This window comes from Pistacia vera, unplaced genomic scaffold, assembly GCF_008641045.1.
Source record: "Pistacia vera cultivar Batoury unplaced genomic scaffold, PisVer_v2 Contig639, whole genome shotgun sequence".
NCBI lineage: Eukaryota > Viridiplantae > Streptophyta > Magnoliopsida > Sapindales > Anacardiaceae > Pistacia > Pistacia vera.
Genome location: NW_022196489.1, coordinates 38,362 through 99,309, shown reverse-complemented (window position 1 = coordinate 99,309; position 60,948 = coordinate 38,362). Strand labels below are relative to the sequence as shown.

Sequence of the window (60,948 nt, the reverse complement as noted above, 5' to 3'; positions counted from 1 at the left end):
TGGCTCTCGTTTTCAAATTTCAAGATTTTTTCCTTATGTATGAATTTATCCGTGCTCTCAAGGCATGCACCAGATGGATCATCCTCCTACGATATACCTCGTGCGATCCGGTTTGTATGATAACTAAGATACAATCTTTAAAAGAAAACATTATAAGCCTCATCCACTTCTTCTGCATCAGAAGTTTTCAACCACCATCTTTTCTTTTTGTGATCTACTTCCTATGACGAATAATTAATAATGTCATTTATTATATATTAATTAATACGGATGATTGCATTTTTTTTTTCACTAATTTAACTCCCTAGACTCTAAAATCTCGTGCTGAATCTTCTCGCGAGTACGTCACTTTTAACGAAAAACTGAAATTTGGTCCAGGCCCCACCAACACTCATCCCATCCGCATGAGATTTTTCATTTTTCATTTTTTCAATTTTCGAAAATAAACATACTAATATTCACTCACTTGTCAAATTAAAAAAACATTTTATTAACGGTTACTTTTTCCAAATGTTGTGACCCTTTAACGGAAGCTCCGTCGCATTGCCACGCCACGTCCACCTCCTCTTCCACCTTTCTTCTTCTTTTTCTCAGTGTCTCTCTCTCTAAAACCACAACCGGAAAGCCAAGCTCTCTTCCTCTCTCTAAAACCAGGGTTTCAACTTCAACTTCAGCATGGGAACTGCGAAGCGGCAGTTGAATGCCATGCTTCGCAAGAATTGGCTTCTCAAAGTTCGTCATCCTTTTACCACTTCTGCTGAGGTCTGTCTCTCCAATCTTTATTACCGCACACTTTTTATTTTTTATTCTCTTAATTCAATTTTTTTTATTCGTTTTTGTTTCTTTAAGTGTTTGAATTTGCGTTTTGACTTCTGATCATTCATAATCAAGAACTTCTATGTTTGTTTTGCGAGTTTATGAAAGACTGAGGAAAGAGGATGAATGGTAAATAATATTTAATTTGAAATTTTTTTTTGCAGATTTTGCTACCAACCATTGTTATGTTGTTGTTGATCGCGGTAAGGACACGAGTTGATACGCAAATTCACCCAGCCCAACCGTAAGTAATCGGAGAGTTTAACCATGATTTTCTTTTTTACTTCTAATTTTTGTTTTCAATCTATTTGGTTTCTTAAAACTGAAGTTAAGCTGGGAAATGATTTTTTTTTTTTTTTTTTCAAATATATATATTTTTTTCTTAGATTGTTATGATTTTTGTATCATGCATGAGCAATATTTGAGTGATGTATTTTATTCATTTTGAGATTTAAATGCTTGAAAATAATAACTGTAATTGTCTGAAATTGGAGATCGGCGTCTTTAATTCATTGTTAGTAATGAAATTGATAAATATCTAGGTTTCGTGATTTGTGAGAAAATGATGGCATTAGGTTTTGTTGAAATGGTCTAGGTACATACGGAAAGATTTGTTTGTTGAGATAGGTAAAGGCATATCCCCCAATTTCCAACAAGTTTTGGAGTTATTGTTGGCCAAGGGAGAGTATTTGGCTTTTGCACCTGATACAGAGGAAACAAGGACTATGATCAACTTAATGTCGATAAAATTTCCCAAATTGAAGGTACTTGGTAATCATTATATTTATTTTCTCTATTTTTTTCTGATTTTATGTTTGAAAATTTTATATGTTTGGTGTGTCAGTTCTTGAGTGAAAAACCAATTATCATTTGCCTATTTTGGCCTTTGTTTACGTGTGAGTGCCTGATTGTTAAACTTGTGCCTTTCCGTTTATGTGACCCATGTTTGGTTCTGAATCAGTTTTCAACTTTTTATTTATTATTGTGGATTACTTTTGAGGGATTGAACTCTTTGGTACTCTTGAGCTAAAGGAATTTGTGTAAGTTGAATGAAATGGAATGTTTGAAGTCATTAAGTTTTTGCTTTTTATGGAAGTACTGAAGCCTCTGTGTACTATTTTCGGGCTATGTACCAGACTGTCTAACTCATTATTGTGCTTAAATTTATTTGCATTTCCCATGTCTATTTCTCACTTATAGCAGCACTTAGATGCAAACTGGGAACTATTTCGGCATGTATAATGGTAGATTGAACATCTTGTTGTGTTATTTTTCATGTTCCTTTTTGGTTTTGGTTCTTTCGCTTTGGGTGAAATATCATGGTATTCTCTGCAAACTCTTTTTCCAAATGACACAAAGCTTTGGTGTCCTTGTTCGCCATCCCTTGTTTAATACTGTGCTTATTATACTTGAAGAATTCTACGCTTGGTTCTCTGTTATCTTATAACTTTTTAAATGTGAGCAATCACTCAGTCACATATGTTTTTTCTGGTATGAAAATGAATTTCCTGATTTAAGCTAAATAGTTTTGTTGTTACTTTTACAGCTAGTTAGTAGAATTTACAAAGATGAACTCCAGCTGGAAAACTACATACGTTCAGATCTCTATGGTGCTTGCGGCGAAGTCAAGTGAGTTATATGCATTTGAAAGAAATAATTGAACTTATTCATCCTACTGGCTTCTTGGTGGAGGTTTAGTTCTCCAAATTAACTTATCAGGAGTGTTAAGAGTTTAATTGTTACTTAAACTGTAAATTATATTGTAGTTCAAATTGAAATTCTTTGCGGTTTTGACTGCATAGCTCCACAAGATTTCAATCTAGCTGAACTTGGGCAAATTTGGTTTTGGTCTTAATACATGTGATTAAACTTTCAGTACATGATTTTACTTATATATGGCTTAAATGACATATTAATGCTCCATTTATTATATGTCCACTTTTATTGTCATTTCTTTTCCTGATATTCATTCGTGTGCCTGCACTTGATGCATTCTTTGATCAAATGTATTTTTCTTTTGAGTTAAAAAACAATAGAGAATTTCAAAACGGTGATTTTATGAGTGTTATTACAGTCTGCTCTCATTAAAAATTTGCATTATAGCCTGTTCAAGTTCATCATTAGTTATATTACTGTTGCTAGGCTATGAAACTGATAAACTTACTGGAATTGCTTTTTCATCCTTGCTTAGGAGTTGTTTGAATCCCAAAATTAAGGGGGCGGTGGTTTTTCATGATCAAGGTCCTCAGTCATTTGATTATAGCATACGCCTCAACCACACATGGGCTTTCTCTGGATTTCCTGATGTTAAATCCATCATGGACACTAATGGCCCTTATCTCAATGACTTGGAATTGGGTGTTGATCCTGTACCGACAATGCAATACAGCTTCAGTGGATTTTTGACTGTATGCCAGCATAATTCTTTCTTCACACTATTCATCTTTTCATTTTTTCTTCCTTCCAGTCCTTTAGTTAGTAAAATTAGATCTTCTCTAGCATGTGTTTATAAATTAAAAGCTACTAATTTATATCACTATTAGGTTTTTTACAGTCTTTAAATTGTGTTTATAACTATTATTATGTTTTTTTCCATGTTTCTGGCCTTTTGATATAAGTATAACCAGTTTTGCTGAGGTAGAAGCATGATTCTCACTTATTCTTATCTTTCACAATTTAGTTTGGTGGTTCATTGATATTGGTCTTGCATAATATCTTTATGAAAATCCAAATGATTAGTAATACCTCTTGGTTTGCATGCTCTGCTCTTTTCTTTCAAAGTCATGGGAGAGGGGAAAAGAATTCTTGAGTAATCCAATAGAACTGCTTTCTTTTTACTAAAGTTACTTTGTCTTTTGTAAACCATTAGTTACTCTACATTCTGTAAACCATTAGTTTCTTTTACATTTTGTATACCAGTGGTTTCTTTTCAACTCTATCATCACCAAATAAGTTTTAGTTTGCCTAGATAAGTATTTTAGTTGCAAGCATCTGATAACTGTTATCCTTTTATACATATGTTAGGATTTATATATATGTAGATATAAGTTGGTGAATGAAGCATGTAGCTTATGCTATTATTACCGAGGAAATGGTTAATGACAACTTCATGTGGATTCGAACTAAATTTGATACTGAATTGCAATCAATGACCAGAACAAGCACCTAATAAAATATTATTTTAATATGTTATGAAAGCACCCAAAGGGTTGGGGCTGAGTGTTAAAAGTAACTTTAGTTAAGAACTCTGATGAATATGTAGGGAAGGTCAAAGGATTTCTTGGGTAACAAAGGAATTTATGAATGTTGACAGCTCTATTAAAACTTCTAAATGCCAAAATTTTTCATGTAACAAATTTCTCAAATGCACAAATGGTCAATGCAAAAAAGTGTTCTACAATCAAAATTTGAATAGTTCTGCACAAAATTGGCTCGAAGGTCGGATTATAGGAATCTAACAGAAGATTCAGTTCCTACTACTAATTTTAGTCACATTTTTTAAGGACATTCTTTGGTTATGTGAAGTTTGTGAGCCTAGCATTCTGGTTAGAGGGTATGAATCTTTTAAACCTAGGGAGTCTTTTTCTTATGGAGGCGTGACAGTAGCCATTTGACTGGAAAGAATTTGACGTCTATTGGGTGTTTTGTTTCAGTGCAAGCAAGTCGGAGCCAGTGGATAGTTTATCTTATGCATTTTGTGGCATATAATATTTTTGATTGTGGGGATTATTAGGTAATGCCTTAGTGGTCATGAGTGTCTGTTTTTGGTTATGGGTTAACACTTGACATATTAAAGAAGTTCATTAAGGATTTTATGCATCTTAAAAACTAGTGTGGAGGTGTTCTACTTAACGTTCAAGTGATACCTGTTTCTGTATGAACTCTATGATTTATTTTTTTACCTGGCCTTTTTTTTTTTTTCCTGAAATGATGAAAGTCAATGGATTTGTTGTCCATTATTATCTGCACTGGTTCACAATGCTCTGAGCAGGTAAGGGGTTGATGTTTGTGAATCTTCATTACTTGGTCACATGATATAGCTTAGTTTATAACTTGGTATTGAATATTGGTGCCTCTCCTAAATTTTTCTGAAGTCGTCTTAGTTTTAATGGGCCCTCTCTTCATCATGTAAGTTAGTGAGCTAAATTAAAAACAAAAAAACTGGTCTTTTGAGAATTTTCACACACACACATATATATATATATATTTAGTCTCTCTCTCCCGCCCATCTCACATCTACACGGGTTTAGTTAGACATAGATGCACACATACAGAGTTGTATAGCTCTCTGTCCTTTAAGGACTTTCTGTTATTGTGGACATCTAATTCACAAACTGTAGTTCTTTTTCTTCATTAATTCAACTCTTTACGTGTTTCCTGGAAGAAAAAATAGATCTATTTCATGCGAATTTTTTGATTTTGCTTCACAGGTGGATTTTTCTTTCTTCTAAAATTTGAAATATTGCCTGTATAGTAAATTTTGTGAAAATTTGTCATTGTGGTTATTGATTTATTCATTTTTTTCCGCAGCTTCAGCAGGTGTTAGATTCATTCATAATTTTTGCTGCCCAGCAATCTGAATCTAACATTCGTGCTAATGGCATGGACCCTGCATCATCATACTCATTAGACACAACTGTGTCTCTCAAGTTGCCTTGGACCCAATTCAACCCTTCAAAGATACGAGTAGTTCCATTTCCAACTCGGAGTTACACTGATGATGAGTTCGAGTCCATTATTAAGAATGTCATGGGAGTATTGTATGTTTTTATTTAGATTCCTTTTTATTTTGCCATCCCTTGACCCTTCTCATTCTATAATTGATCAGAAAGTAACTTTCTTAACTTTTAAATTTTTTATTTTTTTTTTATTTTTTTTGTCAACCTGGATCTGTATGAGCAGGTATCTGTTAGGATTTCTGTATCCAATTTCTCGCCTGATCAGCTATTCAGTGTTTGAGAAGGTTTGGTGACATAATGTTTCTGCTTACTTTTCTTTTGACAATTGACTCTCCAATTTCTTGACATAAAATTTATTTTTTGTTTTTGTATGTTTCAGGAACAGAAGATTAGAGAAGGTCTCTACATGATGGGCTTGAAAGATGGTGTATTCCATCTCTCTTGGTTTATTACATATGCTTTGCAGGCAGGTTTTTCATTTTGTGTTTTGATTGAATTATAATTGTTGCATGCGCCCTTACTTTCTTGAAGATTTTGGGAAGTGAATGCTTATTTCTATTTCAAACTTTCTGGCAACTCAAGCTCCTAAATTGAAATCCATGTATACTATTCTTATTGCTCTGCTGCAATCATATTTGGAAATCATCACCTTCAATCTAGAGCAAGTGTCTACATCTCTGCCCAATCTGGGACACAAAAAGAGATGTTGAGACGAAGTTCTACTTTAGTTTAAAGCTCCTCTGATCCCATAGCGTGCGTGTGTGTAATGTATTTATTTCTGTATTTTTATTAGTTTTAAGCCAAGGGACAAATATCTACTTTTTTTAACTTTAGTAATTGGCATCTTTGAGTTGCTTATTTAGATCAAGTCAATCATCTGTCTAGATCAAATTAGTCAGACAATTTAATTGATATGTAATTTTTAAGTTTTAGATCTGTTACAATTGTTATTGGGACTCTTTTTACTGATCTGTTACAACTGTTGTTAGGACTCTTCTTAGTAGCCCAAGTTTTTAGAATTAATGGTGTTCCAATAAATTCTATTCAATCAAAAGTTTGAATATATTTTGTCTTAAAGGTTGCTCCAGTCCTCTGTGTGTATGTGCTATTATTGTTATTATTATTATTATTATTATTAAATAATCGTGAGGTTCTTATTTACTTCAAGTTAATTTCTTTTGCAGTTTGCAGTTTCATCTGGGATCATAACAGCTTGTACTATGGGCAGCCTTTTCAAGTACAGTGATAAGACAGTGGTGTTTGCATATTTCTTTTGCTTTGGACTCAGCGCAATTACACTGTCATTTTTAATCTCTACATTTTTCACACGATCAAAGACAGCCGTGGCAGTTGGAACCCTCTCTTTTCTTGGGGCCTTCTTTCCTTATTACACTGTCAATGATGAGGCTGTACCCATGTGAGTACTCATGCTATGAACTATCGTACATGGTGTCTCAACTGAATAGAGTTTTATGGTTAATTCCTTTGTTTAAAACAATCGTATTATACAATGTAGATCTAATTCAATTTACATTTTTCTACTTATAGGGTATTGAAGATCATTGCATCTTTTCTGTCACCTACGGCCTTTGCTCTAGGATCAGTTAACTTTGCAGATTATGAGCGTGCTCATGTTGGACTTCGTTGGAGCAACATATGGCGGGTATATTTCGTGTATGGAGATTTTCCTACCTGCAATCATTTGGAACCCTTTATTTTTCTGAACTTTCTAAATTTTGATTCCTGTAGTCATCATCCGGAGTGAATTTTTTGGTCTGTCTCCTGATGATGTTGCTTGACACTTTGCTATACGTCATGATTGGTCTTTATCTGGACAAGGTATATCTTCACTACTCTTTCTTATCTTTCAAAGTCGTAGGATTTTTTCTGATTGGTATCTATTCTACTATTTAAGAAAGTGTCTGTTCCCTTAAAACTCAATGCAAAGAAAAAAAGAACAGTTTTTTTAGTAAGGATTTTTCGAGTATGTCTATCTAGAGATCAATAGAACTTAAAGTCAGTCGTTTAGCTTGGTGTACTTTGTTTAAATGGAATCATTTGTGGTTGCCTTATGTTGATCAATTTTAAGTAATTGAATATAACCAGAGCCACAACCACTATAAAAAACACTAGCACAACTGTTTTATCTTAATTAATACAAGGATAATTCAAAAACAAGATCACCTGGTCAATCTAGCTCTTCTGTGGGTGATTTGGCCATAAAGAATTATTGCACTATCGATGAGAAAAGAGAAGAAAACAGAGCAGTTTATAGTATAATGTTATCCAAGAGCTTTTTCAAGTCGTATCTGGTGAAGAGTTTAAGTTTCCAGGCAATATTAGGTTTGCCTCCCCAATGTACTCCTTTCCATCCTCTACTTTTCAACAAAAATGAAGAGAAAAAGAGAGATAATCTAAAGTACATACTTTAATCTGTCATATTTATAAGATTTTTCAGTTGTTAAACAACATTTTGTACAAAGGATCTTTTAAAAGAATGTCTACTTTTTATCAATTTTTGGAGATGCTGCTTATTTGGATAACAAGACATATAAGAATTGTTGAAGAAGCTCATTAATGATGGGGTCATAAAACAATTTTAGACTCTTCTTTTTTCATAGAGATTGCTTCAAGATTTTTTTTTTTTTTTTTTTGGCTTTTGGGAATCTTTATATTTGTGATTATTTGAATATGTGGAGGTGGATCTCTAATTCACTATCATTTATTACTAGCTTTATTGCAAATAATATATATTTTTTTTTCAATGTCCCATATATGTATATAATATTTTTATAAATTTATTAAAATGTTCACATATAAAGTGTGAAAAGAACAAAGTTTTTTTTGTTTTAGTACATCACAAAGTTCATTTTTTCATCTATTTGTGCATAAACCGCATTGAGGTAATATTGTTTGTTTGTACTTTTAACCTGAGCCCTTAGGGCATCCATTGAAACCCTTATATTTTACGAGTCAGGTTTGATAAACTGCCTGGTACTATAAGGATTGTTAATTCGTTGCAGGTGTCTTACATCTTTGGATAATATTCCTGGATTTTGTAAATTCTGTTATTATGTTTGACTTCCATTTTGTACAATATTGTATGGATGATGAAGCTTGTGCAAATATGTTCATTTGGTCAGGTCCTTCCGAGGGAAAATGGAGTGCGATATCAATGGAATTTCATATTCCAAAAGTGTTTCTGGAGAAAGAAAAGTATTATTAAGCATCATGTATCTAGTGCAGAAGTTAAAATTAATGATAAGCTTTCCAAGGAAGAGGTGAACTTTGTAAGAAAAGATATGTGTGAACCTGTTGTGGAAGCTATAAGCTTGGACATGAAGCAACAAGAGCTTGACAGAAGGTATATGTTGTGTAACTAGATGTAACTGCTCATACCAGAAGCTCTGGTTTTTCACTCACATTTTATGTTTGCCATGCAGATGCATTCAAATTAGGAACTTGCATAAGGTTTATGCTAGTAAAAAGGGGAATGGTTGCGCTGTTAACTCACTAAAGCTCACCTTATATGAAAACCAAATACTTGCACTTCTAGGTGAGTGTTTGCCATCCTCACCCCTTTTTTCTTTTTTTCTTTATCACATATGTTTTACTTCTATGCTTTTGGTCTTTTATTTCATTTATTTCTTCCGGTTTGATTCTTGAATTTCATATAATTAATGTATGTCTACGGATTTGGTTTATTACTTTCTGTGTCGAAGTGTGTTTACTACTATCAGATGCTATAAAGGTGTTACATTTAGCTTCATAACCAGGCAGTGAAGTTGAAGAAGGGAATAAAATGAATCCAAGGCTTAGGAATTAGCAATTTGGTGAGAAGAAATTTTGCTCTTAGAAAATGGCCATGGAGATTTTCGTTGGAAACTGATTAATATGGGCATGATGCCATCAAAGCAAATATTGTCTTCAAGTTAATGGCTCGAATTTTAATGACATAATGGAGAGTTCTAGTTGAAGTCCCTGGAAGTTATGATTTTTCAAGGATTCCTTAATGTTTTCCTTCTTTGAAGTTTGGTGTTGAGAAGATTAGAATTTCTTTGAAGGATATATGGTTTTGTGGAGCTTCAGTTCATCTACCTGTTTCTTTGACTATAGGAATTATCGTCTTTGGACATTCTTTTTACAAACATTTTGTAGAGTGGTTGACAGAGATTGATATGGTTTTGCTCAAGTTGGGGGCACATAAATTCATGAAGAAACTATAGTTTGTGAAAAATAAGCTAAAATATTGGAGCATTGAAGTTTTGGGGGTGTGAAAAGGGGAAGAAAAGTAGACAGAAAGGGAGAGTCCTGGGTCTTGAGAAATTAGAAGGGGAAGATTTGGAGGTGTATTAATTCATGAAGCTGTTGTTTGTGAAAAGTAAGCCAAAATTTCGGTACCGCTAAGTTTTTGGGTGGTGTGAAATTTGGAAGAAAAAGGAGATAGAAGGTTGAGTCTAGGATATTGACAATTAGAAGGGGAAGGTTTGCTAGATGATGCCCTGAAGAGATTTTAGTTTTAAACCATATTTTAAGAGTTAATGGGAGGAAATTCTTTGGAGACAAAAGGCTAATGGTCCTGGGACTAGGCATGATGACAAATAACACCAGGTTGTTCAATAAATTGGTTAATGGCAGGAAAAAAAGGAATCTGATTAACAGAATCAAGTCTTATGATGGTTCCTTTGTAGAGGCTGACTGGGGCATTGAAACATTGATTATCAAGTACTTCAAGGACTTTATTCTGATGGGGGAGTTAAAAGGCCTGCTATTCAAGGCTAGAATGGGTTCCTATTTGCTTTCTAAGGCTGCTTGGCTGGAAAGACCTTATGAGGTAGGGAGGTGAAAAAGGCAATTTAGGAGTGTGGTTCAGATAAATCTCTTGGTGTGGCTTTACTTTGGCTGTTTCTCATCACTATTAGATACTATTGAAAGAGGATTCATGAAAGTGTGGAGAATTCTTTGGGATTGGTGAAAAAAGCAATTTAGGAGTGCAATCCAGAGAATCTATAATACAGATTAGAAAGTAGAAACTCATGCTTTAGGCTGCAGGTCAGGAGGATCCTCAATTTTTTTTTGGGTGGCAGTATGGGGACGTCAACCTGATTAGAAACATTAGATCCCTTTGGGCCTTAATCATTGAAAAACAATCATTTCTTTTTGGTGGATGTTTTTGCCCTGAGTTATTGATTTTATATTTTAATCTTGAAGGACACAATGGAGCCGGTAAAAGCACAACAATATCAATGCTTGTTGGGCTGCTTCCTCCTACATCTGGGGATGCTTTGGTGTTTGGAAAAAATATCGTAACAGATATGGTAAGTGATGTTTTTCAAAATGCCTTTCTTCACCAATTGTTTGAATTGTATATATGTGGTAAGTTGTGTTTGTTAAAGTCCCCTTTTTTTCCCCACTTGGAAATTTGATGGATAATGTTAGATGATTGGAAAAGTTTTGGAAAAGTTTAGGGCAGAGCTATTTAAGAAAAAAGGTTTATCTTGATTATTATCTTTTTATTTTTAAAAATAAGAAATTATAAACTCTGTATTAAAAAGTAGAATATGAGGAGAAACCTATGTAGACTGTGTCCACAAAGAATTAAAAAACCAATGAGAAACAATTCTTTATCAAAAAGCCAAGGAGAAACATTTCAATCTTGATTATATTTATTTTAAAGCTTAATATAGCTGTAATCATAACTGCTAAGTTATCAAAACCAAAAACTTCAACTATCAATACAGTAATTGAGACCTTTAGCTCTAGTACAATGTTAAGATATCATTGCACCCAAAATCTTAAACTTATAAGTAAAAATCTCAATATTAGTATTTAAGCTCCAACACACACTAACACTACCGTAACCATGATTACTAATTATTGTTCAATAGGGATATTTGAGGAGAAGATAATTTAGTCAATTTGGCTTTGATACTATGTTCTCACTTGATCTAAAAAGCTTAAATCATTGAGTGGACCGAGCATTAATAAATAAGTCTGACAATTATAAAAGGAAATCCCAAAATTAACATAGAGAAGGGAAACCTTATTTCTAATATATTCTATCTTAAATTTTTACAATCATGTGACGCTATTTATGTATGAATAATTATGTTAATTAATATCTTTTGAGTCAGGATAAATGGAACTAATTTTATCTAAAATGATGTGAATTAAGATGTTTTTGCTAGATATGGGTTGGGTTGGGATGGTCAACTATGGTATTTGGGAGTTTTTAATTTAGCATTTTTTTGCTACTTATTGTCCTAAGAATGTTGCAAAATTTTTATGTCAATAATTAATTGCTTTGAGAAGATCTACTTTTGTTGACCTAACTAGTTAATGATTTGTCATTTTTACTATATTCTCCTTCCTTTTGTGTGGAGTTGGAGTTCTAATAGATGATCAACATGGTTATGTTTTGTAGGATGAGATACGGAAAGAACTAGGGGTGTGTCCTCAACATGATATTCTATTCCCAGAGTTGACAGTAAGCAAGAAGAATCAAGTTTTTTTTTTATAATTCACGTTTAATTGGTTTTATTTATATTTATTATATTGTAACATATATAAATTAAAAGAGATTGTAAACGGGTGAATTGTGAAATGCCAAAGTTAATTCTTCATAAATCATTATGATACAAATGACGCCCCTATATATGGTAAGTGGGCCACCTAATTTGACCTATTGAAATTGGACACAACATTTGCCACACGTCTCATGGTGGCATAATGTTTAGAAGATGTGAAAATTTGGTGGAGATCCAGCTGTCCACAATACTCTCCCTTGAATATCCATCAATACAAATAATTGTATTTAGTTTTACTGAGGAAAAAACCCTGTAAGATAAAAACCTAACTTGTTTGGTTTCTCTATCCAGGTTAGGGAGCATTTGGAGATGTTTGCTATATTGAAGGGTGTGAAGGAAGATATTTTGGAGAATGTTGTAACTGATATGGTCGATGAAGTGAGTTAATGTCTTTTTAATTGAGAGTAGTCCATGTATTTGTTCACCAAGTTTTCTAAATTATAAGGTCATGTGATTAACTTTGGATTAAGATATAAAATGTTCGGTTGATCTCTTTTTGTTTAGTTTTTGAAACCCTTTCAGGGTTTCCAGGACAGCTTGTCTTTTCTACTGTTCATCTTGTCCTTTATTTAGTATCTTTATTTTATTTGGTACAATTTTTCTTTGTTTCCTAGAAAATTAAGAATAAAAAAAGATATCGAACTTTCAGCCATCACTTGCTATGGATGGGTTCCTTGCTTCAGCTATCTTCACTAGTTTTCTTTGTTTTTGTTTTTTTCCTTAGCGTAGGATTGTAAAACATTTTATATTTTAAGGATGTACCATGGTTGAAATAATATTAATATTAAATCAAATGAATTACTGTTGAATTGGTGAATTTTGCAACTTTCAGCAGCCTAATGATTTTTTCCTTACATGAAATGTCTTGTGCCTTGAATTTGCTCAAGAGATTTTTTTTTTTTTTTTCTTTTGGGTGGGTTAGGGGGTGGTTATGGATTGATATGTTAAAGGTTTGTTTTAACATATAGGGGATTGATTGTGTAGTATGGTTTTAGCATGCATTTAAAAGGAATTATTATGCAACATGATCTACGAGCATCCCCAGTGACTTCCTATATTATGTCTAGAAATATTATACATCCCAAGTAGTATCCCAAAATTCTCATCATAAGTGATTTATTTTATTGTTTAGCATTGATGTGGTGATACCGAAGTGTCATCATATGTGGCATTACCAAGTCAATTATCATGTAAGCATTACATGTCAATGTTACACAAGAAAACAGAACAATTAAGATGAGAATTTTGATACACTACGTGAGATGTTCTCTACTTCAAGTTAGATTATGTTCTTGTTATGTGCATACCAAGTTGTTTATTTTTGTGATATTAAAAAATCCAACTCATATGGGAGATTCCAAATTATTATCTTATAGACATCAAAGTATTCATTCTTTTATATGATAAAAAGAGAATGAAAGGGGTTGGGGGAACCTAATGGCTATGCTGAAGTCAGGGTTAATGCAGAATTAGAATATTATAGCTTATTTTCATCTAGATTTCTTTGAGTTTCTGTCTTTTCTTGTTCTCATTACAAATATCAATTGCTAATGTGTTGTCGTGGACTCATACACACTTGAGCTGGGGGATCAACTTCTTTTCCCCTTAGAGATGGGATTTGAATTATGGTTTTTGATTGAAAGGTGTGACAAGAAAGAGAGAAATAAAGAAAAAAAAAAAAAAAAAAATTCTAATACATGTCACTTTATCTACTTTTGAATTTCTAACCTGATATGCTTTCTACAAGTTGACATGGCACATTTATTGTATTTTTACTTCTTGATATGTGATCAAGTTAGAAGGTTGCATTATTTAACTGCTAGCTAAAATTATTTTGGTCAGGTGGGTTTGGCTGATAAAGTCAACACAGTTGTGAGGGCTCTTTCTGGTGGTATGAAGAGGAAATTATCTCTCGGAATTGCTTTGATAGGAGATAGCAAGGTGGCAGAAATTTCAGGGCAAATAGTTGTTATTGTCTATTTGTGGGAATTTATTGAATTGTTTCTTGTATTTTCTGTCACAGGTTGTAATTCTTGATGAACCCACTAGTGGAATGGATCCATATTCAATGCGCTTGACCTGGCAGTTAATTAAAAAAATAAAGAAAGGAAGGATTATATTATTAACAACTCACTCAATGGATGAAGCTGATGAACTAGGAGATAGGATAGCTATCATGGCCAATGGTTCTTTGAAATGCTGTGGAAGGTTAATTTTGTTCTCCCCCCTTCTGTTTTATTTTGATGACCATTCTTATGTAAATTCTGAAATGCCCAAATTTCAACAGTTCCCTTTTCTTGAAGCATCAATATGGTGTTGGATATACTCTTACCTTAGTGAAGGTTTGCTACTAATACGTTCATTCATCTGTACATTATCTTGAATTGTCTTTTCTTAATTGTTTAGGCATGATATGCTATTGAATGGCCTTATTTTATGCTGTTCAGTCTGTGCCCACTGCCTCTACAGCTGCTGATATTGTTTATCGTCATATTCCATCAGCAATGTGTGTGAGTGAGGTATTATCTTTTTTTTTTTCTTTTTCTTTTTCTTTTTTTCCCTATAAGTAACTCACTGATATATTCCACCCTTATACTGAATTTTGTTTTGCTTAAACAATTAAATTCCTGCTGATGTAGTATTTATTCCTTGTAATCTCCAAGTTTTTAGCATCTTTGATATAACTGCAACTTTTATTGAGCTTCTAAAACATTATACTAGAATGGGCTCACTGTCATTTGTAATGTTTTATAATAAGAATGTATTACGTGGAAATTTTTTGAAGGGGGTTAAGGTTTACAATGTATTACGCTATTAGCTTCATTTTTTATATTATTTATAGATAGCCTTAATGTGTGCTCTAAGGGTATATGATAGGGCTACAAGAAGATAAACTCTTTTACTATATGAATGCCATTTATTTACAAAAAGACATGAAAACACAATTTCCATGCACTGATATAATAGAATTTTTTATTTCAGTGGACTTAACTTAGGGCACATGTTATGGCCGGCCTTCTTTTTTATTTATTTTTGGAATTAGAACATCCCATGCCATTTATGTCAGAATGTTGGTGTTCTTCTTGATGAGTTTCAATAATTACGTTGCATTGAACTTCATGTCCTGTAAGCTATCCATTAATCATCAAATTACTTTTTATATCCAAAGAAGGCCAAGAAATGAAAAAAGCAAGAATATTTCTGGTTTGCCAGAATTGGTTTAATGTAAATGTACTTGATGAACGTTTTCAGATCAACGTTTGTTTTGGTAATAATGATTAACAATTTGCTGTACCTCTGTCATATATAATTTTTATTAGCCCTGTGAAACCTTGTTTCCCAGAATAATCCTCATCTATACCATATTCATGATATTATTGACTGCCTTTCCAGGTTGGAACTGAGATCACCTTCAAGCTTCCCCTGGCATCTTCATCGTCCTTTGAAAATATGTTTAGGGAAATAGAAAGTTGTATGAGAAGATCAAATTCTAATGTCAAAACACTTGGTGGTGAAGATAAAAAAATTTTTGGCATTGAAAGTTATGGTATATCTGTCACAACGCTGGAGGAAGTATTTTTAAGAGTTGCGGGTTGTAATTTTGATGAATCTGACTGTACAAACGAGGCAAATAATTTTGTTACACCAGATCTTGTGGCTTCTCATGCTTCTCACGAACAATCTTCCAAACAGATTTCCCTTGCTAAATTATCTGGGAATTATAAATGGCTAGTTGGATTCATTTTTACTGTAGTGCAGAGAGCTTGTGGTTTGATTTTTGCCACTATTGTCAGTTTCTTGAACTTCTTAAGTATGAAGTGCTGTTCGTGTTGTATCATTCCAAGGTCAATGTTTTGGCAACATTGTAGAGCATTATTTATAAAGAGGGCTGTATCTGCTCGTAGGGACCGAAAAACAGTTGTGTTCCAGCTTTTGATTCCTGTTATCTTCTTGTTTTTTGGTCTTCTTTTTCTGAAGCTTAAGCCACATCCTGATCAGCTGTCAGTGACCTTCACAACTTCAGAGTTTAATCCTCTGTTAAGTGGTGGTGGTGGTGGTGGTCCTATTCCTTTTGATCTATCCTGGCCTATTGCAAACGAGGTCTGTTGTAATTAGCGATTTTTTGAGGTGTTTTATTCTCGTCTTATTTTTATTTGTATTGTATTGTGTATAGTTTTCAAACTTCTTAAAGTTTCCTGGCTATTGGAGCTCATTTGGATGACATGCAAATAAAATTTTCTATCCCCTTAAAAAAGTTCTTCATGCCGCAGGTTTCAAAATACATTGAAGGGGGTTGGATTCAAAGTTTTAAAAACAGTACATATAAATTTCCCAATTCAGAAAAGGCACTAGCTGATGCAGTTGAGGCAGCAGGGCCAATTCTGGGACCAGTTTTACTCTCAATGAGTGAATTTCTTATGTCAAGCTTTAATCAATCCTACCAGTCAAGGTGCGTGACCTGAATTTTCAAATTACTTCTTTCTGTTTGAATTTCAAATATTTGTTTGCCTTTTCTTTTAATCTTCAATGATGTCTGTGGATAGCCAATTGGACAACAAAGTGAAACCATTTTCATAGCGTTCTCAAGGAGAATTTTGTTATTGACATCTGTATATAGTATAAAGAAACTGAATCATGTCAACAAGAAGGTTAAAGTATAATTAGAAGTGCTGCATATTTCACTTAGGTCTCAAATACAGTCCTTAAAGTTTCATTTTGTTTAGTTTGATCCTTGGAAGATTTTTAGTTGCATCACTCTTGTGAAACAGAGGATTAACATTCTAGGATTTTTTTCCTTCTCAAAAAAGAAGACATTTCATGGTTTTTTTAGCCAAGCGTCGCTGACAAATTTTCGAAGTTCTAAATAGCAGACTATTATTGATCCTATGACCTTAGTAGTTGAGACACGTGTGAGATATAATATCCTAAGTAGGTGTCTCTCAGGGAAGTTGAAGCCATGACCGATTTGTTGAAGCCAAAGGCCTTAACTGCTGAACCCAGCCCTTGGGGTTGAATTAAAATGCCAGGTTGCTGAGGAGGTGTTAATGTTTTTAAAAAAAGATGAAGTGGATATAAAGAAAGAGGTAGAGTGGAGAATAGGAAGGCCCAGAAGACATGGATAAGACAGTAGAATAGGAAAATATTGCATGGGAGGACATATTAGAGATAATTGCTATGCATAAAACAGAATGACACAGAAGGATACTACCTGATCATAGTAGATATAATTGCTATGCATAAAACAGAATGGTGCAGAAGGATACTACCTGATCAAGTAGTATTCTTGGTTTTTTATTCTCTCCATATTGTGTTTTCTTCTGTTATATTCTGCAATTATTATTTTTATATAATAGCNAGGTGTTAATGTTTTTAAAAAAAGATGAAGTGGATATAAAGAAAGAGGTAGAGTGGAGAATAGGAAGGCCCAGAAGACATGGATAAGACAGTAGAATAGGAAAATATTGCATGGGAGGACATATTAGAGATAATTGCTATGCATAAAACAGAATGACACAGAAGGATACTACCTGATCATAGTAGATATAATTGCTATGCATAAAACAGAATGGTGCAGAAGGATACTACCTGATCAAGTAGTATTCTTGGTTTTTTATTCTCTCCATATTGTGTTTTCTTCTGTTATATTCTGCAATTATTATTTTTATATAATAGCTGATGCACATAAGTAATTAAAAAAGATAATTCATTTAATTCATGTGCTCATTTTCTTGCCATGTTCATTTATTGTCACTTATTGTATCATATATAAAATTTACTCTTTGAGGTAGTTTTCTAGATTTGTTTTCTGAAGTCCCAAGTGTGGTTTTCTTTTAACATTTTGCTTGTGAGCATTCTGAATATAAAGAAAATCCTGTTGTTAGTATCTACAACATTTTGATTTAATTATCTTTTTGCACTGTGATGTTTATTCATATCCAGATATGGGGCAGTTGTGATGGATGATCAGAATGGCGATGGAAGTTTAGGATTCACTGTACTACATAACAGTTCTTGTCAGCATGCAGCTCCAACTTATATCAACGTTATGAATGCTGCAATCCTTAGGCTTGCTACTCGTAATAAAAATATGACAATTCGAACACGCAACCATCCTCTGCCCATGACAAAAAGCCAGCGGTTACAACATCATGTATGGCATCCCATTCATTTTCATGTATTTTCAAGTATATATTCTTGAAACTGCAGGGTTAAGTCTTTTGCTTTAAGATATATATGAGAATATTAATTCCATTGACACCCACTTGATATACACAGATTTACACTTGAGGAAATCAGGAAGGGTTTAAAAGTTGAATAATTCATTCAACACTTACAGATCACATTGCAACACTCCATATACTAGCAACAGTCTTATAAGAAATGCATTTGAAGTATTTTCACCTTGATGTTATTTGGTTTTTTATTTTTTTCACTGGTTGCTGAAAGGAACAGATTGCAAACACACCATATTTTATTTTCTCTTTTGAAGTTATTTGGTTATTTATTTCTATAACAAAGGGGATATGTTGTGTAGTTAGGAAATCCAATATCAGTCTTGATGCTTAAAATAGTCTGCAAGTTCATTTTAAAATTGTCTGATGTTAGTTATAGAAGAATGATCTGTTGACACTTTAAAGAACACAAATGCAACACTATTTTTATGATGGGGTGGAAAATGGATAGGATTTCTCTAGTTACATATCATATGGACGATTTTCATGTGTTTTTTTTTTGTTCTTAAATGTTTTTTGGGTTTCTTCTGTTTTTTTTTAAGATTACATGATTAAATTATGAATGAAATATCACAAACTATTAACATATCTTTGTAACAGAGGCTGCATAGTTTCTTGTGGCTATATTATTTCTTTTTCTTCACTTTGTGGCTTTTTTGTATGGCAACTTAGTGTTCCATGTGGTAAGGACTCCATCTACTTGTGTCAAAAAGAGGTCTTGAGAGACCTACATGAAATTTTTTCTTGTGTTAACATTTGGTATAAAGTGAGTGAATTTTATATTTTTACCATGTTGCTCCTATCTGCTTTAGAGAATCTAAGTTTTTACCAGTTTCTTGACATCATAATATCCTTCAATTTTCAAATTTGTAGGATCTGGATGCCTTCTCTGCGGCAATTATTGTTAGTATTGCCTTCTCATTTGTTCCTGCCTCCTTTGCTGTTTCCATTGTAAAGGTAAACTTTTAGGAACTTCTCTAATATTTGAATATTGCTTCATGATTAATATATTTTGTGTGTGTGTGTGTGTATATATATATATATATAAATAAAGAAATTAAAAAGGCTCAGCCATAGTCTGGACCCCCATCATTCATCAATAAATAGTTGCATTATAGCATGGAGTTCTCTGGTCTTCCTAGCATTGTGAATTCAGCAACTGGTATTGTTCCATTAGTTTCTTCCTTCTTGTTTTTGGTTTCTGTGTCTGCTGAAATAGTGAAATACACATAGCATACTCTTGAATTCNCTCCTATCTGCTTTAGAGAATCTAAGTTTTTACCAGTTTCTTGACATCATAATATCCTTCAATTTTCAAATTTGTAGGATCTGGATGCCTTCTCTGCGGCAATTATTGTTAGCATTGCCTTCTCATTTGTTCCTGCCTCCTTTGCTGTTTCCATTGTAAAGGTAAACTTTTAGGAACTTCTCTAATATTTGAATATTGCTTCATGATTAATATATTTTGTGTGTGTGTGTGTGTATATATATATATATATAAATAAAGAAATTAAAAAGGCTCAGCCATAGTCTGGACCCCCATCATTCATCAATAAATAGTTGCATTATAGCATGGAGTTCTCTGGTCTTCCTAGCATTGTGAATTCAGCAACTGGTATTGTTCCATTAGTTTATTCCTTCTTGTTTTTGGTCTTCTATGTCTGCTGAAATAGTGAAATACACATAGCATACTCTTGAATTCACCTATTAAAATGTTAATTATCATGTATGATGTTAAAATTTAATATTGGTTTCAAGAGATCACCTGTAGCCAATAAATGTTATATGTTCTCATTAGCATATTGTCAAGTGTTTATTTCGGCAACCCTGTGCATATCCATGTGCTGATCAGATCCATTCTCGTCAGAACTATATATAGACTTCATATGCCCTCTTCAGATATTAAGTGAATGCTATGATAAATTTACCAAGCTTTTTACTTTGTATGGATAAACAAAGACATGATAGAAAAAGTAGCATGCCCCTCCCCTCCTTAAACTTGTGTACGGGTATTATGAAGTAAGTTCTGTAACCGGGAAGGCTCCTCAAACCTAAACCTTGCTTTGTTATTGCTCATTTATCCCGTCTTATGAATTTTTTATGAAACAGGTTTAACCTCAAGACTGCTTTTTCTCAATTTGTTTAAATTTGTCTGATATCGCTGTTGATGGTTTCTTTACATATCAATGAAGTATATGCTAGTTTTGGCTCATATACGAACAAACTGCTAATTGTTGATTGTGTGTTATGTTGACTATTTTGAACCTGTATTAAAATAGCGTTGGTTATCTTGGCACTGATTGAGCCACATACCTAACTAGATACTTTTTAGTGAAGAATATTGCTCATTTCTACAGTATGCTGTTATATCTTTTATCGTGGTCAATTATATCCAAGGATGAAGGCTTATAGGATCTTTATATTATTGATTTTATTATTTTGTCATGGAACTTTTTCTACAATCTTATTTGATGCAGGAACGTGAAATAAAAGCTAAACATCAACAATTAATTAGTGGGGTATGGGCTTTCTTTAAAAAATTCAGCTTCTTTAAATTGTTAAATCAATACTCTTGTAATAATTATTGCAAAATGCTATTCAGGTTTCTGTATTCTCATATTGGACTTCTACATACATATGGGACTTCATCAGCTTTTTATTTCCTTCAAGTTTTGCCATAATTCTCTTCTACATATTTGGTATGTTGCGAGACTTTCCTTACTAATTGCATAATTGTTGTCAATTCAGGCTAAATTCTTTTTTCTTATATTTGTCAATATAAATATAATTTGATTTCCCACTATATCCTCAATTTGCAGTGTCAAAATGCTTTTTTTTTTTTATAATTATCCAATTAAAAAAAGGGCAAATGCTTTGGTTGTTTTTAGCTATCTGAAGTGATGTTTCAAGCATCAAAAGTTTATTGCTACGCTAAAATATCTTATATTTATTCCTTACTAAGTAATTGATTATCATTGTCAATAATGTTACATTTCTAAAAAGTTACATTGTCTTGTAAGCAGATGATTGAAATTTTAAATATATGCATGAATTTCAGGAACTCAATGTGCATGTTGATTTGGACATTTTGGTTATAATAACAGTTAAGGAAGACTTTGCTATTGTATAAATTAAATTATAATTAGTTGTGTTTGTGGTTATCAGAAAAAGTTGTATCTGTGGTTGTGGGTTGTGATTGTCTTTTTGAATGACCCAATGCAATTGTACGTGAGGGGGCATGTTTTTGCTTATCCTTTTAGATCAATCGGGTGCTTAACAAATTCATCATATCTTCTTTTCCTTTTGATAATTAATTTTTCTTTGAGGTGCACTGTTTGTCATACGGCATTATCCATTTCTTATTCTCTCTCTTTCTTTTTGTTTTTTGGTTTAAAATTCTTTTTATAATCTTGGTCACAAAGATTATTTGGGTTTGTAGGTCTTGATCAGTATATTGGAAGGGACTGCCTGTTGCAAACAGTCCTCATATTTTTGGAGTATGGATTGGCAATTGCATCATCAACATATTGCCTGACTTTCTTCTTCTCTGATCACACAATGGCTCAGGTGTCATACTATTACTTCCTTTTTTTCTATTACTGACTTCCAGGTCATCAAGATTACTCTCATATATAGTCAATTTCTATTGTACATGCAGAATGTAGTTCTCTTGGTCCACTTCTTCACTGGACTAATTCTCATGGTTATCTCGTTTATTATGGGGCTCATACCAACAACAGCAAATGCAAATTCTTTTCTCAAGGTTGGATTCCATTCTTTTTTAAATATTTGTAGAATTCAAGAACGGAGTTTTTCTAAGTTTTGAGTCATTTCGTATTCCCCCAACCTTCATAATTGAGGTGCAACTGCTTTATGTGTGTGTGTGTGTATATATATATATATATAGACTCCACCCCTTAGCAATCAAAGCCGAAAGGGAAGCAAAATGGCAAATTCTATCCCACAGCTCACTTTGATTTTTTCTCCTCTCTGAAAACCTAATTAATTCTTTCTAGCGAAATCACCCGAAGATTAACTGAAATTCCAAGGGAATTTTTGAACCTCTTTCCTCTTCCAATTAAAGGTAGCAACTTCTACCATAGGAAGTGGATCACAAGGATTCATGATGGCCTCTGACATCTTAGATTCTATATAAGCTCTTGCCCATAAATTTAAGGCTACAACACAATGAATCAAAAGATGATTGGATGACCCTTTACCTCTCTAACATGTTATAACGAAGAATGAGAAACTCCTCTTAGGATACTTTTTTTTACTCTTTTCAGCTTCAATTGAATTTTAGTTTGAGTTTGCTCAGGCACTGCCTTTATAGTTGTTGTTGCATTGTGGAGGTTGAAAGACAATCAGTGAGGGAGGGATTGTATTTGGTTTTAACTGTTTCGTTATCTTAAGATGTATAATTACATACATGTTACATGCTAGGGTTTTTAATAAAGTTCTCACACGGTTCAAGCAGTGGAGTTATATTTTTTTAGGAAGCATTGAAGGACCGTACTATATTATTGAAAGAAAGAGATAAATACACTAATAATCAGTTATCCTCTTAAGAGGTCAAATTATTCCCTTAGAAAGGGTAAAACTGTACGAAGAAGTCTTCAGATATTTGAGGAATTAAAGAAATCCAATACACCCTCTTTAATTCCTGCAATTCAAATGGTGCTTCCACGTATGCCATCTTTGTTTCATTAATAGGACACCAACCCAAACCTTGATATTCCAGGTCTACTTTTTTATCGTTGCACTTAATCTACTTCGCTGACAGTTTTGAGAGCTATTAATCACTTAATGAGCTGATTATATTTTCTAGGTAGCTTCTTACTAAATGTTGATGAAATTCGTCTGACTTTTGTAATATACCTTTTCAGAATTTCTTCAGATTGTCACCAGGGTTTTGCTTTGCTGATGGGCTTGCTTCATTGGCTCTTTTACGGCAAGGGATGAAAGTAAAATCTAGCAATGGAGTTTTTGATTGGAATGTTACTGGTGCCTCCATTTTTTACCTTGGTTGTGAGGTGAATTTTTACAATTCAGGCATTTGTAAATGAAACTATTCTTCTTTATGTTTGTTGATGATATGATTATCTTGACATAATAGGTTTTAGAGGTAACAGAGATGTCCATAGTAGGAGTAGCATGCTGTTTAACTTGATAAGGAGAGCATGCAGTCCGAATTTTAGTCCCCATCTGTTTCATGATGCTGTAGGGCATCATACGGATCAACTCATTTATGTTAGTAGTAGACTAAAGACTCAGCATTTATTTTCCTATTTCTTTTTTCTAAAAATCTTTATTGTCCTATTTTAGGATGTATTTCTTTCAGAATATGTTTTCCTAAATATGTAAATGTATTTGAACAAGGAAAGAAAGACTAACATGAAGTCAGTCAATGCTCTAATTCATAACTTTCAACTATGACAGAGTGTTTGTTACTTCCTTTTAACACTTGGACTTGAAGTTTTGCCTTCTCACAAATGGACTCTTGGGAGAATTAAAGAGTGGTGGAAGCGTACAAGAAATCTCCAGTGTGATAATCCTTCTAGTCATTTAGAGCCGCTACTAAAATCTCCTGCAGAAACTGTTGCTGTTGACTTTGATGAAGATATAGATGTGAAGACAGAAAGAAACAGAGTACTTTCTGGTTCTGTTGATAATGCCATAATCTACTTGCGTAATCTTCGAAAGGTATTTTCGTAATGTTCTGTCCTCAAGTTAGTCTTTGGAATCGTCTTACTGCATCAATTTATCATTATCTAATAGTGATTTTCACGCATTTCAGATTTATCCTGGAGGAAATAATTATGATCCAAAAGTAGCTGTTCATTCATTGACTTTCTCAGTTCAAGCAGGAGAGTGTTTTGGTTTCTTAGGAACAAATGGAGCTGGGAAGACTACAACTCTGTCAATGCTATCTGGTATATAACAAGTCTTTGCCAAAATACAGTATTGTTTATTTGTGAAGCTCTTAATATAAAGAATATTATTTACTCCAAATATCGTTTATAAGTTGATTGTTCAATTTGTTGGACCATTTTGCTTCATAAGGAATAATTATGTAGTATGATAGATCATAATGAAAAATTAACAGTATTATAGATATTAGATAATTATGTCACTAATCCAATAGTAACATTTCTTATATTAGCATTGAAATCTCTGCCTTTCTGTGCTTCTGCATGTTGTAATAATGTGTTCATGCATTTTGAAAAGATACGTTATTCTTCTATGCAGGAGAAGAATACCCAACAGATGGAACTGCTTTTATTTTTGGCAAAGACATATGTTCAAATCCCAAGGCTGCCCGTCGGCTTGTATGTTCTGATTCAATTATTTTATCACTTTGTAATTTGATATATACAACTGTTGAAAAATAAGTTTGATCTAACTTTTTTTTTTTTATATAATCATTGACAGATTGGTTATTGCCCCCAATTTGATGCTCTATTGGAATATCTGACTGTCAAAGAACATCTTGAACTTTATGCGAGGATAAAAGGAGTGCCAGATTACAGGATAGATGTACATACATATAGTTAAATCTTTATGGTAATAAGAATAAGGGACGTAACCACCAAACAAGTATTGAAGACATCAAATTGTCAACGTAGTAAAATTAACTATAAGTTCCCAAACCAACCCATAGTTGTCGGGATAAATTGGGAAAAAAAAAAAAAAAAGGAAAAGTAAATCCTCAACTTAAATGTTCAGTCTACCTCAACTGAGTATCAGGGTGTTAAACTATTTACAACTGACTAAAACATTTTTGTGGAACTTACAAAGGGCCGACGTTATAAGATGATAAATTTTCAACGGGTCGTCGTTAAAAGATGACGTAAAATTTACAACGTCCCGTCGTTAAAAAAAAGAAAAGAAAAGTAAATCCAGTTGAATTACAAGTTAGAGTTGACTCATAGTCCCACAACTACATAAATTTTTACTGATTTTGTGAAAATACCTTGAGTGTTGTACTGCTGCAATCTTCTGCTATATTTACAGAAGTTTCTTATAAAGCTTAAGGGGGTGGAACAAATGATGTGATCCTTTTTCTTCAACCAAGAATTCATTGGTTCAATTCTCTAATAACTAAAGATTATAAGTACCTATAGTATTGCTAAATTTTGGTGCACACATCGTGAAAATTATGGGTTATTAAAAACTTAAAGTGGAAATGTTTACATTGTGAGAATCGCATTATGGACCAGTAACACATCTGATGTTGTTGGCAGGTTGTCATGGAAAAGTTGGTGGAGTTTGACTTGTTGAAGCATGCTCACAAACCATCATTTACACTAAGTGGGGGCAACAAGCGCAAATTATCTGTTGCAATTGCAATGATTGGAGATCCTCCAATAGTCTTTCTTGATGAGCCATCGACAGGTATACACGTACTTCTCATTTTCACTCCTTACTGAAGGATCAATGTGTAATTGCTACTCTTAATATTTGTGGTCAAACTGTTTAGATTGTTTAGTAATAGACAGGCACAGTTTCTCCTTCCACATTTAGAATTTGATCGAATGGCTTGAAAATAAAGTATGGGAACTGTGCAATATGTTGTTAGTATTTTATCTTGATGATTGCTTATTATTTTTGCACTGTGACTTTTGCTAGTAATTTATTTCCCAAAAGGGGAAAATGTTTAATTGGAAAAAGATGATATTAGTTTATCCTTCATCATCACAAAATAAAAGGTTGTGTTAGTTTTGGAAAGTACCACTTTGCCTGTATGATCTGTAAATGCAGTCCCACCACCACCTCTGCAGTCTGCACTACTTTAATTATGGTTGTTGCTCTCTTATGACTGTTTTGCTGTGTTATCCACTAGCATCTTGTGAAGTAAATCGGCATTACTAATGTACAACCTTGGTTCAAAAGCTTTGTCTGATTTATATTGCACTCTGTATGTATAGTGCAAAATGTTAACATTCTTACAGTTGCGAAGCTTGAAATGTTGAAACTAATGAATATATTTTGAAATTAAATATTTTATGTTGTTATGCATTTCTTTTATAGAGGCAACATCTCAACTCATTACTGAAAGTTGTACTTTATAGATTTACTCTTTCTTTTTTCAACAGTTTGTTTCTATATTTTATTGGCTTGTTGCTGATTAATATAACTATTTCAGGCATGGATCCTATTGCTAAACGATTTATGTGGGAAGTAATATCTCGTTTATCGACAAGACAAGGGAAGACAGCTGTGATTCTTACTACCCACAGTATGAATGAAGCTCAAGCTTTGTGCACTCGAATTGGGATAATGGTATGAATTACATTTTACACTACAAGCTTTTGAGATTTGAGAAACTTCTTAGTGACCTTTGACAGGACTATTTAACTATCCTATTAGGTTGGAGGCCACTTAAGATGCATTGGAAGTCCGCAACATTTGAAAACGAGATTTGGAAATTATCTGGAGCTAGAGGTATTCATTATATGGAAGCTTTGTTTTTGATAAGTTTATAACTGATAACTAATTACTAAAATCTACTTTTGCCGATTCATAATACAAGATTTAAGTTCAATCAAATATATGATTCTGTTTTCCCTCTCAGGTTAAACCTACTGAGGTCAGTTCCATGGATTTAGAAAACTTTTGCCGAGTTATTCGACAAAGGCTCTTTGATATTCCTTCTCATCCAAGGAGCTTACTGGATGACCTTGAAGTTTGTATTGTTGGTCCTGACTCCATTACATCAGAAAATGCTTCAGTGGCAGAGATTAGCTTGTCAAAAGAAATGATAGTTACAATTGGCCGTTGGCTTGGTAATGAAGAAAGAACGAAGACTCTTATATTTTCAACATCTGTCTCTGGTGGGTCTTTTGGTGAACAGTTAACAGAGCAGTTGATTCGGCATGGTATGAATGATCCTTTTACATTTTGATATATGGCTTCAACTACTTTGGATATTTTGAGATGTGACTAGATACATCTTCTAGGATTTTATTTTTTCAAATTTCTTTTAACAAACTCTCTCACATGGTTGCTCCTGCAACTTGATATTAAGGATTCACTGAACAAAAAACATATTTCTTTGTATGGTTGCCCTTGTTGATCACGTGGCAATCACCTTGATGACTGCAGTTTCTATATTTCTCATTGGCATTTGCATAAACAGGCTGATACCATCAGAGTTCATCATGGCTTTTCAACTTCCACTAGCTATTTTCCTGAATTATTTTGTTAGTTGTATAGCATAATTGTTTTCTCAAATTTTTTTTTTTTTTTTTAATGTATGCAAGGCTAACTTTGTGCGTCTTGCGCATCTTTTTGGTTAGTCACAGTACGGAAGATCATTTTATTGTTTATTTATCTTCCTCACAATGTATAGGTGGTATACCTTTGCCGATATTTTCTGAGTGGTGGTTAGCCAAAGAAAAGTTTTCGGTGATTGATTCTTTTATCCTGTCTTCATTTCCTGGCTCTACATTCCACGGATGCAATGGGTTGAGTGTCAAATATCAGGTAAATTTGGTGGTTTCTTGGTTTTCCAATGTCTTTCACTATGGTATATCACATGTAACTAAAAGAATGCTTTTACTGCCTAATAGAATTCCATATTGCTCTAGAAGATAGAAAGTTTTAAATCGAATGAAAGCTAAGCAAATGTCTGTTCTAACATGGAAGTATCTGATTTCATTATCATATAGAAATATTATATTATCATCGTAGTGTTGAAAAGACTATTGGAATTTTTTAAGAGAGGAAGGGTAGTACATAAACGTGGTTGAGTGGGCTCACTGAATACTTTGCAAGGCCTGTTTCTATGTCTGTGTCCATTTGTTTCAACATTGAAGATTCAGAGACTTACATACTGTAGATCCTCCTTACAACAATTACCATCACCAGAATGGGTTTCCTGTTAAGACTCTGATGCCAGTGGATATGGATGTGGATCTCAACATGCAATGTGAAAGGATGTGGATCTCAACATGCAATGTGAAAGGATGTAGCCTTAGGTTGAATCTGAAAAGTATAGATAGAAATAATATCAAATCCGCTTGGGTCTCCTGTTTCCATTGAGATGATTATGAAATTTGTGAGATTTTAGTAATCAGAAGAACTATATGCAACTTTGCCCTTTCGTGTTATTTAGGCTACTTATAATGGTTAGAAACCTTTCTAAAATTGACCCTGCCTAATGTTAGAATAACTGAGGTTAACTATTGACTTTAAGAATAGCAAGTCATGCATAAATAATTGACTATAGCCCTGATAATGTTTGCAAATTTTTAGATCTGGCCTTTAGTGCCAGCAGAAGGTGTGTTTGTGTGATGTGGTGTATAGCGGCTTCTTTGTCTCATATTTAGGGTTGTCTTGTACAATTCAAATGGTAATTGATCCAGGATTTTACTGCAGTTGCCATATGGAAAAGGCCTCTCGCTTGCTGACGTTTTCGGACACCTAGAACAGAACAGGTGACGCATTTTTAATTCTTTGTTTCATTTTTTTCTTGAAATTGGGCTTATGAAGCTTACCGGTTTTCGGAATTCTTTGTCAGAAATCGACTGGGAATAGCAGAGTACAGTATCAGCCAATCAACTCTGGAAACCATATTTAATCATTTTGCTGCAAACTCATGACATATCAACACTTATAGGTTAAATTTTTCTGACCCTTGTTATGTCTTAGGAGGGTTCAAAGAGCGTATGTTTTTCCCCTAGGCTAGGACACAAAATAGTTTACAGAATTACAGGCCCTTTGTAAATATGAGAGATGGGCAATGTTCAAATTTAAAATCTTGGCATATTAAATTGTAAATTCTCATTACATGTGATATGCTACATATAGAGGAATTACAAGTGCTCTCATGACAATACAATAGAAATAGATGCAGTAGTATTATCTTACTCTCATTTGGTTCGTAATGTTGAGCCATAGTTATCTTAGGCCTTTAGCTACAATATGATTTTGTTATTTATATTTCGATTCAGAATTTTCGCATTTGAGGTCTATCTTGTATGCAGTAATCTGATTGGTAGTTAGAATATATAAATGACAATATTATTATGCATAACATGAATTTATTTGTTGGATATATGCACTTAAAATGGTTCAATGTTTGCTTCTTTTTATTTTTCTTTAAATGAGAAATATTATATTTGAGTTCATTTCACAGTAAAAAAATTCGTTAATGTCAGTTACGAATTTCATATTTGTATTTGTTATAGCCATTGCTCAACCCGATGGTGAATGCTGATCTGTAATATGGAAAGATGTACTTTCAAGAATTAGTCTTGTAATCCATAAGTGTAGTTTAAGGGTTTTGTTTGGTAGCTTTAATTTAATTGTCTTTATTCAACTTTGAAATAATCAATTTAAAAAATAAGTAACAGTGTGTAGAGACATTCTTAAAATATTTTTGTAATTTTAAATTTGTATTTTGTAAGTATTTAATGAATATTAGAAATGTATTAAAATAATATATATTAAATAAATTAGTAATTAGTTAATAATTTAGAAGAATTTTAAATGTATACATTTTATCTAGTTGACGCCGGTCAATCAGTAGTTAACGTCAACCGATTGGGGATCAATGTTGGTCAATGTCAAACATGGGTGTGTTGGTCATGAATTTTTTGACGAAACATTTGTCTACCTTCTGCGGCAAAGCAATCGGAATTCATTAGACTAACTCACGTTGGTCTAGACAGGACCTGACTGTGAGCCCAATACGCTTTGTTAGCCGTGGCCAAATGCCAGTGGCAGCCGTTCGAAACCGTTGGGCCTTCTCCTATTTCATAATCTTATAAAGATTATTAAATTTTAATTTTATTTTCATTTTGTAATTTTAAGAATTATATGTTTGGTATATTTGTCATTTAATATTCACTATCAACTTATAAAATAATGTAATTTTCAAAAGCTACTCCTCCTAAACGAAAATTCTTTATAAATTCATTATTTTTATAATTAGCTTGGAGCTTAATCATCTTAACTAACTCATAAGCTACAATAATTTCAAACACATTAAGTGGGTATTTGGTTCAAAGAATGTTGTATTAGTAAAATATTATATTAATGAAAAGATATATTACCTTGAAGATTATTAGAAGGGTGCATTTGTATCGGAGGCATATAAGATAACGGTGGTAATTTTCGTTTATTTTGCAAGATTCTGGTGTTTGGTTTGTAAGTAATAAAATATTACGAGAATCTTTTATTGTAAATAATGTTTACTGTTGGTAATGTTGGAGGTAATCTGATACCCTCCCCACACTGGGATTAAAACATTGTCATGTAATCTTATTTTTTTACCTATTTTGTCCTTAATTAAATATCATTTTGGACACAACTGCCTTCAAATGTCTACCAAATAACAATTACCCCAGCCCCCCTACATTTGAGCAATTAGCTAAAACACCTCATCCACAAAAAAGTTTAAAAGTTAACAAAAGAACCTCAACTACCAAAGACCATCGTCGGTCATTACTCACCATTGTCGGCCGTTGATGTCAAAAGCCGTAATGGTGCATAACTGACAGGATTTGGCCTGTCGTGCGCTAGTAAGACCTTTTCCGACCACGGATCTGTTGGAAACGGCTAGATTTGGCATTTCTATGGCCGTGAAACAACCATAGATTTGGCCGTGAAAAGGCCAAATCTTTTGCTGTGAAATGGCACAGCTAAAGATCCGGCCTTTTTACGGTCATGGATTTGTAATCCATGGCAAAAATGGCTTTGCCAACTCACAATCGGCCATATACGGCCAATCGTGTCCCATTTCATCGACTGCTAGTGGTGGTGACTTGCTACCGGTAGTGGCTTGGGGTGGATGGGGGTGATTTTGCTATAAATTAAAGTTTTATATGGCTAAGGTGTTTTAACAAAGTTTTAAATGTAGGGGGTTAAAAAAAATTATTAAAAAAATAATAATAAAAAATACTATTATATTAATATTTAAAAAGGAGGGCAATTTAGTAATCTATATAACATATCCACCCATTTATCCTTCCAACCAAACATATTATTCTCCAATTTATTCGAACCAATCAAACACATTTTCTAAACATTTCTAGTAATCATCAAGGTAATCTATTTTTCCGTTAATATAACATCTCCCTGTAATAAAACATTATATGATCTTAATGCTCCCGAAATGTTATATTAAATATATTTAGTTATATTAGAATAAAATGATGGGTATAAATTATGGATATAAATAATTAATATGTTTAGTTGGGAGAATAAAAGAATTATGGGAGAAGTTTTTTACTAAATTGCCCTTTTTTTTTTACTATTATTATTATATTTCGACTATTAATGATAATTTAACATAATAATATCATATTATATATTCTAATATGATAATATTATTCATAATAATATACTAGAACAATATTGTTAACAATATAATATTATTAATTATATTATTAAACAATATTATTATATTGTATGATGAATAATATTATTAATATAATAATTAATAATTTTATTAATAAGAAGTAAAATTCTAATAAAATTAATATCACCAAGTAATCTTAGAAAATCTGATAAAAGAGTGATATTCATGTTATCCCTATGGGGGCGTTTAGATCATATAATGTTTTATTATAAAGGAATATTATATTAACATAATAAAAGATCACCTTAAAGATTACTGAGAATGTTTAGAAAATGTGTTTGGTTGGTTCGAATAAATTGGTGAATAATATGTTTGGTTAAGAGGATAAATGGGTAGATATGTTATATAGATTATTAAATTGTCCTTCTTTTTAAATATTAATATAACAGTATTTTTTATTATTATTTTTTGAATAGTTTCTTTTAACCCCCTACTTTTAAGATTTAGCAAAAACACTCTAGCAACCAAAAATATTTTAAACATAACAAAAACACCTCTACCCACCCCAAGCCACTACTAGTAGCTAGCCGTCATCACTGGTGGCCGCTAGTAGTGCCACAGATCTAGCCGTTTCACAGCCATAGATGTGGCCGTGAAACTATCACAAATCTAGTCGTGAAAGACCTGGCCATTTCACGGCTAGATCAATCGTTGTTTCACGGCCACGGCCACATCCTTGGCCATGAAACAACCATAGATCTAGCCGTGAAACAGCCAGATCTAGCCTTTTTCGACCATGGATCTGTCAGAAAAAGCCTCACTGGTGCACAGTTGCCATATACGGCTGGTCGTATGCCATTATGGCAACTTTTGGCAGCCTTCAGGGACGATTGACAGTTGCTGGCAATGGTGGCCAGTTTTGGGTATAATGACATTTCTGTAAATAATGACAATAACAAGGGCAATTTCATTCGAAAAATTAAAAAAGCGAGGACAAAAATGTATGCATTAATGAATTAGATGTTTTGTAAATGTTAACAAATATAAGATTAATTTGGACCAAATGTTCAACTGTTTAGGGGCAACATCGGAAACATAATTGTATTACCAGGGTATTAAGATTCCTAGCAATATACCCCCCAAATGCTACTATTTGTCATAAAATATTCCGAAAATAATGACATTTCCGGAATGACATGCTGGCGATGGTGGCTAGTTTTGGGTATAAGGACATTTCTGTAAATAATGACAATAACAAGGGCAATGTCATTCGAAAAATTAAAAAAGCGAGGACAAAAGTGTATGCATTAATGAATTGGATGTTTTGTAAATATTAACAAATATAAGGTTAATTTGGACCAAATGCTCAACTGTTTAGAGGCAACATGGGAAACAAAATTGTATTACCATAGTATTAAGATTCCTAGCAATATACCCCCCAAATGCTACTATTTTTCATAAAATATTCCGGAAATAATTTTTTACAAACCAATAAACATCATCATCTGCTCAATTTAAAAAATATTACCCCAGTTATCAAATATTAACTCAATCCAAACGGCCTCTATATAATATACCGTGATTACTATTAGTATTAGAGTACTACTAAAATCTTTTATTATTTGACAACCAAACATGGTAATGACAATAATATAAAATGATATTACTAGAGTTAACGAGAGATTATCTCCAACCAAATGCATCCTAAGAGTTATAAAAAACAATATATTAAAGTTTATCAGATTACGTTAAACTAACTAAAATGATGTATATAATCTAATTAAAGATGCATGTTATTAATCAAAGCTTATTCTTACACCATTTGTTGATTAAAAAAAAAAATTGCAAAAACATGAAAATCGTCACTAAAAAATGTGGTGAAAAATGATATTAAAAGAGTCAAGAGTGATGAGGAGGTTATATTTAACGAAAAAAAGGGACTTTCATTCCATCTTTAGCCTTACTAGTTGAAGAAGTAAGGTGTCATTCTAATAAAACATTAAAATTGTCAATAAGGAAATCAATGAAGTATTTTAGACCCTTTTCTCAAACTTAATAGTGTGTATTATTTTCTTGTTTTTTGACCAGAAATTGCTGAAATTTGGTCTCGACGTTTCCTATTAAAAGTTGGTGAAAAAATATGTGTTTGTTCAGTGTGCATGAGTCAGCTTCAAATGATAAACAATTTTGATTTGGTAGGGAAAAGTTATGATTCTTTAAGTTTTGGTCTTGACTTTGGGTGCCGTTATCGTCTCCAATTTGAATTGAAATTGTTACATTTGCTTTCAAAAAATGAAGTTGAATTTCGTGTTTTAATAATTCTTAAAATGAAAGCAGTAATCATAAGTAGCATACGCCTTTCTTTTATTGGTGTACATGTACCCAAAAAAAGAAAAAAGAAAAGAAGGAATCTTCGGTTTCCCATTGCCCTCAATCAATGGGAAAGAAGCACAAGAAGAAGAAGCACTTAATTAATCACTTTTTGGAAATCAAAGAATTCAACTGCTCCAATTGAGACTAGAGGAACCATATTTTGATTTAGGGGATGAGATTGAAAGCCTTAATTCCAACTGCGACACATCAATTTCATTAATGGAAGAGAAATACGACAATGATCAATTTCCCCACGATCATTTTCCAATACTATTTAAAAATAACATAATTTTCTATTAGTTGGGTGAAAAGGCTAATGGTATTTTCTTTTTTCTTTTTTCTTTTTTTGTTTGGAACAACTAAATAGGGAAAAGATCAATAAATGAAGTATATATATATATATATATATATAATTAAAGATTTTTAAATGTGCATCATTTTAATGAGTAATTACCAAACCAAACTTAATCAGTGTCTCCTACCATATTTTTTAAATTTTACAAACCTATTTTGTTTAGTCAAACGAAGACTGCTTAATTTGTAGTTGTGATTACAATTTCAAGCATCAATTATTTCCACATCATATCTTGGTAGGTATAAGTCTAACCTTCAATAATTTTCTTCCACGAGATTAGATTAGACATATCAAATCAATTAATTTGAAGAAATCATTAAGTAATTCCGACTCCTTAATTTTAGTAATCAACAAGCTGTATATATATATATATATATGTGATTGCATAAATCAATATTCAAAAACTTGGCTGGATGAGTATAAGAAGAAAATTCAACTAGTTAGGTTTAATTCCACTCGAAATTTGTAAATTACTTATGATATTGGAAATATTGTTTTATGTCATTAAATATAATAAGTGACCTTAAAATATTTATAAATTAATATATACTGCAATAAGAATTATTAAGAGTTTATCATCAACTGTCTATGTAATATCATTGATTATTATTATTATTTTTTTAACCGGAGATGTCCGAGTCAATTTATGCGCATCTCAACTAATCCCTCGGGGTTGTGAAGTTATCGATCGGGTAATCATCCACTGGTCACTCTATTAACAACCGAGAGGAATCGAATTCAAGACCTCTTGAATAATATGCTCAAGAGTCTCAATTGATCGTCTGACCACCCAAGAGTTGGTTATCATTGAAAATTTTAGAATATCATCTAATTAATTTATATGTTAATTAAATAATGTAACATTAATAAACTATTACCATATCATTTACATCATAAACTAATCATATCACGTAAAATACAAGAATGAAAAGAAGAAAACTTAAAACACAGAATATTATTGTATTGTAATTAATTGATGATCATGAGTTACTTCTTAATTAATTAAGTGGCTCATTATCACTTCCCTTATATTAGCTATTATTAATTTGACATTTATTTGCATGATTGAGATAGTAAAATGCTTGCGCTTTCTCTAATCTCTGATCTCTTTCTCTTCCTCTCCCTTTCTCCTTCAACTTCTAATCTCACTCCAAACAACTTCGGTCTCTCGTCTTCTTCTTCTTTCTCCAATTTTGCATACTTCGCCACCAAATCCAGCAGCTCCTTGCACTTCCTTTTCATGCTTCCAAGCTCCGAGTTTAACACCCCGTTCTCCTTTTTCAGACGTCTGTTTTCATCCATTAGGGAACTGTACCCGGATGACGAAGAATTGGTGGACGATGATCGTTGATCTTGATCTTCATCAGACGTTTGATCTTGCGCTATATTGCCGACGCCTTGAATTGGTGCCGCGCCATTTTGTTGCTTGTTTGTCCATGCTTTTCTTCGGCGGATGTTGCATAGTAGCTCTCTTTCTCCCTTTCGAAACATGTCGTTGCAGAACTCCCATCTGCCTGTTGCAACTTTGCGAAATCCCTATACATTCATATTCAATTATAACATTATTTTTACTCCAACCCCAAACAACCGAAATTAACGTATATGAATTATGTACAGGACGGATTCAAAAATTAATTTTAGAGGAGATAATGTCAAAAATAAAGAATAATACTATACAAACAAATAGTATATACAAAGTTATACATACAAAGTGTATTTATTAAATTGACTATTTATACAATTGATATGTCACTTTATTTTGTATAGACCTTTTATAAATGTAGTATTATCCAATATAAAATGAGACAAATGTAAATGAGTAGAGTCAAATGTAGAAATATTAATACAAATACGAACGTTTGCATTAAAATTATAACAACATTATTTGCGAAATGATATTATAAGATAAGATAAATATTATATTATGTAGTTCTTAAAGAAGTCATTATCGTTTTATGATATAAATGTCTGCATTAAAAATTATAACAACATTATACACGAAATGATATATCCAAAGTAATTTTAGGGATTCAAGAAGAAATTAATCACTATAACAATACAAGTTTGAGGAAACTTTCGAGGGCTAATTAGGAAGAGAAGCTTAGTATTTTTATTGGTTGATGGGTTATTAGATCTTTGTTTCCAGGCGAAAGAGTTAATAGAAATGTGAATGCACTGATTTGTTGTATGTATTAAATAAATTAAGCGTTGATTATCCTAGCCTAACTAATTGTAATTAAATATTAAGAAGGATCAAACACATCATAATAATAGTTAAATAATAAAAAGTTTTCACCTTTTATTGGCAATTGTATAGCTTGCTCCAGTTCACATCCTTATAATATAAACCTAGCCATATGTTGCCCACATACTTAAAGCTGACTTTTATACTACTCTTTCTAATAATTTTCTATGAACATCCATCAATCTTTTGACTTACTCTTCACAAAACAACGACTCCTGTTAATATTTATCTTAAGTTTACAAATGAGGTCAATTTTTTTCATATTAATTATGGGATAATTAAATTCAAACTCTATGAATAAAAATAAAAGAAATGAAGATTAAATACTGGAGCTAGATTAAGGTAATATATTTATACATACGTAAGTGTTGAGTTGGCGAACGAAGCTAGAGAAGTTGCTGTGTTTGAAGAGTGTCGGCAGAAGATCCCGAGCGAACTCCGCCGGTTGCCAAACCACGAACCCGGTTCCGTCACCGTTCCACGACACCACGTCGTCGGTCGCCGGATCCTCGATCAGCATGTAGGTTTTCAACAGAAACGGAGGAGGTGATGATTTTCTAACGTATTCTAATAAACTTTTGTCACTGATCATACTTGCAGACCTCATAAAAACCATTAAAAAAACCAAGAGAAAACAAGAAAAAACACGAAGATAAAAAAAAAAAAAAAAAAAAAAAAAAAAAAAGATGAATAAAGGAAATGAAGAAGAAGAAGATTAATTTGAGGAGAAAAGAAGAAGGGCAGTTAAGAACTCCCAGCCCCAGCAATAGAACCCCAATACGACACCACAGTTCATGAGAAACGCGAGGAGTTTAATTTCCTTTCTCTATGCAAATGAATCAAATGGTTGAAACGTATGCTCTAAGGCTTAAACCTGTCTATATATATTATGAAGAATTAAGAAATAATGAGGAATTTAATAAAATATTATTAATTAAATGGTTAATAGCATGCATGTCGGCTCAGGTGTTGATTAATTAGGACCGTTTGATCATGACACCAGCTTTTTGATTAACTTCTAGATGCCTGATTTTTGATGGTTGGCGGGCCCGTGTTTTTGGTTTTTAACAAAAATTGTGCGCCACGTGATTACATGACTAATGTTTTTATTCATTACTTCTAGATGCCTTACTGGTTTATTTGACGAGTCAATCACCTTTCTCAAATTTTAGCAATACTTTTGGGTTTTTTTTTTTTTGAATTATATTTTAACTCAATTAATTGTGTATTCATTTTATGTTAGAATTGTATAATATATGTGAATTAAAATAATATTTAGAAAATGATTGTCAAGGGTTGTTTTTTTTTTAAGTGCAAATAGCTTTAAAGATTTTGAAACTAAAAGGATTTACATGCTGATGAAAATTGTTATTAAAATATTTATATGGAAGGTAAAACAATTAAATGTATATTTTTATTTTTTTTATGATCAAAGCTCAAAGGTGTTTAAATCAATTTATGCATACCTCAACCAATTTTTCAAAACCTTGGAATTGCCAGTCGGGTATAACTTCATTGGCTATCCCTATTAGTAACTCAAAAGGGATTTGAACTTAAGATCTTTTGAGTAATACATCCAAAAGTCTCTATCAAACTATTTAACCACCCAATGACAGTTAAATGTATTTCTCTTAATTAATTTATTAATAAGATATATCAAACTATTTAACCACCCAAAGGCAGTTAAATGTATTTCTTTTAATTAATTCATTCATAAGATATGTAAGAGACAATTTCAATATATACATCTTTGGTTTTAAGGCAAAGATAAAGGACAACAAAATTTACCCTTGATTAAAAGGGACTAATTAATAATATGTTACGGTAACTAAGATAGATATTTAATTGTTATAATAATAAAGACTTTTCTATTAAATCTGAGTTATTATATATATATTTCATTTTTATTTAATAATTATATAACAACTTTAAGATCTATTTAGGTCAAAACTGAGATCGAGATCAAGGAAGAAAAAAGTGTGTGGCAACAATCTAATATGTATGTTGATTAATTTAATGTGGGTAATTAAGTAGATTGAATTGAGATTAATTATTGGTGGGATTGAATCATTGAATCACACTTGTATAGAATTAAATAATAAGAGTTTAATTCCTTTAGGTGTCCCCATTATATAATACTTTGTCTACCGTGCAAATTCCTCTATCCAAATTCTTTGTTGAATAATTATATGAATATGATGATCTAATGCTTTGGAGTTTTTCAAGGTTTCAGAAATGACTTTTTTGACTTTCTATTTCTTCCTGATAGGCCTTTCTACTAATATAGCCACTGTGTGTACAAGACTTTTGTTATTAGAATTTAGAAGAATATCATAGACTACCCTCATGATTTTCATATTCTATTTGGATGATAACTTTTTCACTCTTTATTAAATGGACCCTCAAAAGTTATCATGGTTGGATACCGCTTCGCCCTAACTCTGTCATATTGCCATTTGCTCTAGATAGGTGAAATGGTAACTTTAATCTTATAAGAAAGTGTGGTCACTTTAGTGTTATAATTTATAAGAAATTGTTTTGTAAACCTAACAATAATATAATGAAAAGCTAGGGTAAAAGGGTATCTGTGATGAAGTTTTTAAACTTTGAGGGTCCATTTGATACGGTTAAGGGTATCAATAATACATTTTTCAAACTTTGAGGATCTATATAATTAGAATGAAAGTTGTCATCTGAATGATAAATTTGAAAACATTAAGGGTAGTATATGACATTCTCCCTTTATTATTTCATTTTTGGACACATTAGAGGTAGGTGAAACCTAAATGGTCAAAATTTAATATTAATTAATTACCGGGCTTATGCTTGGTCTTTATTAACAATATCTTCGACTTTAGTTCATCTTTTCCCTCTTTCTTGGCATCAAAATTCTAATGCTGATTATTTATCTAATTACAGTTAAGTGAGAATTGCTATTTTTTTATCTAGAGCAAGACCATATGGGTAAAATGAAAGACTATCTCATTGAATTTGTATAATTGATTGGTTAACTAGTTGTTGGCCTTTAATTAACTCTATTCTCCCAAAAATATGAAGTCAACAATTTGGGTTATCTTTTTATATGAGAAATTTATTCAAAAGTCTTATCCAAATTGAAATTATAGATCCATTTTTTACATTATTCAAAAGTCTTTATTAAGCATATGTTTGAATCTAACATATGGTTAGTTATATGTAAAATCATTTGATTAACAATGTTAATTCTCATTAAATAATATCATCAAACAAATCATTTCGCAAAAATAAATCGTGAAAAATAATTAATATGTAAATATATATTACATTATTAAACTTTAATAACGTGAAGGAAACGTCCATGGACAAGGTCCCATTGTATGTCGAGAAAAGGAAAAGGCAATGAAGAAATGTTTTCTTAAGTTATTGGTTCAATTTCAAGAACTCACTTTCAAATTGACTAATATAAAGGAAATTTGGAAGTCGAAATAGTGGGACCAAAATGTCCCTCATTATGATTGGAGCGTTGGAATCACGCTCTCATATAAATGGGTGGGCTGGGAAGGTTCCTATGTGGAAAAGAAAATTCAGGGTACTTGGACAATAATATTATAATAGAAGGTTCTGATTTTGGTTGGGCAGCTGAGCTGAGCTGAGCTGAGCTTTCTTGACTTGATTTTAAAATTCCTTTCTTTTTTATTTTATTATTATTTGTAATTGTGTGCTGAAATTTGCCTCTACAACTTCACCAAACTCAGTGTTGTGTTCACATTTGTTTCTGTATTTTGGAGGAGGGAGTTAAATACATTTTGGTTCTTGAGGTTTGGCCGAGGTAACATAACGTCCTGTAGAATCTGAAAGTAACATTTAAATCTTTGTTATATATCTTTTTTTTTTTTGTAAAAGTCCAAAATAACTATAGTTATCTTTTTATTTTCTTTTAATTGTCAGAATTGTTCTAAATTTCTAATAGAATTATCAGTTAGCAGCTTTTTTTATTTATTTATAATTTTGTTAATTTTTATTTTCATTTACAAAATAAAATATTCGGGACATTTTAGCCTTTTTTCAAAACAAAATTTATGTAGCTGCTACCTGGCGAGGACCTAAATTTTAATATCAGAGTCTATTGGACCTTGTTTACTTAGGCCAAACCTAAAGGACCAAAATGAATTAACTCAATTTGGAGTTTCTTAAGTTATGGCAGGCACCAGCAATGGATTCTATGGGCAAATTCTGGTATTGTGTTGTATTGTATTGACCAGTTGCAACTTTAGACTGTGGTTTTAGTCTCTTTTTGTTTTTTTAATTTTCCAAATAGTTACAACAAAATTCAACTCTTATAAAACCTCAATGCATTATATAACAACACAAAATACAACCTGCATATATATATATATATATATATGAAAGCATGCAAATATGGATATCCTACATAAAACCCAATACCGCAAACTTATGGCTTCACACTCTCACTGTCAGCTCCACAAACCTCATATAAACAATTGAGTTACATGAAAAAATAATAATAAAAAGAAACAAAATCAAAGCACTTCAACCCAGGTAGCTCCTTTAAGGAACTCATCTCCTAAAAAAGAAAAATCATAATAAATAAAACCACAAAAAGGGATCCCTACGCTGGGTTGCTTAGGCCGCACGAGACCAGTGACAATTGAGCTTGGCGCAATAGAATACCCACCAATTTCACCACATATTCTATCTCAACTCTTAAAAGGGGTTTAAATGATAGATAAATCCTTTTACAAACTGTAGTTATCTTCTATCATGTTCGAGGATATTTTTAGTGATAAGCTAGTTAAAAAAAATATTGAAATCTTTTTTTTTTTAATTATATGTAAAACATTAAATATTGATTAATGTTTTACTTATAATAGTAAATTACTAAATATATCTTATATTCATTATTACATATTAACTAATTAAAATAAGTTTACTAAGAGATGATTACATATTAGAATATTCATTAGAATATTTATTCATCTCTCATTAAATATTCATTTATATAATAAAAGGTAATATATATTTCCATATTTTATCTATGGCATTTTTATTATCAATTAATTAAATTGATTTTGGCAAAAGAAATTGATACACAATTAAACACGAATTAAAAATTTTTATCTGTAGACCTTTACTTCAAATATTAATTATTTAATCATGATAGTAACCTCATGTTATGATTGACTATGTATTTATAGTGTATAGTACATTTCTATGCTGATAATTATATGATTTGAAAGATGAGCATATAGACAAATTCTGGGTACTTAAGTTCAATGTGGGTCACATAGCTTTGGCTACGTGAGGTGTTCTCTAATTATGTTTGGAGGTAAAAGTGTGGGATTGGACTAATTTATTTTATCCTTAAGTCCTAATTTTTAGGTTTAATCCCAATTTATAGGGACAAAGAATCCCATGAGGATTCCTTATCTCAAGTTGGAACACTTTTTTTTTTTTTCCTTATATATATATATACACATTATTGGACCTAGGTTGTAAAATATCATGTTAGTCCCATGTAATGAATTATTATCCAAATTAAGTATATACTATAAAAAATCATTTTAATTCATAATATAAATATAAATATGCAATATATTTTTCATTTGATATATATAATTATTTAATATACTAATTTATTTACTTATTTAATAATTAATTTTAGTATATATATTCTTATCTATAGGGATGGGTACTTTCAGATTCGGGTTAGATTTGTCGAACCGACCCAACCTGAAATGAATTGAGTTTAGTTAAATTGGATCTAGCTCAACCTGATACATACAAGCATTCATATTATAAAAGTAATTATTTGAAATATTAAATCTTTAATAAAAATCAATTTGGTAGTAATTAATATCTTTCTCATTCGATTATTATAATTGATTAACTGTGAATATCATATTGCAAAAATTATTATTGAAATTGAGATAATATAATAAAAAATATTAAATTTATTTCATAATATAAATATAAATATTTTTTAATATATATATATATATATATATATATATACAGTAAAACTTCTCTATAGTGATACTCTATATGAGAATAAACTCTACATAGTCATAAAAAATTCTAGTCCCAATTTGAGATAGTTATAAATAATAATAAACTCTATATTGTAATAAGTTATAATTTTTCTAATTCCCGCCTTAAGGAAAATTGCCTCTACATAGTAATAATTATCTGTATATTAAAAAAAAAAAATATGTTATGTAAAATTAAAGGTTTAAAATGAAATAAAATATTTATTTAAAATTGTTTGGGACAATGATTTATGCTTTAGAATTATTATCACATCTTTTACCTTACGAGTACGTAATAGCTTGTTAGCATAGATACCTTCTTGTTGAAGGAAAAATATTTTTAGTTTCTCGAGCATGTTTAGAGCTTCATGACACAAGACTTTTTGTATTTCCGTACTATTATCCTTAGAATTATTTCCTTTCTCTTCTTGTCTAATTGCAACAATGATTTCTCCTTTAGTTAAAACATATACGATTTGTTGTTTATTTGGATAATCGAAGAAGACATTAATATTCATTCGATTGGTGTAGTGAAATTGTCGAATCTGATCACTTAATTCTATAGTGACTCTTTTATTCTCCTCATCCACTTCATTCGTAACTTACAATTCATTGACATTAGTGGTGCTAATTTTGCAACGCTTAAAACCATTGACAATTGTATGTGGTTTCACATCAATTGATCATGCATCAACTGCATTTACAGTTCCATCAATGACACTCATTTTTATTAGTTCTAAGAAATGATCTTTTATCCATTTCAGAAGAGCAATCGAAGCGCTGAATTGAAATTCTAATATTACTAAAATATAAATTGAAATCCTAATGTTGTACTACTAAAGCATAAATTATAAAATAAGAAATCAAAACCATAATTTTTGTAACAACACCTCCATTAAGTTATAACTTCCTTATAGTAATAAAATTAGTTAGTCCCACCATTATGACTATAGAGAGGTTTTACTGTATATATATATTCAGTAAAACCTCGTAATAGTCATAATGGTGAGACCAACTAATTTTATTACCATGAGGAGATTATAACTTAATAGAGGTGTAGTTACAAAAATTATTGTTCTGATTTCTTATTTTATAATTCATGTTTTAGTAGTAAGTATTATGATTTCAATTCATATTTTAGTAGTATTAGGAGTTCAATTCAGCGCTTCAATTGTCTACTTTTGAAACGGATAGGAGATTGTGTATTGGAACTAAAAAAGATAAGTGTCATTAATGGAATTGTAAATATAGTTGATGCATGATCAATTGATGTGAAGCCGCAAACAATTGTCAATGGTTTTAAACACTTCAAAATTAGGACCCCCAATGTCGATGAATTACAAGTTACAAATGAAGTGGATAAGGAGAATAAAAAAGTCATTGTAGAATTGGGTGATAAGATTTGACAACTTCGCTACACTAATCGAATAATATTAATGTCTTCTTCTATCATCCAAATGAGCAACAAATCATGTATATTTTAATCGAAGAAAAAATCATTACTACAATTAGATAAAAAGAGAAAGACAATAATCTTGTGGATGATAATATAGAAATACAAAAAGTTTCATGTCATTAAGCTCTAAACATGTTTGAGAAACTAACAATATTTTGGTTTCAATAAGAAAGTGTCCATGCAAGCGAATTATTACGTACTCGCAAGATAAAAAATGTGATAAAAACTCTAAGCATAAATCATTGTTCCAAACAACTTTAAATAAACATTTTATTTTATCTTAAATTTTTAATATAACATAATTTTTTTTTATAATATAAAAATAATTATTACTATGTGAAGACAATTTTCTTTAAGATAGAAATTAGAAAAATTATAACTTATTATAATATAAAATTTATTTTTATTTATAACTATTAGGACTAGAATTTTATATATATATATATTATGAAAAATACTATATCCATAAAAAAAGTTGCGCCGAAAAGTTGTACCGAAACAGGTGAAGCTTCTTTTCTCTGCCAGGTGGAGCTTTTGTACAACCCATGTATAATTTGTACATAAACAGCATGCGAGATTCTTTACTAGTTTTTAGAAAAAAAAAAAAAAAAAGGAAAAGGAAAAGTCAAAAAGAGTTGGCGACATGTTCCCAGCCAAAAGAAAAAAGAGTTAATTAGACGGGCGTCCATTAGAGTAAAGACGCCCATCCATTCTTTATGGACAGGCGTTCATTCTAGATTTTTAAAATTTTTTTTTTTCATATTTATTTTAAAATTTAAAATTTTTTTTTCCATACTTAATGGACTGTCGTCCATTCTTTAAGGACGGGCGTCCATTAGAGTAGGGACGCCCGTCCATTCCTTATGGATGGGCATCTATTACATATGGACGCCCATCCATTCCTTATGGACGCCCGTCCATTCCAGATTTTTTTTTAAAATTTTTATATTTTAAAAAAAAATTAATAACGTTAAGTGTTTGAATGGTTTAAGTCAGGAGACACGTAGGTCGATCCAAAATTTCAATGTAAAAACCCCGATGTCTGTAGTATTGTTGTATATATTATTTCGTTATTCGTAAGGGTGGGTACTTTCTGGGTGGAGTCGGGTTTTAGGTGTAGTTAAATAGGACTCAGTTCAACTCAATACACACAAGCACTTGAGCTTGACCCGACCTCATAGGGTTGGGCTTGGTGTGGCAATCAGGTGTATATAGAGTTTCGGTCAATCAGGTGTGTATATAGAGTTTCCTTTAAGCAAGCCGAGTAACGTTAGCCTTACTCTCCCTTTTTACTCATTTCTCTATCTATAGGCAGATCCACCTCATCTCCCACGTCTCTGCCCCAATAATTTAAAAAAAATAAAAATTTGAAACCCTAAATTTCAAAATTTAGAGGGAACCATAAAGGAAAACAATTCATTTTATGTTTTCATTAACCTTAATTTCAATTTTGAAAAACCATAGCCTTTACCTTCCAATCTCAGCTACAATCACGAATCCAAAAATAAGTCACTTGAAGATCACAGAGGAAGCAAGGGGTGAAGAAATGTTGGATTCTCATCGCAGATGAAACACAGACGGTGAATGACGGTGGTGAAGACAAGCAAAGGTTAGGTGAGTGGCCGATTTATTTGCGCTCATTTCCATTCTCTTGCTCTTTTCTTCCTTTCTTGTTGGTTTCAATGGTCGTTTCAAAATGCTTTGGTTGTAGATGCTACCATGAACAGATGTCAATTGAAGAGACTGCATGTTAAATGTTTGTGTTAATGTTCAATTTGAGTGAAGGATAGCTGATGTCAAAGGTTTTGTTTGTGTATTTTAGTAATGGGTTTTGATTACACGTTAACTGTTTGTGGTAATGTCCAGCCATTTGCAACGGCGACCACCACCGAGCTCAACTACCTTTTAATCAAGCACTCCCTTCCACTGAAGAGGACAAGCCTGTGTGTGAGGAGCCTCATGAGGGTGCTACTGTTTCAACCCAAAATGTAACTGTTAGTCCAGTTCGCATGGTCCATACTTTATGTTTTCTTGCTTTGTTGTCATATTCGTTTTGTTTGAGTAAGCTGTTTTTCTTTGCAAAAATTCAGATTAATATATATGAAACCATGTATTTGGAATTATTAATGACCACTTCCAATAATTCAACACTGAACTTAGTCAGAAATCACAAATCCAATGTACAAGAAATGAGAAATATATTAGAGCTCAATTGGAAATTTTGTCAATGTATCTTATATCTAATACCCAAACATTAATAAGGAATTGGTGTGCCCCTAGATGGACGAGACCAATCTCTAGATGTTAACTTCAGTGAATTGAAACCAAGGATTTATGGAAAACAATTGGAGCTTTATTAGTATTGACCGAGTAGGTGGTTTTATTTAACATTACATGGCAGATTTTTGGTCATTGACAACTTATACTTAAACCATTTCATGGGATGGACATGGACATAGATTCTGCTGCTTTTATTAGCCTATTTCTTTTAGTATAATATGAAAGTAAATATGTAAATATTTGTTTTAGGTTAGTTTAGCTGTTTTTTATTGTCTCATTAAGAATCTTCTCTCAGACTCTATTTCCATAAACTAAAAGCCTCTTTTTACCAAGGTTTTATATTTGAAACTTGCATACTATAATATGGAAGTAAATATTTAAATATTTGTTTTAGATCAGTGTAGGTATGAAGTGATACTGAAGTATGATTGTTAAGTTTTTGTGTGTAAGGGTTGTATATCCTTTGTTGATCTTGGATCTTTATGTGTTGCCTTTCCCTTGGGCATGTCCAAGGGTCTTGATTCTTGCTTATGTTACGTTGTTTTGGATTGGACATTTTAGCTTGGCTTGGTTATACCTTATACACTTCTTATTCATTGTGAAAGAGCAATTTGTTAGTATTTTAGTCAAACTGCTGGTTTTTACATTATTTGAAGGTTTTGAATGCATTGTGTAGTTTCTGTAGTGTTTTGTTTGCTGGCAGTGATGTTCGAGTTTCAGCACCCAAATCCTACATTTTTTGTGTGCTTGTACAGAAGTCTAGTATTGGACTTTGTTAGGGGAATGCAGATTTGTATGGAGCTGCAGTTTTAAGGCAGATGTCAAAAGATTTTCTTGCAACAACAGAAGTTTGCTGGAGTGTTGTTCAACACCGCTTCAGGGGACTTCTTGTCAGTAAAAGCTATTGGAACAACATGAGTCTATATTCAATACGCAATCAAAGAACTTGTCTTCTTCAATGTTACTCGTCATTATCAATAAATTCATAGCTGGCTAGGTCTCGGTCTTTTACTCGCCTCTGTTTGCTGGAGTGTTGTTGGGGCTTGTTGATTTCGAAGGTAGTGATGATGGTTTTTCTGCTGCATTTGTGCTGGAAATATGATGTTTCTGCAATTTTTTTCCCTTTCTTGTTGTTGCAGCTAGATTGCTGCATTTTCTGAAGTTGTTTTACAGAAAATGCAGTATTTTGTTTGCTACTTTGTGTATAACAGTATAAGGATTGTATATCATTTATTGTTCTTCCTACTATAATGTATGTTGTGTACTCTTATTTTTTATAATGCAACCCATACAACAATAAAGTTTAGAGTCCCGTTCTATAAAAGTTTTATATAATTTACTTCAATATATTTTCTTTAAATTTAATGCAACATTGAGCTTCTATTTCATTCATGGATGAATTTGACATGCCAACGCTCTCTTGGAATGTATTTTAACATGTACCTTAAAATGCATGTTAAGACAGTTCACCTTTTCTTTTATCAGTTTTCAGTCTCGTACTAGGTGTTTTATCACCATTTCAATAGCATAAAAAGTATGATTTGGAAGGTATCAGAAGGCAATTGGAACGTTTGACAAGTTCTTCGGATTGTTTTAACATGTATCTTAAAAATGCATATTAACACTTTATTTATTAAAATATACGATATACGTACACCCATTCCTATAAAAACCTAGGTAGACTCTAGGTATCAATTTCTACCTTAATGAATAAGAACCACCATAACCAATATGGATGATACTTGTAACTGATTTTGCCAATACTAACACAAATCTTGTGAATTCACAATTGCTTCCAATGGGAGGTTTCAAGCATGGTTGTCAAATCGTGTATCGAAAACCTAATTTTTTGAATCGTGTATCGCGTATCGTATCGCAAAATACGCTTTTTTCAAAAAAATTAATAAAATAATTAAAATTTTCTAAAATTTCATTCCTATGATTAATTAAAATATCATTTCCATGATTAATTAACAAATTTTGTGGTATTATTGATTTTAAATTATGGTATTACATAATCAAAATTAAGAATCTATATCATTTCCTCTCAACCATTCATATAATTTCCAAGATCAATGTCGATATTTATAACTCCACTTGTGTTATTATTATCATGCAAAATGGATAACACATCTTCCTTTTCACTTTCTCCATGCAAAATGGGTAAATTTGAACAGGTTTTAGTGAATCGGATTGGTTGACTCGGATTCAACCTAAATTTTTTTTTGGACCTTTGGCCCAAATTAATAAAGTCGTATCAATATTTTTAAAGATACAAACGGATATGTATCGTATCGTAAGATAAATATCAATGTATCGAAAGGTTTAGAAAACACTCTCTGATACGTATCGTTGACGACCTGTATCGAATCGTATCATAAAATACGTATTGCATATCGTAAGATACTAACAACCATGGTTTGAAGCACTAGCAGTAAATAACTGTTGCAAGTCTTTGCATCCATTCCATGAAACAAAGAAATTGTGATTAAACAGATGCATGATAAGTCATATTTCTTGTTGAATGCATCACATTAAAACATAAATTGTGTCATCTATATAACATCAAACTTTGTCAACAATAACAAATAGCAATAGTCTCATTTGCAATGAAATGATTTTTCTTGCTATACATGAAATCATTTTCATATATCTCTTCCTCAGTAGTCAGCATTTCAGAACAATCCTGATTAAAAATTTCATAATTATTCCACTTTGAAGAAGCAGCTTTCTCTTTGCCCCATTTTTTACCATTCTTCTTGCTGGTTACTCCTTTCTATTGAAAAGTTTCCTGAACCATGATATCAGTCTATCATTAATAAAAAATTGGACCAAATTAGACTATAGCACCAATAAACATAAACAAATCTGATGACAGACGAGTAACAAAAATTGCTACCTAACATTCAAATTCCTACATCAAAGTTTGGCTATCTACCAACAAAATAGTGCTTAAATTATATCAAAAAGGAAATATACAAAGAACTCTTAGATATCATACCAAAGCAACTTTCCGAATTTCACAAAGTAAAAATTGCACAACATTAAAGTGCTGCAGTGCTTAAAAATTTCAGACACCTAACACAGAAAAAAGTTTCAAATTCAGTACAACAATTCTGCAAAATCCAAACCCCATTTAACAAAGTTCCAAAGAAGAATCATTTTTCAAAGGTGTTGAACACTTAACAATCCCATCACCACTACCCCGCACACAGTTCAAAAAAAAAAAAAAAAGAAAAAGTAAACATACCCAGATATTAACAACCAAAATTAAGAAAAATTGGAGCAACAACTGACCTGGCCTAGCCAAAACAACAGGGTCAGCCTTAAAAAAGTAAAAAAAGAAAGAAAAAGATGAAGGAGAGGAAGCTGGAAATAGGACCAAAGAAGAAGACGAAGAGAGTTCACACTCTTTTTTTTAGTTTCGAGGATGAGGGGGATCCAACGAGCTTACCTTATTATTAGAGAAAGGGGAAAGGGGAGCTAATCCATAAGATCCGGTTATGTTGATTCTGAATCTGGCTAAATTCTTATATTGAAATTGCATTCTTTGAGAAGAAATATCCCCCGAAGAGGAATTCCGCAATCATCACTAGTTTCTCCCGAGGGCACGGTCCCCCCGAGAAATAATGTATTTCGGTCAATTTCGTTGGCTGGGCAGCCTTTTCCTCTGTTGCCTAATTGGGAAAAAAAATCAAACAATTGGAAGCACTGAGGTTAATTCGCATAGGCAGAATGGAAACACGGCCGAGGATCGTAAATTCGACCGCGGAAGCAGAAAACAGATCTTTGTTGTTGACTTCCAGCTGCCTATTCAGCTCTATGAAACTGAATTCTTCTCATAAGACTTTCTACTGGAAAATCCTAAGAGTCGAAAAAGAAAACAGCGCTCGCTGCAAGGAGATTCTCAAGAGATTTGGGAGTGTATTAAATATATATTGAAGACTTGCATGCAGGTCTCATAGCAAGCCTTGAATTCGAGTTCCATAGATCAACTTTCCAATTTTCTTAAAAAATCTTTTTTGTAATCAGAGGAGAGATTCTCAATTCTAGAAACAAGCAAGGTCTGGAACCCATGCGATGCGCCTTTCTCCCTAAGCCTAGAAGCAAGTCAAGCGGTAAGAAAACCCATATCCCTTTCGTGTTTTTTTGATGATATCGTTTTCTAAGATAGGACAGGTCAGCGGCAGGTGTCTTCGATATGCGATATCCGATACTCTTTCTCAAGTAGGTATGAGATATCCGGTATGCGATGCGAGATGTGCTTTCCTTTCTGAACAGGCTATATTGCTTTATATCTCTGTCCTTTCCGTCCTCCCGGCTAGGTGAATCAATCTATCCTTCTTTCCAAGCAGGCGGGGTGTCTTGTTTTCCTTCTTAGTTAGATTTTTTGCTTCTTTTAAGAGATATTTGACTTTCCCATATAGTACTTACTATTCTTCCTTCATTGAATTTCGGGTGTCCACCTTTGTATTTGTAGGTTTTCCCTTGCCCTACTTCTAAGGATGGATAGAAAAGGTTGGAGAGAAATCCTTCTTTAAGAAAAGAATAAAACCCTGGACCACCAGTATGCAGCTCGCACTGCTTCAGAATCGAGCTGAAATAAGGATCCATCTTGTACTGACCTTTAATAGCCTTGAACCCAACAGCTTTGACAGACATAGCTCCTAAAAGAGATAGCCTTCTGCTTAGTGCATCAGCAACTTGATTTTGTTTCCTGTGCGTTTTAGTAAAAAAAAAAATGAAACCCATTTTGCATGTTTGCTATTCAACTTCTTTTGTGCATTGATAAATTGGAAGAGCAGGGAAAAAATATCCCCTTTGAAATAAAATAGTGTCTCCACTGTCGTAAGGCCTGGACAATAGCATAAAATTCGACCTATGATGTCGAACCTCATTCAATTTCTCGCTGTAAAAGGCAATTGGTCTACCTTCTTGGCTAAGCACCACTCCAATGCTTACGTGACATAAGGGCACTTCGAATACCTTTGAGAAATCGGGTAAGGCCAATACAGGGGCTGTTGAGATGGAGAAAACAACTTTCTGCTTCCTTGGTCCATTCGAACCGATTTTGTTTCAGACAATCGGGAGCTAGTTGGCTGCTAAAGTTCTTGATGAGGCGCCTGTAGAAAGTAGCTAGTCCATGGAAGCTTCGAACTTCCGTAAGAGACTTTGGTGTAGGCCGCTCAACTATGGCCCGTATCTTTTCCTTGTCTACCTCAACTCCATCTGAGGTGATCACAAACTCTTTTTTTTGCATGAACGAGCACTTCTGCAAATTGATATACAGTTTATCCCGTCGCAAGACTTCCAGTACACATTGTACATGATTCAGGTGTTCATTCTGATCCACACTAACAATTAGAATGTCGTCGAAATAAACGACCAAAAATTTGCCTCTTCTTCGAAATCAAGCCGAAGCACCTGATTCATCATCCTCATGAAAGTACTAGGGTTGATAGGCCTCGAAAAGTCCCATCCCTCGTCTTAAAGGCGGTTTTCCGTTCATCCCCCCGTCGGATTCTAATCTGATGATTACCACTTCTCAGATCAATCTTCGAAAACACACGCGATCCAGACAACATATCTAAGGGGAATCGATATTTTTTGGTAATTTTGTTGATGGCCCGACTATCAACGCACATTCGAACCTTTCCGTCTTTCTTGGGCACTGGGATGATGTTCGAAATCCAATCAGAATAATCTACTGCCTTAATGAAATCAGTATAAGAGTAACAAGACAGCTGAAGAGAGGATGACGTAGGCAAGAATCAACCTCTTCCCGGCGAGGTTTTGATGTATCGCAGAATCCGAAAAAGCTTCTAAGTGAGATGATCTCGGCTTGTCCATAAATCGGCTGATCACTCCCACGGAGTAAGCAATGTCTGGGCGATAATTAGTCAGGTAGATAAGGCTCCCATCCCATCTCCTGGTTGTAGATGGGTCATCCAATAGCTCTCCTGCATCTGAGGCTAATTTGAGATCTTGTTCCGGTTTGCATGCAGAAAGACCAGCTTTTTACAAGAAATCCATTGCATACTTGCACTGGGTTCCAANTTTCTAGTCCTAAGCATCAGAATGTACTCTATCATATTTAAAGAAACTCTAGAAATGCAAAGATGATTGCACAATTAGAAGCTTCTCCATATGCAGTAATCTTTAGCTCTACAATTTAGAATACCCTATTCAGTGACACTTTCCAACTGTATATACATTTGCCAAAAAAATAAATAAATAAATAAAAAGTTACTTTGACAAAGACAACAATGGAATATAGACTTTGTTCAATAAAAGCTACAAGCATAGTTGCAAGATTTATACTGTCAGCTAATTCACTATCTCAAAACAAACTAACATTTTTTTTTTTTTACAGTTACTGCAACCCATCAACTTTTTAACCCTTTAATGTCAATTTAAATTCACAGCTGCAGCTGCAATCCTGTTTCAAAACATTCCAGCTATGTAATGCCAAAAAATTTCCCCTGTACTTATGATCCCACTTGTTGCTAATTATTAAGTATTTTCTACTTCATTGCAATATATGAGATAGATAACATGTTAATAAGAGAATAATCAACAATACATTGTATTAAAAAAAAAAGCCCGGATTTTATTAATTATCATTCTATAACAACTATCAAAACACTTCAATTTCTAAAATTCGTGCTCTAACTGAGAACCAAAATGAATGTCGATTCCAAGTTATCCAGCGCAAAATTAGTAAACACGTAAATAACATGATTTCCAAACGTGAATATTGTATTAGTACTTGCAGATATTTCTACAACAGAGAGTTAAAACGATTAAGGATGTGAAGTTGCCGCACGCAGTTCTTCAAACATAAACGGAAAGAATTTGATATTCATACAATAAATAGATAAATATATAATTAACAAAAGCTTGTTTTCATTCAGGGAACATACCGACCTGCTTCTTAACGTTTCCCCAAACAAGTATTACACTTTTGCATTTTTTTAGAAAGTGCTTTTTGCGGCCAGGTCATACGCAGCATTCTACGGTTTTATGCAACATCTCTCTGAAGATTTGCGTCATCCCCTGGAGAGTTGTTGCTCCTGCATTCTTTAACCTGAAGGGCATGATTAGATAAGAGTAAATGCCGAAAGGGGTGCGGAATGAGCAAATCTGTAGAGGTCGTCCGGGTGCATTTTGATTTGATTATACCCAGAAAATCCATCTTTCCGCAGGAGGCACTCTACTTCTCCAGCATACATTTCTCCTCCAACATCCGAAGTTTCCCGGGGTGAACCTAAAGATTCTTTAGCGAATCAATAATTGAGATTTGGCTGGTGTTCGGTCGGCGTGGCATCAAACGGAGTAGTTGCAGTCGCACCCTCTCCAACGTACCAATCTGCTGTCAGATCCACTGTTTGTTTGGATGGTCAGAGGAGGACCTCAGGTGTTTGTTTGAGCAGATCCACTGTTCGGACGATCAAATCATAATGATTTGGGTCATGGTGATTTCCGAAGCCCAAATTCGGCCCAGTCCAAAAAAAATATGGACAGCCCAAACTCAGAAGTATTATTTTTGTTCATCTCTTATGCCACAAGCCTATAAAATGATAAAATACTTTAGAGTGTATGATATTTTTTTTTTATTGTGATGGTCATATTTATGTGAAGATGGCATGAATTTTTTGGAGGACCTATTAAATAATCATATGATTAGAGCTATTAATATTATAATAATAGAAAAACGACGGGGTAATTGGATGAAAATTACATCAATTTTGTGTAGACGCTATCAATGTCTTAGTCTGATAGAAACTTGTTGACTTAAAAAAATAAGTATTAATGTTTATGAAGACCAATCCAACCCAACCCAACCAATTAAATCATAGCCCTTAGATAGTAGATACGTGAAATCTGAGGGTGATGGGTATGGGCAGTGGGACCGTGGTATTTGTGGTGGTGGGTTTTAATAGGTCTCGTGGTCACCCCCGTAAACCATAAATAGAAAAATGCAAGATAAAAGGAAAAGTCCCATAATGTAAAGAGGATGTGAACTTTTCAACTTCTCAAGTTTTGATTGGTTAGGAGAAGCCAATTATATTCCACTAATAAATTTAACTAAACAACACTCATTAACTGGACCAGGTGTAGGACCCATTAGAATAAATTGGAGATTGAATCAAAACCACATTGTGTTACCACGTGGAACCCCGCTTGATTTCATATGACGCTACCTACACATTGCTCCACGGCTCCACCCACGTGTCCTCATCCTACCTTACAATAACCCCCCACTCTCTCAACACATTCCTGATTCTCACATTTCCATATTTTTCATTTTATTCTCTTTATTTTCATTTGTAGAAAAATAAATTATTCCAAGACAAAATGGGCAAAGATATTTTCTTCGACAAATTTCCTTTTTTTTTTTAATTTTGATGTGACGAGGACTGTCAACAAAAGATTTGTAATAACAGTCAGGCCGTTCCCTAGATTTTTGATGCACACGCCCCTGAGGAGCGAGTGGAAGCAGTAAAAGAGCGAATGGGATTGAACATGCTTGGTTCCTAATAAGAGTGAACCACGTGTGCAGTTTCTCGAACCTCCCCTAAACGCCTTTTTTATTTTTCTCATTTTACAATTGACGTAATAGTACGCTATTTTCAAGAGAGTGCCCACGTGTACCCACTTTTACCCAGTGCAAGACACGAGCTCGTCCCTGATTGGCCAACACGGGTGGGACCGGAGCTACCGTTCTATTATGTCAGATACGTTACCTTTGTATAGGGGCCCTCTTAATTCATGTCTTTCCAGTGCTACGAATGTTGCCCTAGACACGTGGTGCTTTCACGACGAAGGATATCTACTTCTGCTATGATTATCGCCTGAACTCTCTCTCTGAGTCTGAGACACTGAGAAAGACTGCAAGAGAGAGTAAAGTTAGAGAGAAAAAAGACGCTCTGGTGGATGGAAATGGAAGTTCAAGCTAAAGATAGGTGGCGCATGCTAACGCGGGCTGGTGCTGCGCAGGATAAAACGGTTATCGAAAGAATAATGCTCGGATTCCGGCCGATTGCACCGAAACCGGTTGCCGGAGGTGCTGCTTCGGGTAACTTACAAGCTGTAAACAAGAACTTGATGATTAGTAATGGTAGATCTAAGAGAAAGTACGTTAGAGTTCGGAAGAATAGGGATTACAGGAGAAAGAATAATAACAAAACGAGTACTGATCATCATGGAAGTTGTAATAAAGATGGGCTGGACGATAAGATCGTGACGCTACAGTTGTTGCCGGAGGGCGGTGATTTAGAGTATTCAAAAAGAAGAGAGCCGTGGTGCAATATTGATGTCGACGGTACGGGAATAGAGATTGAGAAAGAGAAAGAAAAGGTGGTAATTGAAAATAAAATAAATCAAGGGTTTCAAGAAGTGGGAGGGATAGGTTTGGCAGATCAGAGGGTGGAGATGGGTGGCCGGAGAGTGGTGGAGACGTGGGTGACGGTGGAGAGAGTTATGAGTAGTGATGGTGATACATGCATGGATGGGAGGGGAGGGTTGGGGAGTGAGGACTTTGAGATAATGAAGAATCTAGAGAATGACACGTGTCCGGGGTTTATATCAGACGGGTTGAACAAAGTGAAGTGGGTGAATGGAGCTTATAGGAGGATGGTGAGGGTGAGGGAAGAGGGTGAGGGTGAAGGTGAGGATTCAGAAGAGAGGACGACAATAGTGGTGTTGTTGGGGATGAAAGAGAAGTTGCCATGGGTATTCAGTTCATTAACGTGTAAAGTGAGGGTAGAGTACGCATGGAAGAAGGAAAAGTACTGGAAGAAGATGGTAATGCCGTGTGATGTTTGGAGAATGGAATGTGGAGGATTTGCATGGCGGCTTGACGTTGAGGCTGCGCTGAGTTTGGGACGTTGAAGACGCCTCCAACCTTATATATCATCAACAACCTAAAAGGAATATCAGGTAATCTCGACTATACTATATGTTATATTAGAAATATATTATATTATGCCAAATATGAAGAAGAAGAAGAAGGTAATTAATTAAATCGTTGGCGACTTGATTACGGAAGTTAAGTAAGCGAACAAATGCATGGACCATATCTCAAAAATTGAAACGTGGTGACAAAAATCAAATAGAATAGAGAATCTAAGTTAGGCATGGGGCATCAATGATTAAAAGTTTAGTAATTAAGATTGAGTGATGATGCTCTGGTGGCTCCGGCGGCTTAGTGTTTGGTTAGATTAAAATAAATTGGTAGGTATATTATATTAATATATTTGATTAGAAAGATAGATTGATAGATATGTTATAAAGATTATTAAATTGTCTTTTTTTTTAATATTAATATAATATTATTTTTTAAATTATTTTTTTTAACCCCTACATTTGAAATTTTGTTAAAACACTTTAGTCATATAAAACTTTAATTTATAACAAAATCACCCCCATTTACCCCAAGTCACTGTCAACAACTAGCCAGCCACCATCGTTGGCCGCTGTTGGAATGGCATACGACTGATTGGATCTGGTTAGTCGTGTACCGGTAAAGCCTTTTCAGATCTATAACTTTTCACGATCAAAGATGTGGCCGTAAAACAGTCATCATTTTACAACTAGATATGTGGCCTTTTTTTTACCATAGATCAGGTGTCGGTTGTGCGCCATTCCATTATCGGCCAGTGACAGTTAGCGACGGTGGTCGGGTAATTTTATTAAAGCCCAATGGTATTTATGTCCTAAAAAAATTGTATATAAGAATAAAAATAGGGGATGAATATATCCAACCCAACAAAACTTATACCAGAGTATTGCAAATCAATAACTCTTACCGATACACAGTAAGACAGATGTCACGTCAATACTTGCAACAAAGATGCATCCCATGATTGACGGATTAGACCATGTATGATATATTCTAATATATGTTCTCTCTAAAGATATACCACCACAAAATAAGTAAGAGTTATGCTACAATTATACACCAAATTTATGTATCGAATAATGTAATAAAATTTTGACCGTCGATCAATATTAATTGACAATTAGGATTTTATCATATCATTCGATGCATGAATTCGATATATAACCTTTGATGGTTGTATTTTTTCCGAATAAGTAAAGGATATATTCAGTAGGTTTTAAAAAGATGGAATGTATATGCATATTAAGTGTTATTTTGAGCATTTCTTATATAATCAATCTAATCTCTAGCTAAAAATTGTTATGTTGTGTACTTCTTTTTCCATGAACAATATGTATATATAAATTAAAAAGAATAATATATACTACATATGTAAACTATTACCTTCAAACTAGCATAATTTGTATAAAGAATTTGTAACGATGATTTTGACCTCTTGTTTTTATTTAGTGCATAGATGAAACAACATTGTTTATTGTGTAATATAGAACAAAGATTTGGCTTACCAATTTTTTTAATGTGACAATTAGGGTTTGTGATCATGCATGGAATCGATGCCTTCAAGAAGCAGTAGTGATGAAGCTAGCAGCGAACAAGTCCAAAGTGTAAATTTATTATATATATATATTATTCGTACTAGTATGGGATTGAAACTAAGAAATGTAGATATAGTTTCCTGTGACAATCGGATATTAAGTCATGTGAAGACTTTATTTTATCAGGTTTTGGTGAAAACTAAGCTAAATTTACCCATCTCAAATAATGCATTAAATGATTTGACAATATTTATATTACACATCATTTGGGATGAATAACGGGCTGTTATGATAAGTAATCTATTAATGTCATATAACTTAGCCTAGATTATAAGATACATTGGTTTAAAATTTTATTTACATTAGCATAAATTTTATGAATGCACACATTTACAGAGTTTATATTCAAATTTTTTTATTACAAGTTATTAATAACGTGGATAATGTTTATATTTGATTAACCGTGACATTTAAGATATAAATTTTATAAATACAATATTATTGTAATTGAATAATGCTTGCCCAATTGATAACTGATTTCAAGTGAAATGAACTTATTTGCAATGTAAAGTTGAGATTAACCTTCTTGACTATTGGGAGACAGAAAAAAAAAAAAAAAAAAAAAAAAAAAAAAAGCTATTATTTACCAAATAAAAATCTCATTTTTTTATAATTAATGCGAGGGAAAACACAGGTGATTAGTGTCACATCAATTAAAGTACAAAATAGTATTATTTATATTTATATTTAAATCAAAACGTGAAAATTCTTTTGGTTGATTAAAACTTTACAGTGCCCCCTATCTCTTGCAATCGACCACTGTTAGTGTTGTGTCATTTCAACATTGGGTTTATACTTTATATGATTCTACTCTTAATATCAAATTTATATTCAATACTACAAAAAAAAGAGTTTATGTCTTATAAAAAATAATATATTAATACTTATTTTTTAGAAAAATATAATTAAAACATTTATAAGCTTTAAAAATAATAAAAAGGTACTTTCGGAAAATCTTTTTTTGATAAATTTTAATAAAACAATTTGCTTTTGTTTTTGATAAAAAAATGTAAGTTTGAAATTTTTTGTAATTGAATGGCACTTAAGACTATGAGGTGTTGAGAGTTGTTTTGTCTCACCAATTAACGATTAATCATCAATGAAAATGGACTTTATTAATTAAAAAGAGAATACAGGTATAGTATAATAAGCATATCCATGTCCATGCTCACTGTTCAACATGGTAGATCTTATAATATAACTGAAAGTTGGTCAGACGGCAATCATACTTGCACATAGTGATTGTGTCGTGATCTGTTTGTAAATCCATGGATTCACAGGTGCGGTGGTCGTGTTTTAGTAGAAGGTGGGCTTCGATATTTTTCTTTTTTCAGCCAGAGAAAGATATTGAGATAGACGGAGATTTTGATTATTGAAATTTTTTTATTTTTCATTAAAATTACTGTAATGACCTTTATACCAGCTGAGGTGTTAACATTTTTAAACAGCTACGTTAGACTCAAAACCTTTTCGAAACGGAAATATAAGCTTACGTCCCTCAAATAGGGTATTGTTAACGTTAACAGTTAGATTGGGAAGGCTAATTCAGTAATTTTTATATGAAAGAAATAACATAATCTTTTTTTTTTTTTTTTTCTTTTGTGAAACTCAGAAGTTTAGAACCGCCACATACGCAGCCATCAGAAGACGGTGGCCACCATCTCCGTAAGATTTAAGATGAAGTGATAAACCATAAAAGAGGTGATTCACGAGGGTCATGGACCCTTCACATATTGCAGAACTCTGGTGACATTTGAAGCACATAATTACTCACTTTTTTAATTGAATTAAACAATTAACTGTTTCATATTAAATTACGAAACTGCAATGTATTCCTTAACCAATAATTTCGGATAACCTTAAGATTCCCAGAAATATGAAAAAGTCATAATATTAAATTATATGAATATGAAACTCAATGGCTTTTCGGTCGAGTAATCAATGATTCTGCAGAGAGAAAAACACCCGAAAAAAGCTCGGGACAATACCTGTTTCACGTTCTCTTCATGAACAAAAGATAGCATGAATTAACTAAGGTGACCAGAGGAGGGAAAGGGGTTTCCCCTTTTTGCAAGCTAAGACATGATCCACTACAATATCATGCAGCTCTTTCTCAACTTCGTCAATACCTTGGCAGCCATCTATGATCTGCAATCACAACAGCGATTAGCACTTCGACTGCTCACCCATGAAAACAAAACAAATTCTAACTTTATGTGTTGTGATCTCACATCGGATTAAAACGGGTTAGATCTTAAGTTTATAAAGATGGGCAAAAAATATCACCTATTGGTAGTCTTTCAGTAGTTTGTATTTGGTAAGCACTTGAACCGGACATATGATAAGGTGCATTGATGAGGGTGATCAGACACTTGTGTGGTCGCTTTTCTTTGTTTAACCAACATTCAGTAAAATTATAAAAGAAACCAGAAATTTTTGTTTGCAGCCACCAAAAGCCAAGAGTTTGTGAAAGGCTCAAGTGGTATGATCCACGGACAAAATCATTATTCACAACCAAGATGCAGAGTATGCAAGCCTTTCCATTCAGACAAAACAAAAAATTACCTTCCAGGAGGAATCACGGAGGATCTGATAGCATTGGGCAACTTTCTTTTGAAACTCAAGGTGCTCATATCTCTCACCTCCATAGCCTCCTCTTTCAGCAGCTTTCTGACAATTTTAAAGCAACATTTCAGTTCTAGAGGATTTTAGAAAGAAATAAGTACCAACTAAATAAGACCTCCAAAATGCATGCACCAAAGAGGCATTCTCACAAGTGTGATGTTCCAGGTGACAGTCTAGCTGATAAGACGTTACTCTGTGGAATGAGAGGACTATGGATGAATCCCCTCCACATCAGCCTTTGATGAGATATAGTTTAATTTGTATGACAAGCTCCATGATAATTTCTTTAAAAACAATATTAAGTTCCACTTTCCAGCAGTAAAATATGATGATCAATTGAAGTTAATGAACATGGCTGGGTTGTCCCTAAGATGCTACTTACACCGACTTTTTTCTGGATACTAAATACCTATAATCTCGTGCAAACAAAAATTCCACCAACATTGTATGAACACTATGGCTTCACGA

General features: G+C 32.9%; 4 protein-coding genes across 5 annotated transcripts in view; 2 read left to right on the top strand and 2 right to left on the bottom strand.

Annotated features, from left to right (window-relative positions):
• The first annotated feature begins 501 nt into the window (after positions 1 to 501).
• On the top strand, positions 502 to 29,374 carry LOC116111456 (ABC transporter A family member 1). Its single transcript, XM_031397627.1, has 40 exons — positions 502 to 762; positions 981 to 1,060; positions 1,412 to 1,580; positions 2,363 to 2,445; positions 3,008 to 3,224; positions 5,347 to 5,576; positions 5,719 to 5,779; positions 5,875 to 5,961; positions 6,680 to 6,912; positions 7,044 to 7,158; positions 7,245 to 7,334; positions 8,639 to 8,859; positions 8,939 to 9,051; positions 10,707 to 10,813; positions 11,920 to 11,982; positions 12,374 to 12,460; positions 13,925 to 14,023; positions 14,106 to 14,290; positions 14,370 to 14,424; positions 14,530 to 14,601; positions 15,476 to 16,183; positions 16,354 to 16,532; positions 18,023 to 18,233; positions 19,189 to 19,272; positions 20,793 to 20,834; positions 20,918 to 21,014; positions 21,755 to 21,882; positions 21,974 to 22,078; positions 23,202 to 23,348; positions 23,755 to 24,018; positions 24,113 to 24,248; positions 24,565 to 24,644; positions 24,748 to 24,853; positions 25,558 to 25,710; positions 26,462 to 26,598; positions 26,686 to 26,760; positions 26,891 to 27,194; positions 27,668 to 27,801; positions 28,696 to 28,754; positions 28,838 to 29,374. Exons 1-40 carry the CDS (start codon positions 676 to 678, stop codon positions 28,917 to 28,919), a joined length of 5,685 nt encoding a protein of 1,894 aa, XP_031253487.1. The 5' UTR covers positions 502 to 675; the 3' UTR covers positions 28,920 to 29,374.
• A 5,902-nt stretch (positions 29,375 to 35,276) lies between these two features.
• Positions 35,277 to 37,456, bottom strand: LOC116111467 (heat stress transcription factor B-3). Its single transcript, XM_031397639.1, has 2 exons — positions 36,956 to 37,456; positions 35,277 to 35,885 (listed from the first exon to the last, which is right to left on the bottom strand). The coding sequence occupies exons 1-2, from the start codon at positions 37,208 to 37,210 to the stop codon at positions 35,403 to 35,405; spliced, it is 738 nt and encodes a 245-aa protein (XP_031253499.1). The 5' UTR covers positions 37,211 to 37,456; the 3' UTR covers positions 35,277 to 35,402.
• A 17,523-nt stretch (positions 37,457 to 54,979) lies between these two features.
• On the top strand, positions 54,980 to 57,932 carry LOC116111453. The gene is made up of 2 exons (XM_031397623.1): positions 54,980 to 56,298; positions 57,790 to 57,932. The coding sequence occupies exon 1, from the start codon at positions 55,294 to 55,296 to the stop codon at positions 56,248 to 56,250; it is 957 nt and encodes a 318-aa protein (XP_031253483.1). The 5' UTR covers positions 54,980 to 55,293; the 3' UTR covers positions 56,251 to 56,298; positions 57,790 to 57,932.
• A 1,720-nt stretch (positions 57,933 to 59,652) lies between these two features.
• LOC116111465 (thymidylate kinase-like) overlaps positions 59,653 to 60,948 on the bottom strand; it is a 4,215-nt gene continuing 2,919 nt past the window's right edge. Inside the window, exons 6-7 of one of the 2 annotated variants that reach the window (XM_031397635.1) lie at positions 60,421 to 60,525; positions 59,653 to 60,003 (exon numbers count right to left, since the gene is read on the bottom strand). In XM_031397635.1, coding sequence (XP_031253495.1) covers positions 59,887 to 60,003; positions 60,421 to 60,525 — 222 coding nt within the window. In that variant the 3' untranslated portion in view covers positions 59,653 to 59,886. The remainder of the gene's footprint in view (positions 60,004 to 60,420; positions 60,526 to 60,948) is intronic. The other variant, XM_031397636.1, reaches the window with a different exon arrangement.

Coding starts and splice junctions, on each gene's coding strand:
- LOC116111456 (XM_031397627.1), top strand. CDS start 676: ATGGGAACTGCGAAGCGGCAGTTGAATGCCATGCTTCGCAAGAATTGG. Junction 11,983..12,373: donor TTCTATTCCCAGAGTTGACA/GTAAGCAAGAAG, acceptor TTCTCTATCCAG/GTTAGGGAGCATTTGGAGAT. Junction 14,602..15,475: donor CAGCAATGTGTGTGAGTGAG/GTATTATCTTTT, acceptor CTGCCTTTCCAG/GTTGGAACTGAGATCACCTT.
- LOC116111467 (XM_031397639.1), bottom strand. CDS start 37,210: ATGGTTTTTATGAGGTCTGCAAGTATGATCAGTGACAAAAGTTTATTA. Junction 35,886..36,955: donor TTCGCCAACTCAACACTTAC/GTATGTATAAAT, acceptor ATGAATGTATAG/GGATTTCGCAAAGTTGCAAC.
- LOC116111453 (XM_031397623.1), top strand. CDS start 55,294: ATGGAAATGGAAGTTCAAGCTAAAGATAGGTGGCGCATGCTAACGCGG.